Genomic DNA, 72,089 nt, shown 5'->3' on the forward strand with positions numbered 1-72,089 from the left:
ATATGTATAACCTCTATATCACATATATTCCAGGCCTATTTATAAATATCCTTACACGTGAATTTTTCCTTAATAAAACATAAACCTTTTCTATTTAATCGATCAGTCATCCCTTTATATGGGACCCTTATGTATGTAAAAAAAGTGTAAAAATAGTATTTAAATATCCTTTATGTTGAGTCCATGTGATACATACATATATTTATGACTGAACTCCTTGGGCTCATAAGAATGAAGGATAGTTTTATGAATCAAGGATTATGGTTTTGGGTCAATGTCCACAACATTGTCTTCACCAACCACTCATAATAATCAAGGATAGTTGTAATTTCAAACTTGCATAGATTGTAGTTTGTATGATCTAGCTCACCTTCATTGAATATTGGTGAAAAATTTCTCAATTTTTGGATTGTGTGTACAATAGCAATTGTAATTGACACAATAGAGTTACTTCTAGATGATGATATTACTTCTCTACACTATTGACATCGATACACCTTATGCATTCTTCACTCCTTATAGCCCCCTAGGTTTTGATATCTTATAAAAATTTACATAGTGTAATGAATAGAATCTCAATGAGGAATAGAGAGCACATAGAAAATATTAGAAGAATAGAAACCTCTAACAAACTAATACAAAGCTAGCTTTAATTTAACCATACACTTCTATTGTGAAGCTTATATAGGGATCCAAACAAATGATAGGGAAATAGCTTAAGGATAGCTAAAATAAATTTGATTGAGGAAAGGTAGATTGATGATAAATTTGGAGGAGACTTTCTTTTAAAGCTTGATAAGTTGGTTTGCAGTCTATTTGACCATATTATGAACCTTTTCCTAATTGACAACGGAATACACTCGAGAATATTCTACAAAACCCTTGTTACTCCTACATCTTGCACCTTAATGCAATGTGCCTCCAATTTCCACTAGCTTAATTACGCAATCTAAATGAAAGGCTAGATCTAAAAATGTAACATTTTTTCTATCTAGATGACTTTGAGCGCCATTTATCATTCTTAATGCTTTACTAGGGTGAGGTATTGAGAATATCTACTATACTAACATAAGGTCTTGGGTATGAATAGTCCATTTGAATGCCTCAAGAACTCAAGAGGGACATGGCATTTACGATCCATACAGAAAGCCTTCTATTTATGCAATGCCTATTCAATGCAATTACTATAATAATCTTCTTTTATTTCATCTCTCTCTCTCTCTCTCTCTCTTTGTTTTCCTTCTTTGTATATTTATAGTCTCTTATCTTTGCTCACACTTATACTAGTTATGTTGATAATGGGAGGCTCCCAATGGCGTTAAAGTATTTAGTCTGTGCTTTTCCCCAAAGTAATAGAAGATAGAGAAGAAAAAAACATTAAAAATTTATTGCACATAAACACAATATTAGTGAGTTTGGGAATCTCCCAATTCCCATTTTTTGAATACTAAAAAGGTGGCACCCCGATAACATGTCTATAAGTTTCTCAAAACCATATGATGTGACCTATCATTGGAAAGCACTTGAAAAATGGAATATATTGAGCTATGGAGCGCTCCTTTTGGATTTATGGTACTCAAGTTATGACAAATCCAAAGATTTGACCACATGTCCCAAACTTGTGGGAAATTCCCATATTCCCCAATATGGTATTTCTATTGATAAATTTGCTTGATTCTCTAGTGGTGGATGATGATCTCATTGGCTTTGATTATGATGATGATGTTCTTACTAATCCTACGCTTAATATTAATGTTGAGATTCCTCTTGTTGTTTCTGTTGCCATCTCTTAAGATCCTTCTTATGTTGACATTGGCTGAACATTGAATCATGTTGATGAACATGCTAGTGATGCCATAAATGCTCATGATAAAGATACTCACCCTGGAAATGAAATGAGAGATTGCACCGAAGACACTCACTATGCAAAAATCCATCTATTTTTCCAAGGTCTATTCAATGCAAATACACTTATAATCCTCGTCTCTTGTTTCATCTCTCTCTCTCTCTCTCTCTCTCTCTCTCTCTCTCTCTCTCCACTCCCTTGTTCTCTACATCTACCTTTGTGGTATTTTCCAATGCTTGTGCTTCCTATCTCTAATTATGGGAGGTCCCCCACATCTCTACATGCTATCATTCGAGAGGTTTAGACATGGGACTTCATGCTCAGTCTTGTTGGGAATGGTGATGAACCAAAACCTGGAGAAAAAGAATTCTTATGGCAAATGGAAGAGCCATCCAATATCATGCTATCATAGAAGAACATTATGAGTTGATCATTTTAGCCTTTGTTGCTGTTGAGAGTGGAAAAAAACTGAATTTTTGACTGATTTTTATTGTTTTTTAGGTCTGAATGATTGATTTTTGATGGATTTAGAGTGATATATGGTTGTTAATAGAAGTGTTTGAGAGTGTTTTAGATGATATCGATTATTTTTTGAAAGTTCATGATGATTCTTAGTGGAAATATTAGGCCATGTGATGTTCTGATAGGTTCTGTTGAGGTTCTAATTGGTTATGATACATTCTGTATAGCTTCTGTTTTGTTTTGATTTTCTTTTGTTTGAAGCATGGATTGATGATTGATGGATTTTGAAATCTTTTAAATTCTTATTGAATATTTTTTGATATTTTGGAATGGTTTTATCATGAGTTATGAGGATTTGATGTTCTTTGATGACCTTCTATAACCCTCTGTAAACCTTATGTAGAGCCTTTGTATCTGTTTTGGATCTGCTTTGTTCCTGTTCTGTAGATCTTCTATAAGTGTTCTATAGAATGTATGTGTGACTTTGGGAAAGTTTTCTAACTTTTGGAAAGGATGAATCTAAGTTCAAAAGAGCTAAAACAAATGGAAGAAGCAGCTATTGAAGACTGAAGAGAAGACTGGAATGACAATGAGAGTAGTGAGCTATGAAGAGACACTTTACTGGCTCTGGTGCCTCTTCGCATCATACATACCTCTTGAGGTGTATCCACGATCTAAGAGGGATTATTGAGAGTCATTATTGAGTATTTTAGTGAGGAGATGATGTATTATTGATAGAGAGATAGAGAGAGAGTCAGAGATAGTCAATTTCTATCAAAACAATGTAACTGTATATGAGAGATTGAGAGAGAGAACTATGAAGACATTGAAGATGAATACTATGTGATTGATTTCCATTAGAAAATGGTGTATTAGTTTATGCTCCTTGTTCTATTGATGGATTCTATGAATATTTTGAAGATTATGGTTGATTCTATCAAATCCATGGGAGATATCTACTATAATGTTGCATGAAGATTTGTTGTTTTATTTGTTTTGGTCATCAAAAGAATGAAATAAAAGATTGTTGATGTTACAAGATAGATTTTCTTGCACTAGAATCCCCTTTTCCTTGGTGTCTCTCTTGGGGCTCCATGTTTTTGGTGCGTAGCTAGGGAAACTTGCCATCAACAAGCATTAGAAGAGGCTAAAAATGAAGGAAGTGGCATTGCCAAGAAGAGGATATTTTAATGGATGTTTGCAAAGTTCCTTCTTCCACTGAAGAGTTGGAGATTCTCATTATCAAAGCCACTTTCCACAAGAATTTCATCCCACAATGGCGGAAACATATTACCATCATGATGCACGCTCTATATGGTGGACTATTTCCTCTTCCTGTTGAAGCAATAGAAACTTGCATCTTGGTGGCAAATTGTTTGGAAACAAATTGAAGAGCAAAAGCAGAGAGAATGACAATCCATGGAAGATTTGGCATTCATTGAGAAGTTTCCAGACATCATCAAATGGGAGATCGTGAAGAAGCTTCAGGAGTCTTGGTCAATGGGAGGTTCACGAAAACAAGAGGGAAAAGAGTTGGAATTTGTTTGTGGATGATACTCAACAACAAGATACGTGGGATGCTTGGTGCATTGACAATCTTCTGTTTGTCCAATTAGAAACCCACTTAAAGTTGGTAAACAGAGGTTTTTTCACAACATACACTGTTGAAACCCTCAGAAGCTGGCATTCTTATGATGGCACAACAAAGATCCTAAGAAGAATGAGTTTTGATACTTTCAGAATGGAATATCTGCCCCTCTACAGTGATTTGAAAGACGAATTCAAAGATGTTGAAAAGAAGGAAGTAGAAGAGATGTTGGCCAAAGAATCCCTTATAGACTGAAGGCCTCTCTGATACTATTCCGTTGAGTACTGAACAACTGGTTGGAGCCAACCCCCTGATGAATGACGCAATCAAGAGGCAAGCATTAGAATGAGTCCAAAGGTACGTGAGAAGAGAGAAGGCAAAAAACAAAGCTGAGAATGAGCTTGCAAAGCCTCCTTTGATGCCCTAAAAGCACTCTTTACAGAAGTCCCCATGGCAACTCAAGGTCCCCTTCCTAGTCAGATTCGTCCTGGAAATATTGATGACAGGCCAGCAAATATAGTCCCATTGCTAGTTCTTAAGGGAGAGTACAATGAAGGCCCTGATCTTCATGTAGCAGAGTTCATGGTAGCATGTGTGGCCAACAATGCTAGAACCCCTGATCATTGGTTAGCGATATTCCCCGCCACTTTCAAGGGCACGGAGTTTCAGTGGTATGAGAGACAAGTAGCAAGAAATTTTGGCACATGGGATGACCTAAAGTTGGCCTTCCTCACTAAATTCAGGCTTGAAGGTTTTGAAGAGCAGATGCGAGAGGAGTTCATGAACCTAAGTCAGTCCTCTAGAGAAAGAGTAGAAGCTTATGTCTTGCAAATGGAATCCATCCTCAAGAGATGGAGTAGCCATCATTTGGACGAAGGTATCCAGAAAGGAGTTTCTCTCAGAGGCCTACAACTAGAAGTTTGCAAGTTCGTGGAATTGAGAAGACCGGTCCATCTGCAAGCTACAGTGGAAGGTGCAAGATTGTATGACGAAGTTGAAGCAAGGTTGTCAATGACTCCAGGAAGAGGAGACTTATCTTCTCCCATGCTAGGAATGGTATACCCACCAAATGCAGTCCCAGGGACAGTTCCCTACCCCTTTCCCCAGATGTAAACAGTGCCGTAGTATAATCCACTGTGGTCTCCGCAGATGATAGTGCCTCAAATGATTGTTTAACTCCCCCCCTGTAGTGGTTTGAAAGCTGAATTCAGAGATGTTGAAAAGAAGGAAGTAGAGGAGATGTTGGCCAGAGAATACTCCAGAGACTGAAGCCCACTCTGATACTATCTTGTTGAGTACAGACCAACTAGTTGAAGCCAACCCTGTGATGAATGACGTAATAAAGAGGCAAGCGTTAGAACAAGTAAAGAGGTATGTGAGAAGAGAGAAGGCAAAAATCAAAGCTGAGAATGAGCTCGCAGAAGCAAAAGCCTCCTTTGACGCCCTAAAAGCACTCTTTACAGAAGTTCCCATGGCGACTCAAGGTCCCCTTCCTAGTCAAATTTGTCCTGGAAATATTGATGACAGGCCAGCAAATGTAGTCCCATTGCCAATTTTTAAGGGAGACTACAATGAAGACCCTGATCTTCATATAGCAGAACTCATGGTAGCATGTGTGGCTAACAATGCCAGAACCCCTGAGCATTGGTTAGCAATATTCCCCGCCACTTTCAAGGGTGTGGCATTTCAGTGGTATGAGAGACAAGCAGAAGGAACTTTTGGCACATGGGATGAGCTAAAGCTGGCCTTCCTCACTAAATTCAAGCGTGAAGGTTTTGAAGAGCAGATGCGAGAGGAGTTCATGAACCTAAGTCAATCCTCTAGAGAAAGAGTAGAAGCTTATGTCTCATGAATGGAATCCATCCTGATGAGATGAACTAACCATCATTTGGATGAAGGAATTCAGAAAGGAGTGTTTCTTAGAGGCCTACAACCAGAAGTTTGCAAGTTCGTGGAATTGAGAAGACCAGTCAATCTACAAGCTGCAGTAGAAGGTGCAAGTTTGTATGATGAAGTTGAAGCAAGGTTGTCAATGACTCCAGGAAGAGGAGTCTTACCTCCTCCCATGCCTGGAATAGTATACCTACCAAATGCAGTCCCACGGACAGTTCCCTATCCCTATCCCTAGATGCAAATAGTGCCGCAATATAATGCACCTAATCCACTGTGGTCGCCCGCAGACGATAGTGCCTCAAATGATGGTTCAACCACAACAACATTGGCCTCAAACAATTCCTCCAATGGCGACTCAACAATAGTGGAATCCTACCAACTGGAATCAACAATCCCAAGTCTCAGCAGGAGCTCTGAATCAGAGCCAGAACAAAGGACCTTCTGGATTGACCCAACCAGTGTATGCAGATTTTACAAAAGCTTCCCAAAATCCTACTACAAGCACTTCAGAAGGTGAAAATCTGAAGGACTACTTATCCAACTCAGTTGCAAGTATCAAGAAAGAGCTTCTGGATGTGATTACAGAGTAGCTACAGATGCTAAAGGTAAATACTGCCAATATATCCACTCCTATGGAAGCTGGAAGAGATGTGATGTGCTCTAATACATGGTGCAGAAAGTGTCATCAAGTGGGACATCTAGCCACTAAATGTACCCAAAAACCAACCATTCATGGAGCCTTCTATTCCTACTGTTTACGGAAGAACCATAAAAAGGATATTTGCTCTCTGAAAGAGATGCATGAACGAAGACAGAAGGATGAAAATGCAAGATTCAACTTGCTGGAATCCAAAATGACAACATAGGATATTGGACCAAAGCCTACGGAGTTTGGTCCTAATTTCAGTCCAAGGAGGTTTCCCTCTCAAAGTTACAGAGGCCGATAGTCTGGCGATGGTTAGAGATCAGAGGTGGAATATTATAGGTGTGGAGAAAAGGTGCATATCTCCCTGAATTATCCAAACCCTAGACGATCTGTGGATTACAAGCCCTTATGCAGTCGATGCAAAGGTGAAGGCCACACTACAAAGGATTGTCCAAGTCTAGCCCCTATACAGGCCAATGCCACTAATTGCCAACAGAAGGTATAAGAGCCTGCCTCCAATTTGGTAGAGTTGGAATTTGCCGTTGTTACTTGCATCAAGAAGAAGGAACCAATTATTTAGAAGAAAAATAACTCTCCTGCCAAGACTATGAAGTTCAACCTACCAATAGAGGGACAGAGCAATATAGAATAGAACAGTGCAGTACAGAGCACTGTAGTGCCACAAAGAGTTATAGAGACAGTCCCAAAGACAAGACTAGAGATCCAAGAGATAGAGGATATAGAAGCACTTCCAGAAACAGAGAAAGTGCTGATGCTGCAATTATTAGAAGAAAAAGGAAAGATGAAAATTGGTGTAGCCCCATTCCCCACCAAGCTGGAGAAGCCTCTGGATCCTATCAAAGATTATGATTTAGTAAACAACCTAGACACTTTTAAACCAAACCTAACATTCCGACAGTTGCTAATGTTGTCTCCCAACTGTCGAAAGAAATTCAAAAGCATATTGACAAGAAGACGTGGACTAAGGATCGCTCCTTCAACTGTGACCAAGACTAATAAGGCTCCGGAGCCCATAAAGGAAGTCGATGTGGCTAATGCCTTCCTAGAGACTGGAACCCCAGAGATTAGTGTGTGGATATAAGGATGCTTTATTTCAGATGCATTGATTGATGGAGGCTCATTAGTAAACATAATGACAGATGTGACGATGAAGGACTTAGGGTTGCAAGAAATTCAACCTATATAGTGGCTTATCAGATTGGCTGACCAAAGCAAAATCAAATGGTTGGGCATCCTTCCATACGTAAAAACCACCCTTGCAAGAAGAGACTATTGGCTGACATATTTGGTGGTCAAACCAAATTCTTATGGGACCTCATACCCTCTACTGTTGGGAAGACCTTGGCTTTTTGAAGCAAGAGCCAGGATAGACTGGTTCAAAGCAACCCTAACCCTAGGCAGAGGACCCAACAAAGTGGTGTTAAATTTGTATGGATCACAAAAAGGCAATGGATCCACATCCATCAAAGTCATAATTGACTCCTCCAATGAGGTAACAGATGGTACAATAGGAGACGAAGAGGCTATTAAGCAAATATTTCCTAAGAAAACAGAGACACAGTCCCTAACAGTGGGCACTGTAAGCCAACTACCAAGGGAAGCAAAATCCTTGTCTATGGGAGAATATCTCGTGTCTCAACTAGAATTAACTTCTGAAATCACCTCTGACAGTGAAATAGAAGCATGGATGTACTATTCTCTATGTTACATGACAGTCACACAGAGACAGTATATGGGCAGAGCAGTTACAAAGCAGAGACAGAGCAGAGACAGTACAGAGGCAGAACAGATACAGAGCAGATACAAAACTGAGACAGAGCCGATATAGAGACAGTCACAGAGACAGTAAGAGACATAGAGCCAGAGCCAAAGCTAGAGGCAAAAGCAGAGTCAGAAGCTGTGACAGAAGGAGAAGCAGATGTAGAGGTAGAAGATCTATTATTCTCCTATAGAACCTCTACAGAAGAAGAGACAGAGCCTCTAGAGGAAGAGGATAAAAATGATGAGGAAGAAAATGAAGTAGGTTATGAAAGTGCAGATGAAGAATTTCCTATAGCGGATGATGTTGTTGATGTCCCTACAAAGGCCTCGGAGGCTGAAGATCTCAAGGTGTTGGATGGAGTGACTATGGTTCCATTTGGGTTGGCCCATGGACCAAAAAGTATGCAGAATCTGTATAAGCAATGGATTAAAAGCATAAAAGTTAAGTTCACCAATGGCTCCTGTTGCCCTGACCATTTAGTACAGAGAAAAGATGATGATGATGCTCCCTGCCACAGAAGCCAAAGCCCTCAGAGCCACGGCCTCTAGAAGGTCCATGCTATGTGATATTCCTGGACGCATCCTCTCAAGATGAATCCCTAAGTCCAGAAGAAATTACCACTTACACAGAATCAAGCAAAGCTCTGATACCCTTCCAGCAACCTCAACAGATGAATGAGTCATCTGTTCAAAAGGAGAACACTGGTTTTAGTGGAACATCAGACGAGGATACTACTCCTCTGAAAGAGCCAGACCTCTATCCAGAAGCAATCCATGGGTTATTTATCCGCGAAGTGGAAGATGAAAGACAAGTAACATTCTTGGATACTGATGGTACTGAACGTCACCTGAAAGTGGGTCTCAATCTTCCAGAAGAAGAACTAGTAGTCTTGCAAGACCTACTCAAAGAGAACTTAGATGTGTGTGCTTGGTCATATAAAGATCTAAAGGGGATTGATCCCACGGTATGCCAACATCACATGACCTAGAGCCTAATGCCAAACCTATAAGGCAAAGACAAAGGCGTATGAATCCTAATTACTCTGCTCTGGTGAAGGCCGAATTATTGAAACTTCTTGAAGCCGAGTTCATCTATCCCGTGGCTAACAGTGAATGGGTTTTGCCCATTGTGGTAGTATCCAAGAAGAACGGGAAACTTCGAGTATGTGTCGACTTTCGGAAGCTCAATTCGAAGACGAAGAAGGATCATTTCCCTATCCCTTTTACAGATCAACTGTTGGACACAGTGGCAGGCCATGAGCTATATTCCCTCTTGGATGGATTCAGTGGATATAACCAAGTCCAAATCGCAGAAGAGGACCAATCCAAAATAACCTTCACCACCGAATGGGAGACCTATGCATATAGAGTGATGCCATTTAGGCTCTGTAATGCTCCTACCACCTTCCAACGAGTAATGATGGTTGCCTTCTAGAATCATCTATATGATTTCATTTAGGTGTATCTTGATGACTTCTGTGTCTATAGCTTAATCCGCAAGCACTAGGGACACCTAGAGCAATGTTTTGATAGATGCCGAGAGTATGGGATTTCTCTCAACCCCAAAAAATGTTTCTTTGGCATCTCCTCAGGAGTTCTTTTGAGCCATATTGTCTCCACACAAGGGATTGTGTAATAGACCCGGCAAAGATTGAGAAGATTGCGGCTTTGATAGCACCAACAAACCTCAAGCAATTGAGAGGATTTCTTGGCCATGTGGGCTATTATAGAAGATTTATTGCACATTTTGAAACCAAGGCATCCCCTCTGCACAAGCTTCTAAGGAAAGATGCGAACTTCCTTTGGATTGATGACTGTGAAGAAGCCTTTAATACCCTAAAACAGTGCTTGATCCAAGCACCTATTTTACAACCTCCTGATGATTGGACGAAGGAATTCCCTGTGCACACAGATGCACCAGTTGAAGGGCTAGGTGTTGTTCTATGTCAAAAGGGCCCTTCTAAATTAGATCAACCCATATATTATGCAATCTGAAAGGTCACTGATTGGGAACAGAACTACACAGTGATAGAGCTTGAGTGCTTGGCAATGGTGTTTGCACTGGAGAAGTTTCGACAGTATCTACTATCAACGCATTTCAAGTTCTATGTGAATCATGAAGCCCTCTCCTTCCTGATGAACAAAGCAGATGTTAAAGACGACTGATGAGATGGTTGCTCCTATTCCAAGAGTTCGACTTTGAAGTGGTCACTAAGCCTGGCCATTCCCATGTCCTAGGCGCTCATCTATCATGGATCCCTCAAACAGAAGATGAGGAACATGATGATCTAGACCTTCCTGATGCTTCCTTGTTTCTAGTTGAAACAGTTACTCCCTAGTATGCAGACATAGCTAATCTCCTAGCAACTCAACAGTATCCTCTTGGCATCTCAAGCCGTGAGAAGAAGCTTCTATTAGAATTAGCCCCCTACACCTTGCTAGGCGGTGCATTGTACAAGAAAGACAAAGATGAAGTGCTGCGAAGATGTGTTGCAGGGGATAAAATTGGCATAGTATTGAAAGCATGCCATGACGAACCATGTGGTGGACACTTTGCAAGAGAAGCGACAGTCAGGAAGGCTTTGCTAGTAGGATACTGATGGCCAACCCTCCACAAGGATGCATATGATTACTATAAGAGATGTGATGCTTGTCACAGCGAATGGGAAAACCCACCAAAACAAGTGCCATGCCACTGCAACCCATTCTTCCCCTAAAGCCGTTCGAGAAGTTGGGGATTGATTTTGTGGGTCCCATTGATCCACCCACAAGACGGAAGCAGAACCGATACATCTCAGTATGTACGGATTATGTCACAAAGTGGTGTGAAGCTAAAGCTCTGAAGTGGGACGATGGTAATAGCATAGCCATGTTCATGTACGAGAATATTATCACCCGTTTTGGCAGTCCCCTCGAGTTGGTAAGTGATCGAGGTACTCATTTCCTTAACAAAATCATGGAGGAGCTGACTGAGTTGTATAAGATCTGCCATCGTAAGTCCACTCCTTATAACCCCAGAGCCAATGGCCAAGTTGAAGTCACCAATCGCATCCTTTGCTCGATCCTGACAAGAACGATTACCGCACATCGTCGCGATTGGGACAATCAACTTACAGAGGCCCTCTGGGCACATAGAACCTCTCATAAGGTAGCTACAGGACAGACCCTTTCCAGCTAGTGTATGGTACAGAAGCCGTCTTCCCTGTTGAGCTAGAATTTCCCTCTTTGCGAGTGGCAGTTAAAGAACGCTTGGGAGATAATGAGTCACTGCAACTCTACCTCTTGCACTTGGAATGCTTGGATGAGATACGACAGATGGCCCTACAGTGCATAGAAACCACTCAAGCATGACGCAAGGCCTATCATGACAGTTTCATCAAGCACAAGGAGTTCAAAGAAGGTGATCTTGTCTTAGCCTATGATTCGAGATTTGGCAAGTTTTCTGGCAAGCTGCAACAACGGTGGATGGGCCTGTACAAGGTACTTGATGTCAATCCTAACGGCTCTATTCAGATGCAGACCATTGATGCCTCTGATGATCCTTTCCTGGTCAATGGTTATCACCTCAAGATGTACTTCCCTCCTTGGGGATCTTGACAATCACAATCAACCTACCCTTTCCCTTTTGAGTGTCGCAATTTCCTTCTTGTTGTGCTTCTGATAGCCCTTATGATTCTCCTCATGAGGCGGTCTGGTTTTGCTAACCCCTCGCAGAAACATCGCAACCCGACCTTGTTCTCTTCTCGTTTGACCCAACAACGGTGGCGAGGTTGGTTTTGACCCATGTTATTTCTACCATTCTAATTCTTCACAAAAAAAGAATAATGAAAAAAAAAACTGTTATGGGTGAAAAGGAAGAAATTCCCTGTCATAACAGGCCTTGTTCCAAGCAAAGATGGAAACACCCTTGGGCGGGAAGCTGACTGTGGAAAAGGTGGTATACCCCACAGTTCACGATAGCTAACTCACTAGCAAAACCTCTTCAGCAAGTAATTTGAAGCCACCTCCCTTGGTGTGCTGTCTCTACAATATCTGTCTGTCTGTCCTTCTTAATAGACAACTCTTCTTACAAGTCATTGAAGTACCAGACTTGTAGGCTACCTCCCTGGGTACACCTTCTCCTCAAGATCTTGATAACAACAACAGCCGACATGATCTTCATCACCAACCCCTTGAGTGATGCGAGCTTACATCCTAACAGGATGGGGATGTGAGTATGGGCTGCCCTCTGTATCTATCAGTGAGTGAGACAGAAGGTGGGGTGAGTGACCAATCTTTCCCTTTAAATCAAATGAGAGGTGAGATGTGTGAACGGAGTGTTGCATGCACGGGATGGGTCTCTCAATGCACAATGCACAATCTGTTCCTATGCACTGCGCCATAAGGCTCCCTGGCCTTCCTTCTTGCACTGTATGCTGGCACAGGGTGGGATGCACAGTTGCACCATCAATTGCGCACAAGGCATACAACCTCTGCACAAGTGACAATGATGATTACATCAATGTGTTTTAGGAATGGGTTGCCCTCTGTATCTTTCAACAGAGCGTGAGACAGAGGGTGGGCTGAGTGTGACTAATTTTTCTTCAATCAATTATTGAGAGGTGAGGATTGAGGGACGTTGTGACCATTGGAGTCAGGTACGTTTCTATTTTCCTATGCACCCACGGGTTGGGTCTCTGCCATTAGCACAGGATACTGTCAAGATTGTGGGAGAGAAGGAAGGAGTCTCACTTGTAGCTTTCTTGCTTGCACAATGGGGGAAGACACACAAGGGTGGAGGCTGAAAACCATTTTTCTCTTCTTAGTTGTGTAAGCCAAAAGAACTCTCATACAAAGAAATAGAAGAACCCTATATATGGGTCTCAAACCAAACTCAACTAACTAAGGTGGCATACTAACTGAGCCACAAACTAGAGTAGATAAGGATAGCTATCATGTAACTATTATTCATGGGCGGTGTACCAACCGCGTCTGCAACTGACAAGTCGGTGACATAAATACACAACGGTCACCCTGGCGTATCACGAGTGGAGCTCGATATCTCAACACTCCCCCTCGAGCTCAATCCCAATTCTTTCACACCAAGCAGGTCTCTGAACTTGCGCAGCTTCTCTGCGCCCAATGCCTTCGTAAATATGTCAGCTACCTGATCCTCTGTGCTGACATAAACTAGATCAATAAGACCTAGTAAAACCCTCTCTCGCACATAGTGATAATGCACCTCAATGTGCTTTGTTCTAGCATGATAGACTGGGTTATTTGCCAAGTGTATACTACTCATGTTGTCACAATAAATGACAACTGGCCCATCTGTAGACTGATGCATATCATAAAGTAGCTTATGCAACCAAGCTACCTCACATGCAGCCATTGCTACACCCCTGTACTCAGCCTCTGTGCTCGACAAGGCAACTGTAGGCTGTTTCTTGCTGCTCCAAGTGACTGCAGCACTCCCAAAAGAGAACACATATCCACTGGTAGATCGTCTATCAGAAATACTACCAGCCCAATCAGCATTAGTGTATCCATGCAGCTGTATCTGAACCCCAGTCTCATAAAATAGTCCATACTGCAATGTGGACTTCACATACCTGAGTATGCGTCTAGCCGCATCCAAATGCGATTTCCTTGGAGCTTGCATAAACTGACTTACCAATCCAACAGCATAGCTCAAATCTGGCCTGGTAATAGTCATATAAATCAAGCTTCCTACTATGCGTCTGTACATAGTAGGGTCTTCCAGAAGCTCACCTGCATGTGCGCTCAGCTTCACATTCTGCTCCAAAGGAACTGAAATAGGCTTACAGCCTATCATCCCATATTTGGACAGCATGTCCAATCCATACTGCCTCTGCAAGAGCTGTATCCCACTTGGTGATCTAATCACCTCAATGCCCAAGAAATAACGCAGCTCTCCCAAATCCTTCATCTCAAACTTCTGCTTCAATAGCATTTTCACATGAAGGATATCTTCATCACTGTCACCTGTCATAATCAAATCATCAACATAAATGACAAGTAGCATAATACTTTTCTCTGTTTTTCTCACATAAAGTGAGAAATCTGCCTTGGAAATCTGAAAGCCAATAGTGACAAGATACTGTCCTATCTTGTCAGACCATGCTCTAGGTGCTTGCTTCAAGCCATACAAAGCTTTCTTCAACCTGCAAACAAACTCAGGATGAACAGCATGCACATAACCTGGTGGCTGCTCCATATAGACCTCTTCTTGCAAATCACCATGCAAGAAGGCATTCTTTACATCCATCTGATGTAAAGACCATCCCTTTGATGCAGCCATAGCAATGACTGCTCTTACGGTTGCCATCCTTGCAACCGGACTGAATGTTTCTTCATAGTCAATGCCATATGTTTGTGCATACCCCTTGACTACTAATCTTGCCTTGTATCTGTTCACAGAACCATCTGCATTGTGCTTCACCTTATAAACCCACTTACAGCCAATTGCATTCTTACCTTTAGGAAAAGGTACCAATTCCCATGTAGCATTTGCTTCTAAGGCATCCATTTCTTCGTCCATGGCTTTCTCCCATTTTTCTTTTCCCATGGCTTGCTCAAAAGAAGTGGGTTCTGGTTCCTGTATCACCTTGACCATATATGCATAGTGAATGGCTGTAAATCCATCATATTTCAGCCTATCCACAGGATACCTAACTCTGGTAGACCTGCGCAAAGTGGGTTCACTCCCAGGTGCTCTCAAAACATCCCTGGTCTTCCTTACTCCAGGTGTAACAATAGAAGGAATACCCAACTCATCATCAATGCTCTGTTCTGAGCCACTGGATTCACCATCCACATAAGAGTGACCTGCATTCACATCAAACATGGGCTGATCAACCTTCTCTTTTCCTTTTCGTGATACCTGCATACCACTATCTGCATTACTTTGAGAAGATTCTCCTGATCTCAATCTGCTTGTCCATGGTGAAGAATGTGAACCACTGCTAGAGGACGCTCCAGGTCCACTAATATTTTGTGACTGCTGCTGTGAATTCTGTGCAGCATTACCATTTTGTGCATCTACATCATCAATCACATTTACTGGTTTATACCAGCTACTCATCTCATCAAAAACAACATCTCTGCTCACTGTAAACTTACGAGTAGAAGGGTTATAGCATCTATACCCTTTTTGCTGCAGAGAGTAACCAATAAAGATGCACTTCTCAGCTTTTGGATCCAACTTGGATCTCAACTCATCTGGCACATGTACATAGGCAATGCAACCAAAAATTTTCAAATGAGAAATATCTGGTTTTCTACCAGTATACCTCTCCTCTGGAGTCATTCCATGTATTGCTGCAGTGGGAGTCCTGTTCATTATGTAGACTGCTGTAGCAACTGCTTCAGCCCAATAAAAATCTGGCAGGTCTTTTTCATTGAGCATGGCACGAGACACCTCTCCAATATGTCTGTTTTTTCTTTCTGCAATTCCATTTTGCTGTGGGGTATGACTGCATGAATATTGCTGCTTTATGCCATGCTCCTGCAAGAACCTTGCAAACTCATTTGAGAGGTACTCTCCCCCTCCATCTGACCTTAGCCATTTTATTTGCAGGCCTGTTTCTTTTTCAACCATAGCTTTAAGAGTTTTGAAATGCCCAAAAACTTCACTTTTCTTTTTCATAAAATACACCCAAACTTTTCTGCTATAGTCATCAATAAAACTAACAAAATAATGACAGCCTCCAAGAGATGCAGCTTTAGTAGTCCACACATCAGAGTGGATTAATTCCAATGGCTTCTTACTCTCTTGAACATGTCTAGGAAATGGTTTTCTTGCCCGTTTTCCAAACTGACAGGCTTCACATACCTTATGCATTTCTGCAACCTTGAATTTAGGCAATCCTGCAACAATATTTTGGGCCTGCATTGATTTAAGTCGCTGTACATTAACATGACCAATGCGTTTATGCCAGATATCAATATCTGCAACTACACCGGTCCCATGTGCAAACATTGCTGCACTCAATTCAGACATGTCTGCGTCCAACGTAAACATTCTGCCCTTCTTCTTTCCTTTTGCTATCAAGCGACCTTTATTCTTCATATCCTCAACAAAGCATCCATGAGGATTAAATCTGACCTGCAAGCCCTATTCAACCATTTGACCAACAGAAACCAGATTCTTGGTGATATTCGGGACATGAAATACATCGGACAGGTATTTCTTTTTCCCATCCTGCATAGACAAAGGAATTTTTCCAATCTGCACAATCAGATGTGCAGTATCATCACCAGTCTCCACAAATCCTGGTTTTTCCATTTTCCTTGCATCCTCCATCCATTCTGCATGACCTGTCATGTGGTTTGATGCACCTGAGTCAACATACCACACATCGTTGCTTTCTTCTACACTTGTCACAGAATTGTTCATGTGCTGCACCATAAACAAATGCTCATTTCTGTCATCACCCTGTCTACTAGAAGATGCATAATTTCCTTGTTGCAGTTTTCAATTCATGATGTCATTCTGCTTTTTATAGCAGTCTTTAGCCATATGACCCATTTTGCCACAATAGTAGCATTCAACATTACTGTTTGCATTTTGGCCTCTTTGCCATCCACCACGACCTCTTTGGCTCCCCCTGCCTCTAGAGTTACCACGTCCTCCTCCATAGGACTGGTTTTCTTGAGTTTGCTGCATATTCTGATCTCTACCACGGCCTCCAAATCGGCCTCCTCTACCTCTGCCTCTACCTCTTCCAGCATTTGAGTAGAAGACAGTTTCTTTTGAAGTTCCTCCTGAAGAAGATGCATCACCATTTCTCTGCTCCTCAGAAATTAGAAGAGCAATCAACTCCTCAAAATCAGGAAATCTTTCACGAACTGAAATGGATGTCCGAAACTGTGCATAATCCTTTCCTAGACCATTCAAGGTCACAGACACTAAATCATCATCTTCCACTGGCGACCCAATGGAAGCAAGTGCATCTGCAATCTTCTTCACCTTCATGTGGTAGTCATTGATGCTCATACTTTCTCTTTGCACATTATGCAACTCTTGCTTGAGCTGCATTTTCCTGGCTTGTGTATTTGTGCTATACATTTTTGACAGAGTATCCCATGCCTCCTTTGGCGTACTTGCATCCTGAATATGCACAATCATAGAGTCTGAAATACTGATAGACAGCCAGTACATAACTTTCCTGGCTCTCTCATGCCATGCTTTGAATGCCTGCATTTGCTATTGATTGGGAACATCAGGAAGAACTGGTTCTTCTTCATTTCCTGCAACAAATTCCCAATATCCTTTTCCCATAAGGAAATTCGTCATTCTAAACTTCCATGCTTGGAAGTTGTTCTTGTCAAGCTTTTCAGTGACAATCTGTGAAAGAGAATCAGACGCCATTACAGAACACTGCAGAAAATTCTGTCACTGCAAAAAACATAGCTTCACCCTCACAAGGACAAATCTGCAAAACTGGCGAAAGATTTGACCACACAGTCACTTCCTAGTGACGATTTTGCATCAACAGGCAACAGGGATGATTCTGTAACTCCCAATGTCTCTGCACACAAGCATACGATGCAATTTCTACAGAAACTTTTCACCGACCTGTAGAACAGTGGCTGCACAGCATAAAACTGGGCCTTTTCTTGAGTGTGTGCAGAAAACTTCCGCCTCCAAAACAAGCCCCGAAATGGCCTCAAATCAAAAAAACAGGGTCGCCAGGGGCTAAAGCCCTCTCTCGCAACATGTACTGCCCTCTTGCTTCACCGCGAAGGGCGTCTCAACCTGAGACAATGCACTCCTGCAATTTCGGGCTGTGCTGCCTGTAGAGATCTGCTCCCAAAACAGAAAATGAAAGCAACACTGCTCCTCTTACCAGACCACCGCGAGCTTGGCTTGCTTTCTTGAGCTCCTTACCACGAACAAGGCTCTGATACCATGTCAAGATTGTGGGAGAGAAGGAAGGAGTCTCACTTGTAGCTTTCTTGCTTGCACAATGGGGGAAGACACACAAGGGTGGAGGCTGAAAACCGTTTTTCTCTTCTTAGTTGTGTAAGCCAAAAGAACTCTCATACAAAGAAATAGAAGAACCCTATATATGGGTCTCAAACCAAACTCAACTAACTAAGGTGGCATACTAACTGAGCCACGAACTAGAGTAGATAAGGATAGCTATCATGTAGCTATTATTCATGGGCGGTGTACCAACCGCGTCTGCAACTGACAAGTCGGTGACATAAATACACAACGCTCACCCTGGCGTATCACGAGTGGAGCTCGATATCTCAATAGATACGTCATTATGTTCTGTACACTGCACTACAAGGCTCCCTGACCTTCCTCCTTGCACCTATGCCTGACGGGGTTGGACGCACTAATGCACCATCAATTGTGCACCTTGGCATACTCTCTCTATACCATCCCCTTGCCGATTCCTAAACCCGGTGTGAGCTTTGGGTTTTCATCATTATTTCCTTGAGTAATGTTAGTAATGGGGTGAGTGACTGCTCTTTCATTCCATTTGAGTGATCGTGAGTTGAGTGTAATATCCCTCGCCATTGCCGAATTTTCTGTGATTCCTTCAACCAACTACCTCCCTAGGTGATGCCGCATGGTCCTTGCCACGAATCACGAAGACGATGTGCTGTGAAGACACCTTGTAACCTCCTCCAGCCGACATAATGATACCAGACGCAACCTCGATAATCGACATTCCTCCTCGGCAATATGGGCCAAGTTTTTCTAACCCTACACCTTCTATTTCTCAATGACGGTTATGTCTTATGTGTGGGGACGTCGTGGTTGGTCTAATGTGAGGTACCAGGTCCTTGTTATTCGGTTTTCCCTTCCTGCTAAGGTCTTAAGTGTGGGGATGCTTCCCTGTGCGTCTATGTTGCATACCCCCATGCATATACCTTGTTCTGATCATGCATCCATGCTATGACTTCATTTTACCCTGATGGGGTCCCTTCCCCACTCTTCCATTCTATTTCACCCTATGCTCGGGGTTGTTCCTTGTCTGTTTTCCTTTATCCTTTGTTTTATGATTTTTCCATGCAAACGCATCCTACGTTCACTAAAACTCACATCCAACCTTACAGCCATGTTCGTCCCTTTAAACTGCCTATTTTTCCTTTTTACCAACCCCTGTTCTGACAGACGGTTCTCAAGTTATTTATTTTTTAAGCAATTCCCGTAAATTGAACAATTTTCCACGTGAACGCATCTTAATTGCTTCAGAACACTAGTCTGATGCACTAGACCTGTCCTACCCATTTCCTTTGACACTTTTTCTTTTTATTCCATGTCTTTTCGATGCATAATTGATCTATTATGATTTTTTACGGGTTTTTTGGGTCCTTTTCGTGCTTATTTTTCATATTTTTCCATGTGAACCTGCCCTATTTTCACCAGAAGTCTAGTTTTATTTGATTTTCGTGTCTCGCCAACCTTTTCTCCACTTTTTCCTTTTTCCTCCCCCCTCTTTCGACTGCCGTATTTTTAGTTATTAATTTTTCCGAGTATTTTCGGGTGTGCTTTTTGTGTTTTTCCACATGAACCTCTCCTAATTGCTTTCCAACTGAGTTTTGATGTGTTAGTCTTGTGAATCCCTTCCCCTATGACATTTTTCCTTTTTACTGTCCTCTCTTCCGATGCACGGTTCTTCCCGTATTAATTTTCGAGTCCATTTTCGGGCCCATTTTTGGGATTTTTCCCATGTGAACGCATCCTATCTCGATCGAAACTATGTTTTATCGTGATAGGATTGTATGACATCTTGTTCTGCACACTTTTCCTTCTTTTTGCACTTAATTTCGATGCGCGAATTATCTGATATTAATACACGAATGTGTTTTCCAGTCTATTTTTTGTGTTTTTTCTATGTGAATACCTTGATTTTGCCCTGGAACGTGTGTTGCATGTTTCTAACAATTTTGTCTCGTCTCTCGGTACATTCTTTCTTTTCACGATTTTTCGATCCGACGAACGGTTTGGATTTAATTCATTTTTCCCGTGTGATCGTGTTTCTCATGTCGCATGTGAACGCGCATGTTTCTGGTTTTACGTGCCTCAATACGCCCTCGTGGCATCTGTGGTTCGTGATTGCCATCCTTGCCCTGTTTGATCCCATCCCTACAAATTTTTTTACTCATGCCCCGTGCATGTGTGTGGGACGGGAGTGTGTCCTTTTGCCCATCCTTATTCAATTTCTTTTAATTATTAAAAAAATAAACAAATAAAAAAATCAAACACACCACAAACCACATATACACAATTATATATATATATATATATATATATATATATATATATATATATATATATATATATATATATATATATATATATATATATATATATATATATATATATATATATATATATATATATATATATATATATATATATATATATATAAATTAACTAACAATAACTAATAATCATCATTCAAACCTAATAATAATAATACTAATTTAAAAAAACAAAAAAACAAAGAAGAAGAAGAAGAAATTTTCCAACAAAAATAAAAATAAAAACAAATAAATAAATAAAAGAAGACAAAAACAAAAACCACAAGAGCACAAGAAAAAGAGAAAAAATAGAAAACACAAAACAAATTAAACAAATTAAGAAATTAAAAAAAAAACCATACCTGCTTTCCCGTTGTCATTCCCACGTCTCGCCTTGCCTCGTTCCCTTCTTCTTCTCCTCCCCTTCTCCCTTCCCCTTCTTCTTCCTCTCCTCTCCTTCTCCCTTCCTTCTTGTTCTTCTCCTCCCCTTCTTCTCTTCCTTCATTCTCTTCCTTTTTCTGTCCCCCCCTCGACTGTGACGACACCCTGCTACCGCCCCAACGCCTTGCGTCACCGCCGAAGTAACCCTCGTCACGGTTCTGTGACGCCCCGCCCTCGCCTACGCCTGTGGACGCCTCCTCCGACAACCACCCGTCCACCACCTCATGCTTCCTCCTGTCCTCCTCGCTCCGCCTCCTCCGCCATTCCGCTGGCTGCCCTTCCCCTCCTTTCCTCCTCCTCCTTCACCTCCTTCTTTCCTCCTCCTCTTCTCCCTCTTCCTTCTTCTCCCCCCCCCCCCCCCCCAACCACCTTCTTCTTCTTCCTCCTCCTCCTCCTCCTCCTCCTCCTCCTCCAACCACCCTAACCATCTTTGGTTAGTTAACTTAACCTAACACTAGTTAAGTTAACTTAACCTAACACTTGTTAATCTGCCTAATCATAGTTAACCTCAACTAACCCTAGTTAGTTTCCCACTAACCCTAGTTAGCTTCCCCCCTACCCCTAGTTAGATGACCCTAACCCTAATTAGCATAACTCACCCTTAGTTAGTCTACATTAACCCTAGTTAGCTGACTCACCCTTAGTTAAATTAACTAACCTTAGTTAGATTGACTAACCCACAGTTAATTAACCTAACCCCTAGTTAGCCTAACTTCACACTAGTTAGTCTAACCTAACCACAGTTAGCCTCCCTAACCCTAGTTAGATTAACTTACCTTTAGTTAGTCTCCCTAACCCTAGTTAGATTAACTTACCTTTAGTTAGACCCCTAACCCTAGTTAGACTTATTGAACCTAACCTGACTAACCAAACTTAACCAAACTTTACCTGACTAACCAAACTTAACCTGACTAACTAGACTAACCTAGTTAACCTAACTAACTAGACTAACCTAATTTACTAGACTTAACCTACGTAACCAGATTGACTTGACTAACCTAACTTAACAAACTAACCTAACCTAACTAACTTAATTGATTTACTCAATTAAGTTAACTTAATCAACTTTCTCAGACTAAGCTCACTTAATTCACTTAATCTACTCAGTTAGCCGTCGTTCGTGCCTTTTCTCCTCCGTTGTTTTTCCGTTGTGTACAGGTGTGCTAGCAGGCGTTTACGCGTGCAGACGTGCTTCCAACTTGTTCGTGCGGTGGAGTGTTGCAGCCAGCCATTCACACGAAGTCATCCTTCGTTGTTCACACACAGCTCGGGTATCGCCTTTTATTTTTCAACCTGCAAAATACATAAAAATAAACATAAAACCCATAAAAATTTCAAAAACTCATTTAAAATTCAAAAAAATTACCTTTTTTTTTGAAAATTTACAAGTATTGCCGAAATTATTTGGAAATTTTTTAAAGTGAAAATTTAAAAAAATTACAAAAAAATCGAAATCTGAAAATTCCTTCAAAAATACATGTAAAATGAGTAAAATTCATTAACAATTAGTAAAAATTCAAAAATAAATCCACATAAACTTCAAAAAATTTCACAAAACCCCTTTCCTCTTTTTCTACTAATTTCTCAATTAAAAATGCTTCCATAAAAGGTCAATATATTATTTGAAGTCAAAAACTCCTAATTTTAATACTTCACTTTGTAAAAATTCATTTTAAATTCTACAAATCAATTTGAAAATCATGGATGAATTAACACACATTGTTGACACTTGCTAGATGGTTGAAAATTCACTCTTACACTTCATAACATATTCATGTGTCATATATCTTGATTTAATTATTAACAAAAGAAAACAAAAAAAAACAAAACAAATAAACCAAACCAAATAATATACAAAATACAAACACACCTAAAATACAATTTTTTATCAAAAAACCACAAATTTAAAAAAATAAAAATAAATAAATAAATAAATAAAAATCAAATCCAAATAAAACAAAAACACTAAGGTGCTGTATTTTTTTTCCAATCAGTGGTGTTTGTTTTTGTTTGACAGGCCGATTCCTTGCCTTTGGGGGACTACTCCATGTGCCTTCAGTTTATTGCATACACACCCCTACCAAGTATTTATTTTGTGAGCTTTATTCATTTTTATTATCCCTTAACCACAATTAATTGCTAAAATGGACTATATTCATCCACCTTTTCACGTGCTGTCAAAGAGTTTTCTGTTCATGATATAAATCATAGAGTTCTTATGTTTGCAGAAGTGTTGAACAGTGCACGAGGGAGATGAGGAACGGAGGAAGAGAGAGGAGAAGAGAGACACAAGACACCAAAAGTGGAACCCCAGAAGTGTGTCAACTGAGCACACATGATAGGAATATATAGAGGGGACCTGGAGCACTATATATATATAGACTATATATATAGCTAACAAGAAGAACTTCATTAGGATTCACATGAGGAACTTTCATACATAATTCAGTCATTGTTACCAACATCCGACTTAGATATCACTTAATTTCATAAGTTCTCTTGTAACTATCATGCAATTTTCAGTTGTACCATGTACATTGACAAAAATTTAGTCTATGGGAACCCACAACTTAATCAACTGGAGGTAATTGACAGTCTGCAGGCTAAGTCACATTGGTTCAAGAGGAAAATCTGCCTGGAAATCAAGAGAAGTGCCAAAAGTCCACTAGGTTTGTATGGGACCCGGAATAATGGACTTATATGGCTTATAAGTGACCTAAATGGTCAAAGTGAAGTGTGGGAGCTGAAGGGAGTGCAACCCACATTTTTTTGCGCAAAAATCGGGCCTGCATACCTGTGATAGATGGAGGATGAACTTAGGGCTATGGTACATGCTCCAAAGCATGCAAACTCAGGGCAAACTGAAGCTAAAGAAGGAGATACAAACAAAGAAGGTGAGAGCTCTTCTTGCCCGTCCATTTGGTATGAAGAAAATGAGTGGTATGACAGTCCATAAAAGGGGGAAACCTGAGAAAAAGTATTCATCCTGCTCTTATGTACATCTTCTTTCATTTTTTTACCATATTCATGGTCCAATGAAGCCCGTCTTGTACCCAAGTACTTGAGTGACTTTGGGGGCAAGCAAAGGGGAGGATTTTGAAGGTGTATGGGCTGTTTTGGACTGAAAAAACCAGTCATAAACAGGGTAGCTTACTATTCTTATCCATTTTGATGAGAAAACAAGTGATCTATGTGGTTGTAAGAGAAGGAATTGACCTCTTAACATCAGGGCTTCATTCGTAAATGATTAGAGAAGCTTATTCTTGGGATTATGTGCACTTTTGGAGCTTGATTATGGGCTGGAAATTACTATTTTAAAACAAGACTGAAGTAAAATTTATGCTTTGTCAATGCATTGCATGTGTTTTTTATCTATGTCTTGGATGTAGTAGAGTCTACCATCAAAATACTTGTATCTTGGAGTTGTTGTCCATTAATATTCATGAAATAGAAACTGTTTGAGCTTGGATTTGAAGTATGCATTTGGATTAAATCCGAGATAATCCCTAAATGTATTGGCTTATTATCCGCATATGCATTTGATGTAATCAAGACAAAGTCTTTCATTTCATTCATGTATGCTACGTAAAAGAAAAAGCTTGAGGTATTCTTCTTCAACTGAGTCATCTCAAAAACCCAAATCTTATCAAACCCCAATATTTTCTCCCTCTCCTAACCTTGAATCCCACACTCCTCTTTTGCTCTAAACCCTTGTGGAAGACTTTCAACCCCCAACATGACGGCAGTGGTGAACCCGACGTGAAGGTCAGCCCGCAGAAGAGAAAGTACAATGGGAGAATCATCAAGTTCGGGAGGAGATGCCTTGTAGCAATTGGTTCGTCTAATGCAAGAAAGCCAACAACAACAATTGCAATTTTAGCAGCAGTTGCATCTGCAACAACAGTAGAGACAAGATGAAGAGCATAATGATGCCGCTGCCATTAAGGCTTTGGAAGCAGTTGGGTAGGAGCTCAAGCAATTTAATGGGCAAAATGTGTCCTATTTTATCTGCCTCTATACTGACAATATGGTCTTCTTTGGAGTTCCTCATCATGCTTGGAACCGATACTTTACCCGTTTGGCCGTGCATGGCCTCCATGACCAGATTCATGGTCTTTTTCAAAAAGATGCGAGATGGTCTGTATTCAAGAAGGCTCTTTGAGAAGAATTTTTTCTTGAAGATTCTGACCTCATGACAAAGAAAGTCTTCACTGAATGGGTTGAAAGGCCCAATAAGGGACTAACCGCCACTGCTCTTCACCGTGAATTTGAAAGCAAATTTGCTCAACTAGATCCTGACGATCAGCAAGGTATGGAAAGCCAGAAGATTGAATTGTTTCTAAAGGCTGCGGATCCTTTTCTTCAAGAGAAGCTAATTGATCGGCTTGAAGATCCCGACTCTGAGACGGGATGGAAGACTGCTTGGAGTGATGTCACTGAAGCAGTTAATATGATTGCTCGAAGAGAGTGGATGTGCCTAAGGTGGGGGTCTACCTCTGCACCAATTGAATCCATGGAGCCTGTTCTTGTATCTCGACCTCCTGTCTCTATGGCCGAGCAACCAAGAAATCCTGTTGTTCTACCTCCAAAGAAGGATGTTATGGACGAGCTGATCAAGAGCATGCAGGATCTCCATCTTAATCTAACGGAGATTAATTCCAAGGTGGAAAGGCTTGATGTGAAAGTGGAAGGAAGAGGACGGACAACTGCCCAAAGACCCATACGAGAAGGCTTCAAAAGATGCTGTATCTGGTGTGATAGCCTACAGCATGATAAGAAGGAGTGCAGTGCATTTCGTGAGAGCTGAAGTGCAAAAATTAGTCTTTTGGAAGGATGTTAAAATTCATGCAACTAAAACCAGGCTTCCTCTTGAGCCAAATTTCAGTAACGGTGGCATGAAGAAAACACTGGAGGATTTGGCAACAAGAACAACCTATGCAACTGTTGATGCAGCTACCTATGGGCTGCAAATTGAGCCAACTAATGAAATTATTAAAGCATGTAAAGCTGATGCAAAATCTAAAGTGTGGATGCAGGCCTTAGATCGCATAGAGCGATGCAAGGCAAGCAAATATGATTTAACTAGTGCCAGTCAATGCATCTAAGGAAGAACCAGATGGACCGAGCCAATTGATTCATTTTTAGCTTTCACTCGGTTGGCTGAAATTAATAATCATGAAGCTATGATAGAAGAAAAGAGAAGAAGAGATGAAGATGTTGTCAGTCTCTCCTCTTTGGGGCCAACTAAACGTGTGACAAGAAGTAAACCGGATCAGCAGAAGGCTGCTGAAAATCCACCACTGCCAGAGATTGATATGGGAAATGCCCCACAAGCAAAGAAGACGGAAGAAAAGAGAAAAGGTAAACATCCCGGCTACAAGCTGCAGTCTAACATAGAGACTGTGACAGATCTCAACGGATCCTAGAAGAAAGGATTCTAGGAAGCAGAATTGAATTTACATTGGGTGAAATTCTTGGAATTGCAAAACAAGGATCTCATGATGTAATAATTGATGTAATTAAACGGAAAAGACAATATGTTGTTGAGGAAACTAAAGAATCTGTGCATGCTTTTTTGCAAACACTTCATGTGTATTTGCAGGATGAAGAGAAGTTGAATACTCACGGGATTCAATTGGAGGCAATCAAAGAATTGATTGCAGCCAATAGAAGCCAAAGATGAAGACATCTATGAAGCAGAAATTGATGAAGCTATTGCAGAGAATGTTATGGTGGGGTCTTCTCAATCTAAAGAGCAACCCATGCAAAAGAAAGAAGTTCGTCTTCACAACATGCAAGAAGAGATTGATGCTCATTTTATTCCTAGTAGTCACTACTTCCGTACCCATTGGGCAAGGGCGACCACCGAAACCGTTGTCGAGATTGGAGAAAGAGAGACTCCATGCATTACCCTTATAGACCATGGCTCGGAGATCAACGTCATGTCAAGAAGTCTCTATGAGAATGGCGGATGGCCCATAGATGTGGACCCAGGATGGCACATGAAAGCAGCCAATAATTCCTTTGGCGATCTCTATGCGGCATGTCCTTATGTACGGGTTACTATTGGTAATGTAAAAGATGAATTTCATTTCTTTGTTCAAGATTCATGCAGCTATCCTATCATTCTTGGTCAACCGTTTATTTTTGAGTCTCATTTGGAGACAAAGGCCCTTGATGATGGTTCATCATATGCTCGGATAAGAAGTAAGGATAATGACAAAGCCGTCCAATTTTTGACTATATGTGTAAATCATCACCGGAAGAGATCATCCAGTACCTCCTAATGCCCGAGAATTTAAGGATTTTTGGGTAGCACTACTGTAAGTGGAGGCTACGGCGGTGCTTCATGTCATAAAAATTTGCCTCCACATGTAAAGGGGGCTATGCCAAAAGCTGACTTGCAGGTTTTTACGGCCAACAATGTGGGCTCTTATAAACAGTTTTCAGCCATGAATAGGGCCGAAAGAAAGTATTTATGTCATGTGGAACGAGAGCTGAAGCAAATTGATGTTTTGGCTGAAAATGAAGAAATTTCAGGGCTATTTCATGGGCTGATTTATAATGATACATTGGCTAAAATACATGCTGCTGTTCATGCAAAAAATCAGGCTAGAAATCAGTCCTTACAGGTATGCACATTGGATATTTATGACATAATTCAAGAATTTGCATATCAAGAAGCTTTTGGACAGCCAAACAAGGATGAGGTAAGAGTAGAGACAAAGTATAAGACAATTGACAAAAGGTCAAGCCAGTGGATACTCCATTACCTCCCGAAAGTGAAGGACTGGCAGAAAGGGCATCCAAATAGCCAAGCCGTCGTGATCCCAAAGATATTGGTCACAATTTACAGCTAAAAGTTTACAAGAGCTAAAAATTGGTGAAGACTCTTTTCTCTTGCTAGCTGAAAAGCAAGTCTTCATGCAGATATTAAAGAAACATGGAAAAGCTTTTTCATTTCAGCCTCATGAAATTGGCTGCGTAGATCCAAGTGTTGTGGGACCAATGGTGATTTTCACGGTCCCACACGTTCCTTCGAATCTTAAACCAATTCTGGTACCAAGGGCTCATTTGCCTAAGTTACTAGAGCTTTTAAATGAAAAGATAAAGATGCGAATATTGGATCCATCTTTAGCTCCGTATTCCAACCGATGGTTTACCGTGTCTAAGAAGAATGAATCTTTGTAATTCGTTCAAGATTTATAGCATGTCAATAAAGTCACTATTAGAAATGTTGGTTCAGGGCCAATTGTTGATGAATTTGCTGAGGCTTTTGCAGGTAGAGCAATTTATTCCATGGGTGATTTATTTTTGGGTTATGACCAATTTCAGCTTGCTTTGGGGAGCCAAGACATTACCACAATGAAGATGCCTCTTGGTTTAGTCCGCATGTGTACTCTACCTCAAGGAGCTACAAATTCAGTAGCTCACATGATGAATGCTTTGCATAAAGTATTGAGAGATTATATTCCCCAACTAACTCTTCCTTTCCTTGATGATGTACTGATTAAAGGATGTGAAATTCATGAGAAGAATGAAGAACTCAATGAGCTTGGATGTCGCAAGTTTGTTTCCGATCATATTAATGATTGTGCTCAAATCTTGTCTAAATTGGAAGAAGTCCATCTTACTCTTTTAAGTGCTAAATCTGTTTTTGGAGTCGAAGAAGTTCTTGTGGTAGGGCATATATGTGGTCCATATGGCCGAAAGCCTTCTCCAACCAAGATTGATGCTATCAGCAAAATGCAAAAAATATGCACAAATGTTTCGAAGGTGAGAAGATTTCTTGGAGCATGTGTTTTCTATCTTATTTAGATCCCACATTTCGCTCATGTTGCTGAAAATCTTTATCAAATGTTAAGAAAAGGCCAAAGGTTTATATGGGAAAAAGAGCATACTCAAGCTATTCAAAAATTGAAGAAATTAATGATTTCTGCCCCCACCTTAAAGAGGGCTAATTACTCTAATGGACAGCCTATCATACTCACAGTAGACACAAGTCCTATTGGGATAGGATGGGCAGTCGATCAAGATGATCTTGAGGGCAACAAATATGCAATCCACTTTGGAGTGAAGGTTCTTAATGAATGTCAAAGAAGGTATACTCAAATTAAAAGAGAACTTTGGGGAGTTGTAACTGCATTGAAATGTGACTGGGAGTACTTCATGGGTATCCTAATTTGAAACATATTGCACAAAGAGATAATCCAGTTGCTGACATGCTTTCATGTGCCAGATATAAGGATGAAGAAGAGATGATGGATGAGGAAGAAACAGAGTCTATATTTGCTAAAAATGATGTTGTAATTGCAGGTTCAAATCTGGAAACAGCAAGTACAACTTTATCTAATGATGGTTCAGCTGTCAAAAATGCAGGTACATCATTATTTACAACAAGTACAACAGGTTTAGCTACTGTAACAAAATTCACAACAGCAAAGAAAGAAGAAACAACCATGGAAGGACGGTGGGCAACTGAAAGACGGCATGCTCAATGTTTTGTTTTGGTTTGTTCGCACTTTAAAGAAGAATATTATGCAGGTGATTGGCTAAAACTTGGCCAATTTTTGAGCACTATGACAAAGAAGGAAGATTGGACTAATGAAGAGTTCAAGAGAATTAGGAGAAAAGCTTATGGCTTCTTTCTCAAAGATGGCTACCTTTCGAGGCATGCGAAAAAGAAAGGAAGAGCACATGCAGTTCATGTCTTAGGAGACAAGAAGACTCAAAGACAAGCCATGCAAGAATTTCATGAAAGCCTATTGGCCGTCCATAGAGGTATAGCACTCGATCCAGGATCAATTGTGACTTGGCAAGACCCCCAAGGGTTTGTTTGTTAACCCTTATGTCCTTGGGTTAGGGTTGTACCCTATTAACCAAACTTAACCAATACCTTAAGTTCTATTAACAGAAAATATATCACTCCAACTTATTGATTAGTCCTTTGCTTCCAAGCAAGTATCTAATTCCCTTATCTTGGTCACTTTTCCCAAGAAAGGTGCTATAACAGGATGACTACTCATCCTCTTGCAAGATAAACTTGCGCAGGAATCTGCCAATCTCATTCCGAAGAATTGGCCATTCCCTTGTGGTCAAACCACAAGATCATGAGACTCTGCAACTTGTTGCACAAGTGTTGCATCTAATCCCTGGGACTATTTTACCCATCAAACAGTGTCTTCTAATCACGAAATCATGATTAGATAGGAAACAGGGTTAGGGTGTCTTCATAACAATCCGTTCCTGATTGCACTAGGCTGACATTGTCGGTCCTAGGGTTTCAATTTAAACCAAGTTTCATCTTTTTAGTGAGCGATCCTTAGGGTAGAAACCCTAGATCATTTCTTGCAAATATGTCCTATTGTCCCTACATTCCGTGAATGTGGGTAGGTCTTTAGGGATAGAGAGTTTCAACTTGGCAATAAGTGTGACTAGGTCATGTTCTCAACGTGCTAAACCCTAGTTAGCACTTTGGGATATGTTGCATCGATTTAACCCTTCCTAAGCGTTTCCTTCGTGGTTTTAGGTGTTTAGGGTAAACCAATTTACTTGTCTACTCATAAAAATGATTACGATACCATTCTCGTAATCACATGATTCATTGCCTACGTATGATTAGATTTACAAACCCTAACTTTTCTGGTTAAGATCAAAGCGTATGTTAAGTTATGGCCTAATTCCTATTGATCCTTATATAACATGCAATCAAGATTCATGCTACTAAGCTTTAGGGTTTTATGTTTAAAACGAACCATGCAGCCTTTTCCTAGTTTCATTTCTAAATGAATTATTTGCATGCTGAATTTACATAGCCTTTCGTAACTACTTACGTAATTGATTGAGATTTATGCCAATTTCCTAGAGGTTAATCTACTTCATGCAACCCTAGAGTCATTTCCATGCCTTGCAAATTCATACAAATTGTTAACAACCTTCTTTAGGAATCATTTCGAAGAAGAGATGTCTAATAATGGGACATGCGATTTATTCTTTCCATGTATAATCAAAGTGTACTACCATAATTTTGATTTGTAAAGATGGGCATTAGTTGGATCTAAATTCGTTACTTTGCAATGCATAAAAACCACTTGCTAGGAATGCATAGAGATCTTATGCTCTTTTTTCATTCGTTTATTTGAAAAATATAAATGACTGATTCTTTGATCGTAAGCTATTTCCTTTAATTTAGCCAAAGTATTTCAATCGAAAAAGTGCATCCTAATTCCATAAATGATCCATGCATAGTTGAAATTTTACGATGTAAATCAAAATTAGGAAAAAAACTCAGACTTGTGGATTTAGTGAAATGTCCACATGGATGTTAGGAGATGATCCTCCTGCGGTTGCGCCTTGAGCCTTTTTAGGGGCCATTGCGAATTCGACCTTCTTGCCTTGGCCGCAGACTTATGATCTTGGCCCATCTCCCTCACACGCGTAATTCACTTTTTAAAATAGGGCTTCCTTGACCAATGCACCTTCTTGCAGAATTTGGCTTTGGAAATGGGAACTTATGAACTTCCCCTTCTTTTCGTAGAAGTTCCGGGAATACAATTGATCTTCACGGAAAGGGGCCTAAGAAAAATCCCGGGGTAAAATGGCTTGAGGGAGTTATGAAGGGAAAGGAGTTTAAAAAACCCCGGCTAATATGGCTTTATGAGAGTCCACGGGAAGGGCTTTAAAAGAAAGCTGAGGGTAAAGTGGACTTAAGGAGATCCAGGGGAAAAAGGGACTTAAAACCGGCTAATGTGAGAATCCATGAAAAAAAAGGGTTAAAATAACTTTGTGGAATGCAATGGGGAATTTAAAAGGAAATGGGGGTTAAATAGCCTTGTGGAAATGCTATGAAAAGGCCCTACAAACCCGACTAGTATGAGCTTTATGGGGGATGCAAGGGAAAGGGTTAATTCCCGAGGATGCAAGGGAGAAGGCCTTAATTCCGAGGGTGTAAAGACCGCTTTGTAGGGTCAATGAAAAAATGGTTTTAGTATTGGCTATTGCGGATCCACAAGAAGGGGTTTTAAGAAAAAGAACCCAGGCTAGGATACAATGCGAAAAAGAGTGCTTAGAAACCTGGGGGTAATAAAAAGGACTTGCGTGGGATTTCAATGAGAAAGGGGGCTTAGAGAGCCCCCCCCCTTAGAAGCTTCTTTGGAAGCTTTTGAGAAGCTTCTGCGAGGCTTGAATGCTCCACATAGAGGAAGAGAGGACTATTTGACATCGTTGTTGGCGAGCAGGTGGCGGAATGAAGGCAGCAGCAGCGTTTTTGTCAGCTCCACTCCATGGCGGCCTTCAGCAGTGATGCGACGACTTCTTCCTTCTCCACACCTGATCACTCCCTCACAGTGATGATGCTCTCCACTCTCTCTCTCTCTCTCGACACGGCCTACAGCATTATGGCCCTTTTTCTCTCCCTTACTCCCCTCCCACAGGGTTTTTATAGGTGAAGGGAGGGGACCTTCCCCCCCTCCCCCCCCCCCCCCACACGGCTTGATTACATGGCCATTCCCTCCCCCATGTCCTCCAGCAAGAGAGCTTAGTCATAAGCGCCTTACTCCCTCTCCTCCAGCACGGCCTTCGGCTGGGGGAAAGAGGGGATAATTTAAAAAAATTGCCATAATTATATCATTATCATCTTGACCTCCTCCCAAGAGGAGGTTCATACAAAAATATGCGGGTTTGTTAGTCCTAAGTCTTGATTGGCCAGTGGAGAGTGTACCATTTAAAGACCGCACCATCTGTGACCACAATGCCGGCATTTGTCATTTGCCGGAGACTTCACACGGCCTTGTAATATTTTCAACAAAAATATTACAGAAGGAGAACGATTGGAGAAAAAGCCCAATAGAGGGTTGCAACTATAGGTTTGATTCTCTAAACTCTCTAACTATTGCACCCACTAGAGGGGGATATCACTAAGCACTATACTGACTACTTGCTATTACACTACCCTAGGGCTTTATGTACCCTTTCCTATCAATTCCTTGCATGCCAACAAGAAGGAGATGCATTTGAATGCACCATTTTATGCATTGACATGGTATTAGGCCCATTCGAGATATATCGAGAAAACTGAGATGCATGAGTACCTAAGTGAGAACCATCATTGAGCATAAACAATTGGCATTGCAAAAGGGGAAATTTTTCCACTAGTCACTAATTCAAGGGAGTAAGAGTATGGTGGAAGGGAGACTTGAGGGCTATATAGGTCTCCTTCAATTTGAGAGGGGCTTCTAGTATCAAACGATTATCATGAGCCATTGTAGGGGGGTCATCGTGGGTAGAGTGTTTTTTTTTAAAATCATAGAGAAGAGAGATCTAGAGTGTTTACGAGAATAAATGAATCAAGGAATCTTTTATGTATGGATTAATGCATAGTGCATAAAGCACTAGTATAGGCTAGGCACACTAATACTTCAATCATTAATCTTGGCTTATGTGAGCATAACGTGCCTAATGTGCTCTACATATCTTTTGAAAATTGCATTCTCCTTAAGAGCACAAAGTGTATGTGCATAGAGTGCATCAAAGGCATTGGCATGATTCAAGTTATGAGTTAGTGCAATGGCCATTAGTGCAAGGTAATGGTATATTAGAATCTCAATCATTGAGTGCAATGAGAGAATGGGGGGTCAAGTGTGGATTTTGAATTTTAGTATAAGGGGTGAGCCTGAAAAAGAAGAGAGCATCTATTGGGATATCTAAATAGATATGCCCAATGTCTTTGTACTTCTTACAAGCATACTATAGGTACATAGAGTATAGTAAGTATTGATGGATGTTTGTGTGTTTGTTATGTGATCCGAGAAAATCACAAAAAAATATTTGTCTAACACTTTTTTGATTTTTTGTACATTTAAAGCTTTGAAATAAAGAAGAGGGTGGGAACAACCTCTTGGGAAATCCAAGAAATCACTGGATGGAAATATTTCATGGACCAGTTTACCAAGGAGGGGTGAAGAGTAAAGATCAATGCAGGAAGGTGAAGGGAAAATGTATAATGTGAAAAGAAAAGATATGAAATGGATTTGGAGCCATCCAAAGGGCATGTGAGGCTCATAATGTCATGATTTTGGAGCCTTATGATAATTCAACCAAATGGGACTCTTCTTGGAAGCATTAGTGGAAGAAAAATTAGGCACATGATTTTTTAAGATTTTTTAAAAATACTTCCACTCCGATCCAAAAAAACTTTTCAACATAAAAGTGGTAGCTCGTGAGCTGAAGTTTTGGCTGGTATTTTTTTATAATGTTTTGGACCTACGAATCGGGAGATATGGCCAAAATGGTGGATGCCAACTTTTTCCAACTGCAGTGGAGACCACCTCCCAATTTTATACACACTCATACTTTCTTCCCCACACTTAACACTTCCATAAAACATTATTCATTAGACTCCCAACCCTTTCCCCTCTATTCTCCTCTCTCTCAAGCTAATAAACCATTAGAATTCCCCTCCTAAATCACCCTCAAATCATCCTTAATTGTAATAGTAATGTATGAATTCTCACTACTCTCTCTCCATTATTGCTAGATATGATCTTATTTTATGAAGATTCTCTATATTTCTTTATAGGAGAGCTCTTGGATTCAAGCTATGGGGGGGAGAATGGAGAAAAATCACCTATGATGGAACTTGATTAAGTACAAATTGGTCAACAAAACATATAAATGGAGCTTTCACATTGGTGGAACCGCCTTAATGCAGCTTTGGTGGTGTTAAGTCCTATTCTATCTTAACCTCCTCCCTAAACACCCTCAAGGCCTATATAAAGAGGCCTTCTCCTTTTTAATTTGCAAGAAGAAGAGAGAGAGCCAAGAGGCCTTCTTCAGCCCTATTGAGCCTACCCCTTTCTCTCTCATGAGCTTATGCAATTCCTTCCCTTACTATAGCTTATGTATGCTCTACAATGTAATAAGCCCATGATATTGGTGTCCATATTGTGTATATTGGTTATGTCCCGAGGGTTCTCCATCTCTTAAGTTTATTGATTCATCTATTTTTTTGTAGTTCTCTCTCTCTCCCTCTCTTAGTTTTTCTCTCTTCTCCCTCACAATCTCCTCTCCCTCTTGAATAACGTCCTAGTCCGCTCTTCCATGAGTAGGTGGTGCCCTTACCTCATTCACTTTGTGGCAGAAGGGAGTTTAGCATAGTATAGAGGCTGCCATATTGAATTTCCTTCGACATTATGTACTTATTGTTGGGCTCTTTTTAGGTGAAGTGTTTGTATGTGAGCATGCTATAGTGATGTTTTTATTGATATATGTGTGAAAATATTTTGTAATATAGGTATTATGTGCATATGTTTTCTTGTGTATATATTATGACTTGTGAGACCTTATGATATGTAAGTTAGCACATGAACATGTGTTTAAGGAAAGCATTTTCCTAAGGCTTAAAATAGAAAGAAGAAAGGCTTCACATGAAGAAACAAAAGATGTAAACGATGACTCATGAGGATGTTATCGAATGAATTGAGTCTACACCAGAAGCATCATGAGGGCTACATGGATTAGGAGCTTCTATCTGACTTGTGTATATATTATGACTTGTCAGACCTTATGATATGCATGTTAGCATATGAACATGTATCTAAACAAATCATTTTTATAAGGCTTAAAATAGAAAGAAGAAAGGATCCACATGAAGAACAAAAATAAGTAAAGGAGGACTCATAAGGATATAATCGAACAAATCCAACAATAGAAGCATCATGAGGGCTAGATGGTTAGGATCTTCTATCCAACTGGTTAAGTTTTTAAGGGGAGAAAAAGAAAAAAGTGCTACAAGAAGAAGTCTAAGAAGGACAAAGGTTTACCTAAAGACAAGAAGAAAGGGAAAGATAGAGAAGAAAAGATAGATCTGAAAAGTGGTTGGAAAACAAAATCAAAACAAGTTGCTTGATATGGGAGTTATCAACGCTCCAAGAAATATTAAGTAATGAAATATATATAAATATATATCACAAGATGGGTTATGAGGCAAAATAATTTTAGTATAACTTGATTCTATGGAATGCTAGAATGCAAGGAGTACCACCACTAGCACCATTCACTATAAGATACAGATTATAGACTAACATCTAAAGCAAAAAAAAAAACAATGAAAAAATTCTTTCCATTTTTCTCAAATCATCGATATATACATCTCTATAGATACATTGCTATTTGCATCGCTATTAATGTAGCAAGGTCTCTTGATGTACTTACCAACACAAATAACAATGCGTACAGTAAATTTGCCAGAGTTACATAGAAAAAAAAAAGGTGGAAGGGCATGGTGCCCTACTATCCTTCTAGCTGCATGTGCTGAAAAATATTCCATAAATCAATTATAAATTGAGTACACAATTTTTATCAAAGCACATACATCATGAGATGATGGGAAGAAAGAGTTGTTGATTCAATATTCAAATAAGTACAATATTGATAATGATAACTAATGAAACTACATGGAATGATAGACAGGAGAGTCCAAAAAAAACATAAAAATGTATATATAAATATCACAAAATGTGAGTCTATACAAAGGATGAGAAATATATCCAAGGAAATATATATAAAAAGATCTTATATGGATCAAAGGACCAGAAAAGGAAAGGATGTGCACTTCACAAATCTAAATGATTATTATAGATCCTCACCATTCTAGAGCTTGTCTTTATGCAAGGGAGCATAAAATAGAATCTACAATATAAACAACCAAAGATTAATCCACAATACATAATGCATCACAAAAAAGCTAATGATTGAAAAAAAAAAGAGATGACTTATTGGGCAGTCATGCACATATAATCTATTGATGATGAGTAGAGTCCCGAGGAGTGCACCCATAAGAAAGCATTTATATAACATGTGTTTAAAGGATATTAAGAAATACCCTTTCTTTACATGCTATAATGTCTTAAAATGATCCCTTTTACTTTACTAAACTTACGGATTTTTTTCAAATTTTAATTTAAAAATCACTTTTGTAAATATAAACCTATAAATTTTACTAAATATAATACCCTTTCTTTTAAACTCAGGTGGTATCTTACATGTTCTATAAAGTGACTCCCCAGGAGTGGAGTGAGACCGTGTCTCTCTATATATCGAGTCTCCAAACCTATAAGATCACAGTTTGTGATTGATTACTACAAGGAAAATAAAGTAGCAATATTAGAAATAATATTATTAGTACAAGTAGTTATCCAAATAAAAATGTGGACACAAAAAAAAAAACTTACAAAATCATCCAACAAATTTCTAAATTTACCACTCTTTAGATGATGTATGACCCAAGCCTCCAGTCGTGCCCTCATTGCCTCCCGCTAACTTATTGTCTTCATGTTGAGAGTCTATGGCCTCCTCCCTAAGTCTCTACATCTAACCACTTAAAATTTGGAGTGCTATTGTTGATTGGCCTCCTCCGCAAGTCTTTATATCCAACCACTTAGGCTTTGGAGTGTTACTTTTGATTCCCTTCACGTGCATATGATCTTCTATCTGACATGTATGTATGCATACAATCCATCATCTATCCAATGGAAAACCTCTTCTTTGTCGTAGGTACCAGGAACTTCTTGTGCAAGGATACCATCACATAGTCATTGCCTCCCTCTAATATATTTTTCTAGTGGTTTAGAACTTTGCGTCTAGATACTTGTTCGTATAACTCTCTTATGCATTTTGTGCTGTTACGCGGACACTGTGTGAAAAACTCTAAAGTGCATCGTCACTAGATTTTTGAACAATTTTAGCCTATTTTTGATAATTTGGATATTATCTTTTGTAAATATCCTAAAAAGCTATGGAAACTTCTAGAATAGGGTGGCATGCAAAAAGCAAGTGGCTTTTTTAGCCACTTTTGGAGATTTCATGCAAAAAGAAGGATTCGCAAAATTGTGCCGACACGATCATAGTTGACAAGTAGCAAACAACACTCTGAATGGGGAGAAGAAGAAGGAGTGATCTACAAGAATCCTAATAAAGTATTATGCAGTTTTACCCCCCTTTTGAGGACAATGAAACTGACAGATTTGTGGTCTGAGCAAGAGAAAAGAAGCTAGTGTTTGATACACATTTTTTGTCTACAAGGGAGCTCCACGAGATCTAATGCTTGGAGATTGCTTCTTAGTAGTGGATCAGACAAGGAATTTTAGGTTCTAAAAATACATAGTGCTTTTGATTCATTATGCTTTGTCTTTATCTTGTGTACCTCTTGTGTATTCTTTTTCTTATCTTCCATCTCCTATTCTCTACCTCCTTCTATCTTTGAACCCCTCCTATGGATACGACCTTTCGATTAAAACAGCTTCGACATTGGTGAACACGATGTGAAAGATTGTCATAAGAAAAAACAAGATGGGAGAACCTTCAAGAACAATTTCTAGTGATGCTTTGTAGTAGTAAGTGTAGAAATATAAACATGCTTATGCAGGTATAACAACAACAACAATAGGTGATACATGCTTCTACTCAAACAGAAATTGTTATGATGAATGCTCTGCAAGAAGTTGAGCGTGAGTTGAAGTTGTTTAATGGTAGGAATGTATCTGTATATGTGTATACCTATGCTCAAAAGATGGAGTTTTTTGGGGTGGCTCAACTTGCATGGAGCTAATATTTTGTTCGGGTCACTGTACATAAGCCAAAAGCTCGAGTAGCTGAATTATACATATAGGATGATGATTTGTAGGTTTCAAAAAGACACTTTGTGAAGAATTTTACATTGAAGAAACTAGTTTGATTATCCGCAAGACTTTCAAGGAGTGGGTTCTACAACCTAACAAGAGTCTTGTGGGCTATAGAGTTATTAAGAGAATTTGAGAGTTGATTTGAATAATTAGATATTGCAGAACAACAAGCTCTTGCACTACAACATATAGACCCAATCGCAACATTTAAAGTGATAGAATTATTCATGGAAAAAATTACCCCTGCCATTGCTATTCGCGTTGCTATTAGCAACGCGATCGATTCGTCGCTATTACCATCGCTATTAGCATCTCTATTAGTGTCGCTATTAGTGTCACTATTTGCGTCGCTATTAGTTAGCAACACAAATAGCGACGCTAATAACAACCCTAATAGAGATGCAAATAGCGATGCTAATAGCGACGCTAATAGAGACACTAATAGCGACAGTTATAGAGTAAATTTCAGACGCAAATAGCGACGGTTACAAAGGGGAAAAAAATTAGGTGGCAAAGCATATAACTCTGCCACCCTTCTAGCTATATGCACTAAATATTCTTGCATAATTCATTTGCCAATGTCACCTACACCTAATGTCTAAAAAACGTGTATCAAATTAAAAAAAAAAACTGAATCCTTTGATTGCAAAAGCTAGATATAATCAATTCCAAAATATATTTCGCAAGAAGCTTTTTCATCCCTCGCTTAGGCTTGAGAAGAAAAAGAGCTTATGATTACAAAAGCTAGATATAATCAATTCAAAAAAGTATTACTCAAGGAGCTTTTTTATCACTTGTTAGGCCCAAGAAAAAGAGCTTCACTTCAAGCTTTCATTATAGTCAGGACCCTGAGGTATGAATAAGTCCCATTGATCTTTTGCTCACTCCAGCTTATTCCAAACTTTTTCAAGTATTTTTGTCAGAGCATTTGGACATTTGTAAGAGTTATACCATGGTGTTGGAGCCAGAAAAACTTATATAGGGAGTGGTAGTGTCTCTAAGCTCTACTTCTTCCTTATTTCTTTACCTTTGTCTAAGTCATCTTCTATCTCTTCTTTCTTGTCTTCACCCTCAATCTCAATGGATGGAGGTGTTTTAAGATCAAAAGAATAAAGCTCATCCTCCCCCTTCTCAAACTCCATTTCTTGAGCTCGGACTAGTTGATGTACTTCAAGTAGATCCTTGAAACAAATGAATTTCTCTTTACCAAGTGATTTGGTAAAGATATCTCCTACCTGGTCTTTTGTCTTCACATGAAGTAGATCAATCTGTCCTGCAAGTACCATTTTCCTGATTAAATTGTAATGAACCTCTATGTGTTTGGATCTAGCATGATGATGAGGTTGCTAGCCAGCATCACATTACTGAGATTCTCCAATGCATTGTGACTTTGTTGTCCAATTGGATATCCAAATCATGTAGTAATTTCACAAGCCAAACTGTTTCGCATGCCGCTAAGGTTGCACCCCTGTACTCTGCCTCTGTATACTAGATAAAGAAATGGTGGGGTGCTTCTTACTACTCTAGATAATCATACTGGTGCCCAAACTAAAAGCAATACCCTTTATGTACCACATAATCCTCTTGACTGCATCTAAGTATGGCTTATGAGGTTTTTGCATAAATTGGCTAGTCAGCCCCACTGCATAACTCAAGTTAGGACGGGTAATAGTAAGGTAAATTAGGTTGCCCACCATTTGTCTGTACATAGTGACATTCTCGATCTTAGTTACAACATCAACAACAAGTTTAACATTTTGATCCAATGGTGTTTCCATGGATTTACACTCCATCAAAAAAACATAACAATGCTCTGTCTTCTTTGCAAACAGGCTACGATCTACATGACCCTCAAGCTGCTCCATATACACGTCAAGTTGTGTACATAACCCTCACACTGTTCCATGTATACCTCTTCAAGCAAGTCACCATTCAAGAATGCATTTTTGGCATCCACCTGCCATAATTTTCAGCCCTTAGAAGCCACTAATGCAATGACTATTCTAACCATTTCCATCTTGGCAACCGAGCTGAAAGTCTCCTCATAATCTAGACTATATTGTTGTGCCCCTTTGCAACCAACCGGGCTTTATACCTTTCCAACGAACCATCTGAATTGCATTTCTCTTTATAAACCCATTTGCTTAAAGACATTGAGCACCTCATCCTTGTACTTTAGAATGTACAGCCATGTGTATCGGCTGAAATCATCTATCCAACCGACAGTAGATTCTTGCAAATTTTGTTATGCCATCTGTCAAACTCACAATAGATTCTTGGTAATAGAAGGTACATGTAGTACATCATGTAGGCTCTTCTTTCTGCCATCATAGCTGTAGCAGTCTACCTTCCTACTTGTGGGCCATCCTGCACTTGTGCCCAAAATCTTTCCATCCCTTTTAGCTCCAAGTCTTGCATGAATTCTCGAACAACCTTATGAAAAGATATTTTCGAGATGAGAAGCTCGTATCCACAGTGGATTCTCCTTATCTCTCGAAGGGCGAAAATGCCCAGTTTCCATCTCCTCTTCTTCTGTGGTGGTCGTTGTGCTCTATGGGGAGCACCTGCTACCACACTAGAGGAGGCTCCACCTTGTGCTCTAGGTGGCGAACGTTGGCATGAGGCCTTCCTATGGCCGCAAAATGATGACATACTTGCTTGGTGCCTACCATGCAAGCTTGAGGAGGGTAAGATGGAGAAGAGACGGAGGTTGGGGGTGTGAGAATGAAGGAAGAAAAGAAAGTAAGATGTGAAAATGAGAAGAAGAATGAACTTTTAACCCATTTAAATCCCAAAATTGGGTCAATTAGCTTCATATGCACTGTCCATCGTGTGATCCTAAATCCATAATCTTTTATTGGAATGCAACAAAAATTCACAGCGAACTCGTTAGGTGGCCAAGAGCCAAAAAAAAAAATCGGGAAAAAAAAGGCATGCAGACCCCTGGTTCGAATTTTGGCGTCTAAAGAATCCTTTCGCGCTTCTCTCCTTCTTCTCCTTCACGGGTTCCCTCGTTCTCCTTTGTAGTTGTGCCCTCTCTTTTGGTGGATGCGGTGGCAATGGCAATGGCAGTGGTAGCCTCTCTCTCTCTCTCTCTCTCTCTCTCTCTCTCTCTCTCTCTCTCAATCTCCCTTTTGTTGATCTGTCTCCCTTCTTCTCTCTATACATCTCTTCATCAACAAAAAGAAAGAGAGAAGTAAAGAAAAGAGAAAACCAAAGAGAGAAGAGAGAATGCACTTACCTCAAAGCTTGAAGAAGAATCCTTTTGCACTTCTCTCCTTCTTCTTCTTCTTCTTCACGGGTTTCCTTCTTTCTTATTTGCAGTTGTCCCCTCTCTTTCTGTGGTGGATTGGCGGTGGCAGCAGCCTCTCTCTCTCTCTCTCAATCACCCTTGTGCACATTGATCTTTCTCACTTCTTCTCTTTATACACACTTCATCAACAAAAAGAAAGAGAGAAGTAAAGAAAAGACAAAAACAAAGAGAGAAGAGATAATGCACTTACCTCAAAGCTTGAAGAAGAATCCCTTCGTACTTATCTCCTTTTTTTTATCCTTCGTGAGTTCCTTCCTTATCCTTTACACTTGTCTCCTCCCTCTTCATGGATGGCGGTGGTGCTGGCGGGCTCTCTCTCTCTTGCTTGTTTACAAACTTGTAAAATGCCATGCTCAAGTTTTGATACTTTTTTATAAAGCCCCTCTCTCTCCCGTTTTTTATTTCTCTCTATCTCTCTCTTCCTTCCCCTCCCTTCTTCTCTCTATTTCTCTCTCTCCTTCCCTTCCCACTCTCACTCAACTCATCTCATTACAAAGACAATCAAAGATAGAAAATAAAAAGCTTAAAAAATAAAGATATGGAAAGAAATTTTACCCCACCTCTCTTTATCTCTCTCCCCCCCTCTCCCTTTAGTTTTCTTTTTTAACCTTGTCTCTGTTAACCCCAACACAAAGAAAGAAAAAGGAAATAAAAAAGACGTAGAGAAAAGGTAGAAAGAAGGTAGCCTGACTAAAGAAAGAAGAGGAGAAAATGCCAAAAGCGCAAGGGCAACCTTAAAAGTCCACGGCAAATGCAAAAGGGGAAAGATGTATTTTGAGATACAAAGGCGCACCCTGAAATCTTGTAAAAGAGTGCCAGGCTCTCTCCTGTGCAAATTGTAAAGATAGACGGGCGGTGAAGAAGAAGCAACAAGGATAGGAAGGAAATAGGAAAAGAGGACCTAGGCCAATGGCCAGTCATGTAAAAAGAGGAAGACTACCCAAGGAGGAGTAGGGCATGTATAAAAGCCAAAAATGGAATGAGAAGCTCATTTTTGTGTGTGGCCAAAAGTGACTCTCCTTTTCTTCTTCTTCTTCTTCTTCTTCTTCTTGCTTGCTTGAGCTTGTGCTTGAGAGAGGGAGTGTGAGAGTGTGAGGGAGTGAGTGTGTGAGGGTGAGGGAGTGAGCGTGTGAGGGTGAGGGACCGGGGAGGAGAAGCTCTCAATCTTCTCCTCTCTTCTTCTCTTCTCTTCTCTTCTTTTATCTTGCTCGCGGCGATGGAGCTTGGAGCGTGGAGCTTAAGGATGGAGCTTTGCTTAAAGCTTGCACTTGGATCGTGGAGCTACTGGAGTGCGCAAGAGAGAAAGTAACTCGATCGGCATGGAGGTAAGCTCACTACACCTGTAGATATGGGTGGCGTGTCGGCTATGTGAGAGGTAGCCATTAGTACCGGGATTGGAACGCTTGAAACAATAAGCGGTCCGAGGGTCTTCGCGGTTGAGCAAAAGCTCCCACATTTTGGGTCCATTGCCGGGACCAATAGATTCAAGCCTTGAGTGCTTGCGCGCTTCGAATCGAGCATTGGAGTAGGGTTTTCCCCGAACTGGTACTTGAGGTAGATAGGTAGAAAGCGAGGGAGTTTGAAGAGGTATTCGATCTCTTTAGCAAGTAGGTTTTTGGTTTTTTGGATTTGGAAAAGCATGTTGGAGTAGTGTAGGTGATTGATTTGTGATTTGTATGTATTAAGGGTAGGAAAAAATAAAGAAAAAGAAGCAAACAGTAGGGTTTTCTGTTGCTGTATAACAGGCTAAAACAGGGAAATAGAGACACAAATCCTTGGAGTGCCGTTTGATTCGAGCACCACAGTGATTCCAAGCATGTCTGGCATTTCCTTGGAGTGTTTTGCACCTATCTGGAAGGCACTGGATGATTCGGTGGAGTAGACGTTGACCTAGAGACATCGCGCACAACTCGCGGGCCGTTGGTCGTGCAATCGGACCAATTCGTCCGAGTCCCAGAATAGGATTGCCCTATCTCTAGAATCAGACCGTCCGACTCCGAAAATCAGACCTCTCCGAAAACCATCCAACTCTGAAAATCGGACCACCCTTCCAATCCGATTCCCAAAATCGGACCAGTCCCCGGAATCGGATCAGACCCAGAATCGAACCAGTCCCGGAATCGGACCACCTTTGCCTGTCGGATTGGACACTCGACTATCCAATTTTGAAAATTGGACACTCGGACCTTGGAAATCAGACACAAGGAATCGGACCACTCATAATCGGATACTTGTCAAAATTAGATGTTCGATTCCAAAAATCGGACGTGACCAAAATCGGACCACTAGGCCGATCGGACCAACCCAAAATCAGACGTCTGATTCTGATAATCGGACTCTTGAAAATCAGACATCCGAGAATTGGACAAAAAATTGTCAAAATCGGACAAGTATCTAGAACATAAATTTTGATTCATCTAAACCCCGAAATTGACCCCAAAGCCTACGTAGAGCTAAAGGCACATCACAGATCCATCAGTGGGCTGAAACTTAGAGCAAGTTGTTCAAAATTTGGCTATAAATGGTCCTCCAAATTGCGCATGGTGTTTACCATAAAGGCCCTGTGGGCCGGGGGGGACTACCCCCCTGGACCCCCGCAAAGGGGGCTCTACCCCCTCCGCACCTCCCCCAAGTAGGTTGGAGAGAAAATGAGCACCGTGATAGGTCCTCCAAATTGGACCCTAGTGTAGTAATGGCTCTACACGAGCATGGATTATCACTTGCAAAAGAGCAACCAAAATCCCATACCCGAATAGAGAGAAATAGAGACCCTAGAATATCAATGGGCCAATCTAGCCATCAAGGGCAAAAAGGCCACATCACGAGAACACAAAGACATTGTATTCAGACTGTGTCTAGTCAGAGTAAAATGCAACATTAGCAAGCTACAAATGCGAAGATGATTAGACATGACACTCTTGACGAGAGATGTACCTTGAGCAACATTGCACAGACGACCCAAGACATCAGCGGAGAATCCACATCTAGTCGTGCAATTGGGGACTCAATAACTTGACTATCGATGCTCTGATTGATGAAGGAGCAGATTTCAATAACTTGACTTACAAAGCATGGTCTCTACTAGGTCAACCAGAGCTCAAACTGACTGATGCAACTCTTAATCCTTACGGGGAACACCCACAAGCACTTCTAGGGAAGTGCAGAATCCTCGTAACTATTGAAACAGAAAGCTTGCCAATCATGTTCTATGTTCCTCCAAATGGAGAGAATTGTGGAAAGGAAATCCTCCTAGGAAGGCCCTTTAAAAAGGCAATGAAGTGTAAAGCCGACTATATAGCACAGAGGATACATCTAACACTACCAGGTGTGAGGATAATCACGAGTTTTAGCAAGGGTGGCCTCACCAAACATCGAGGGAAGAGCAAGGAGCATTCTGACATGCCAAGCAAGCCTAGTAATGAGAGCAAGGAGTTGTTGAAAGAGTTGATACAAGTGCAGGTTGAACAGAGAGAACCAATGAGTGAGGCCATACTTGAAACAAAAAGGTTAGGAGACAATGCCAAGGATAGGGTTTGGACTTACAAATATCGTAGAGGACCACGAAAGAAGCCTAAGCCTTATAGACGAAGGCATCGATGGAGAGCTATCACAATGCCGCAATGGATATCCAAGGTGTTGCTTTGTGCTCAAGGGTATTATGCAGGCAGCCGAGGGATTTGGGTACCAAAACCCCCTACTAAACCACCTCTATCAAAAGCCCAAATTATGTCAAAAGCCAAGAGGCGTAGGAGGAAACCTAAACGAAAATCCAAGTCTCAAACCAAAAATATTGGAGTGATTGAGCCCCTCACGATTGAAATCAAGAAACCAAACATGACCTATCAAAAAGTAGATCCTCAGCCTAGCATGCTTAGCAAGCATATATCAGAGGTAACTATCGAGCGTGCACAAGGTCCACTAGTGCCCAAGGAGACTTTGACTTCCCAAGAGGATAATGAGCACCACAGGCACAACATTGCTCATAATAAGGCTGATTTCTCAACAAATCTAATGACAGAATCGTCTAACAATCACGAGCAAATTCTCCACTCAGTGCCAAGTTCACGTAGGAGTCCCAAATATCCTACATCCTCTTCACCTAAATGGACACAGGAAGCACGGCAGCAGTAGCCTCGTGCCGCTACTTAACTTGCACAAGTGAATGCGCAAAGGGCAACAAAAGACACAACCATTTCTGATCTGCCTAAGGACTTGACACCGCAGTCTACCAATGGTAGCCAGTCCAATAAACTAGCCACCACTACTTCCAATCAGGGACCACAGCAGTCACAACCTTTGGCCGTGACAACACCCATTGCGGAACATGTCCTTAGCAATTCACCTTTGGAAGAGATGTCCCAAAAAAGATCCTTGACACCTCCAATCCTTCCAAAGCACCTAAATCCTAGGCTTGAGGGTAACTCTCTCAAAGACTTGGCCAAAGAAATGGTGCATCTGACCAATGAACCAGAGATGAAGTGCATGGTGAAGCTTGATCACAAGTTGATAGCCATCACACGTGCATACGTCCATGTGGACATCGGAAGGCCAACACCAGAGCACACAAAGCTCATAGCTAAACCACTGACTTGGTATGAGTAGCAACATGTCTGTTTTTGCTTTGCAGCTATTGTTGAAGAAGTCATGAAGGACATCCCAAAAGCCACAGCTAGAGAATTGCGCTTGACACCCTCATTTTATACAACTCTATGTAAGACAAACAAGGAAAAGCTTGAAGCAATCAAACGACAAGGGAAAGGACAAGGTACCTTTGTAGAAAATTGGTACTCCAACGAAAGTTTGGCAGCCAAAATTGGCCACCGACTAATGACACTTGCTGAGCAAAGGAAAGCCCTTTGGACATCAATACGTGATTCCACGTACGTTGCCCCAACCTCATTGAGAGTGTTGGCAACTATCCATGATGTCCAACTTTCTACCACTGTCCAAAAAACATCCCTTGTATGATAAAGTGCTTCTAGAAGAAGATCTACACGTGGCTAGCAGGCTAGGAGTAGGGAGCATGGTACTTGATGTCAACGCATATGTCTTCTGCTCACTCAAGACCCTGCAATCTTAGATCTCTATGCTTCCCATCAATACAACCCTAACTTCTTCAATTGGTTTCTTCCAAGCCTACATGACAAAAACCCTAAACCGTCTCATGGTTCTATACTAGAGTCACCAAACCTCCAGAGCAGGAGAACAATAGCTCTAAACACAACACTCACCTTGACAAGAAGCAATGGAGATAGGTTCTAATAGATAAGGACAAAAATCTAGAGCAAATGCCTAACAAGGAGCAACTGTCAACGCAATTGAATGCAGGGCTAAACAGAGGAGAATTAGCTGGATAGCTAGACTCTCCAAAAAGAGAGGTACTTGAACCCTCGCAACCTAGCAAGGCTGTTCAACCTAGTGAGGCCGTACCAAAATCCCATGATGACATGCCACAGAAAGAGAATGCTAAGGCCCAACCAAGCACATCAACTACTAACCTAGTTCAGGATCCTGAGTCCTGAAAGGATACACCTCTAGTGCCCAAGAGAAAGGGAAGAAAACAATGAAAAAAATGACACTTGCAAGCTACTGCAGATGGCAAGAAGATTGGGACCAAGACTACTAAACAGATGATCAACAAAGTGTCTAGTTCATCCATAGATCAACCCATTTCCATCTCTCCTAATAGCGGTGAAATCTCAGACACATCCATATGTTCTGATAAATCAAAGCAACAATTACCGTCAACTGTTGCTTGCGATACTCAATCCACCGATAGAGAAACTCGCATTGATCAATCAAGAGTAGATACAACACTGTCACAACAGGATGCTAAGACCACGCCAGTCACATCCAAGGAGAACCATGACACAACTACCATGAAGCCTCAGGAGAAACATTTAAATCTCAAAGGCATAAGAAATCCTCGCATTGATCAATCTTGCTCATCTAGGCCTAAGCCCAGCTATGCTAAAGCCTAAGGAAACCCTTAGAACTTTGCATGAGATAGCAACCGAGCAAGCCCTCATAGAACATAGAGATGTCGCAGAGTGCTTGACTGAGTGGGACACTAAACTGAAATTATTCGCACGTGTCTATGTTCATGCAAACATGGGCACATTCCCTAGGGAGCAGCTTGAGGAATATTTTCCTTATCCGCTAGCGTGGGAAGAGAAAGAATACCTTGACGGACATTATGACAAGCTCTTACATGAACGCATGTGACTCATCTTTGACGAGGAGGCTGACAAACTACACTTAACTATGACATTTAATGAAATGCTCTACCAGCCAAATCTCTTAGAGATAGAGAAACTAAAGTGACAATCTGAGGGTAGAAGCCAATTTGAAAAACATTGGTTTGAAAACGTGCTACAATGGCCAAACTTGGAGCCCAAATCATGACAGTCTCAGAGGAGCGACTGGCCAAATGGCGGTCCCAAAGAGACCCGACCTATGTGGCACCAACTTCATTTCGAGTTCTAGCTACAGTTCGAGGTATGGACCTAGCTGGAACTAGCCTAGAGAGCCCTTTGATTGATAAAGTTCTCACTGAGGAGGAGCTACATGTTTCTAGTAGACTCGGACAAGGCACCATGCTACTCGATGTTGCCAAATATTTATTATTGCTAAGTAGGCTACCACAGAAGCTAGATATGTGTGCCACACTTGAGTACAATCCTGAGTTCTACAATTGGTTTTTATCCTCACACGGAGTGACATGGTTTCATGAACATGTACATAAATAAACAATGTGTTTTGTGACTGTGTAAATAATACCAAAAGAAGCAAAGGCCAACACACCCCATGAGCAATGATGACCAAGTGCAGGTTATACGCATCAAGTCAAAACTAAGGGATTCAGGTTGGCGATGTCTTGTTTAGCTGGACATTTTCATTATGGTTGAAGCATGTGACTTGCATGTGCTCTCACGCCTTTCCAAGTGAATGCAGAATGACACAAGTCAATGTCTAGAAGTGTTTAATATCCAAGTCACCACAAGACCACCAACCCCACAAAGAACAATTATGGAGGAAGTGACAGGAATACCAAGAAACAAAAGTCATGACAGAAGCGCAACCAGATGAGAACCCAAGGACACCTCTGCAGAAAGCACATATTGCAGCTGAGCATGGCCAAAGCATAATCATCAATTACCTCCTCCTTCTTGGCCAAACTCTATGTTCGGGCAAGAGCCACGCTCTCAACAAGGGCGAACGTCTCTTCATCATCCAAGATTCAATTCACAAGATGCTCTGTGCTTGTCCTACATAGCTCACTCCAAGTGCTACCTCAATTGTTCGATGTCTCACATGTTACAAGAAGGTTTGCAAAATCTCAAGTGTATCTCTTCATCTCAACAACAGTTCCTCTAGCATCAAGGCTGGTGACCAATCATCTCTGTAATATCCATTCTTCATAGCCTTTGGATCCCAACATTTCTCAATCCAAATGAAAGGCTAACAGCCTCAATGTATGGCATTGATTGTATTCATTTTTTCCACCAAAGAAAAAAAGAAAGAAAGAAAAGAAAAGAAAAGGAAGAAAGAAAGAAAGAAAGAAAGAAAGAAAAAAGGCACATACGATCACAGCACCGCATCTAGGGGTCCTCAAATTAGGTACATCCAGTGACCTTGGTTGGTTGGCTCCGTCCCTAATTCTCTAGCCCTTTGTACATCCCCCACAATTGTTTAGGGCACATCAAGGGCAGGACATACCTAGGGAGCTCGCCTCACCTATGGTTAGACGTGTCACCCTGAACCACTTGCCAATGCTTTTGCACTCCATCTCAATGCCATTACAATAAACAGTGGTAAGCAAGGCATGAAAGACAATGGAAAAGTACACCATACTTTTCAAACACTACAAGTAGCCACTAGCTACCAGAGGCTAAGACATCAAGGAGCTCAATTATGCAACATTGCCTTGACAAGACCATAATGATGTCTTAAGCAATCTTCAAGTGTACCTCCCGTCTTCATTAACAAATTTTTCCATCAACTTAGCCCCTTGCTTCACTGACCCATTGCTATACAAGGAACCAGGCTGACAGTCTTCTAACTAAGTAATACCTAAATACGCACGTGTATTCACTTAATATTCACACTATAACCTATACAGGGTTTGGGTCCTCAAGTGCAGGACAATACTCCAGGCTTGCTTAGAGTTTGACCTGTCTCCCAAACTATCAAAATATGTCTTGTGCACGATAAGAAGACTAGCACTACCCCTTAGGGAGAGACCACATGAGAGGTTTTCAAATTGCAGGTATTAAAGACTCCAACGAAAGCGCCGTCAGCTCTACATCAACACTCAACTCTAAACTCTTGTCCTTTGCTTCATCATGCAAGACCACCAGAGAATCATCAAGAGCAAAATCCACCATGAGCATCCCGAGAACACCAACACCTGTGCCAGCTATGAGTGACCATTCCCAACAAAGAGTAGCCCTATCGCCACCTACAACAATCATATCACCAGCCAATCAAAACAGCAAAGTGCCACCAACGACCTTCATCCGCACCAACATCAGAACTCCTCCAAGGCAAACCAAAACAGTCCCTTCCACCCACGTCTTCGGTGCAAGCTCCGCATGCTACCTTCGACGCGAGGAGTGCCATGGGACAGGCACTTGTTTAGGAGGGGGGTAATGTTAACCCCAACACAAAGAAAGCAAAAGGAAATAAAAAAGACGCAGGGAAAAGGCAGAAAAAGGGTAGTCAAACTAAAGAAAGAAGAGGAGAAAATGCCAAAAGCGCAAGGGCAACCTTAAAAGTCCAAGGCAAATGGAAAAGGGAAAAGGTGCATTTTAAAATACAAAGGCGTAGTACCCTAAAATCTTGTAAAAGAGTGCCAGGCTCTCTCCTGTGCAAATTGTAAAGATAGATGGGTGGTGGAGAAGAAGCAATAATAATAGGAAGGAAACAGGAAAAGAGGACCTAGGCCAATGGCTAGTCATGTAAAAAGGGGAAGACCGCCCAAGGAGGAGTAGGGCATGTATAAAAGCCAAAAGTGGAATAAGAAGCTCATTCTTGTGTGTGGCCAAAAATGGCTCTCCTCTAGTTTTTCTTCTTCTTCTTCTTGCTTGCTTGATATTGTGCTTGAGAGAGGGAGTGTGAGAGTGTGAGGGAGTGAGTGTGTGAGGGTGAGGATCGGGGAGGAGAAGTTCTCCATCTTCTCCTCTCTTCTTCTCTTCTCTTCTTTTCTCTTGTCTTGCTCGCAGCGATGGAGCTTGGAGCATGGAGCTTGAGGATGGAGCTTGCTTGAAGCTTGCACTTGGATCGTGGAGCTACCGGAGTGTGCGAGAGAGGAGGTAACTTGATCGGCATGGAGGTAAGCTCACTACACCCATAGATATGGATGGCATGTCTGCTATGTGAGAGGTAGCCATTAGTGCTCGGCTTGGAATGCTTGAAACAATAAGCAGTCCGAGGGTCTTGGCGGTTGAGCGAAAGCTCCCACATTCTCTCATTCTCTCATTGTTTTCCTATTTCTCTCTCCCTCTCTCTCGCTCTCTAATTTTTTCTCTCTATCTCTCTTTCTCCCTCTCTCTCTCTTCTTTTCACTCTCCTTTCTCTCTTTACCTCATCCTTGTTTTTTACCTCCTCCTCCTCTCTTCCTTCCCTCTCCCTCTCCCTCTCTCTCTCTCTGTATTTCCCTTTCTTTGTTTCCTCTCTCTTTGTTTCTCCCCCCCTCTCTCTCTCTCTCATTGTTTCTCTCACTCATCCTCCTCTCTCCCTCCCTTCATCTCTCATTTCTCTCTTCCTATTTCTCTCTGTTTCCTTTCTCTCTCTCTTTCTCTCTTCCTCTCCCTCCCTTCCTCCCTCCCTCTCATTTCTCTCTTCCTCTTTCTCTTTGTTTCTTTTCTCTCCCTCTTTCTCTCTTCCTCTCCCTTCCTTCTTCTCCCTCCCTTCTTCCCTTCTTCTCCTTCCATGTATCTCTTTGCAAAGAAAAACAAAAAAAGAAAAGAAGAGAATATAAAAATAAAGCAAGAAGAGGCAATGTACCTACCTCAAAGGCTTGAAGATGAAACCCTTTGTATTTTTTCTTCTCGTAGCTTTCATCCCTTCTCCCTTACACACTTCTCTTTCTTCTTTGTGTATAGTGGCAGTGGCGATGACGATGGTGATGAGCTCCCTCTCTCTCTCGCTCTCTCTCTCTCTCTCTCTCTCTTCCTCTCCCTCTTCCTCTCTCTCTCCCTCTCAAAGCTTTAAGCTCTCTCGTTCTCTCTTTCATTCTTTCTTACAAATGTTTTATATCACGCTCAGATTTTTGAAACTTTTTTTCTCAGACTGGCGTTGCTATTAGCATCACTATTTGGATGCTTTTAGCGACACCACTTTTTTGTGTCGCAAATAGCCGTTGTTATTGCCCCATTCCCTTGTAGTGTTGTAAGTCAGAAACTAAAATTGTTTCTACAAGTGGTAGATCCTAAGCTTGAAGAGAAGCTTGATGATTTGTTAAAGGATTAGAATAGAAAGATAGGGCTTAAAATAGAGTGGAGACATGCTAAGGATGTTGTTATTGCACAGAACACTGTTAGATATGATCAATGCCCCACCCTCATTAGGTGCCACCAATGATCCATGGTGCTCAAAAATATAAGGCCCCCATTATGAGGAGAAGCCAAATGTGAGCCCAGACATTGGTTGAGTCCTCATTTGTATATCAGATGAGGTCTATGTGACCGGATGGCAAAAAGGTGACCATTGTGGGTCTAATCTTTGGGTTAGACAGAGTGGTTAAGCTGGAAGGAACTCGAGGCACATTGCATCGAGTTGCGGGCTTGATGATAAAGAGAATATTCCATGGAATATTCTCTGGACGACTAGTGGAGACTCATATGGTAGGTCGGTCAGGCTGACCTAACGACCTTCGCGGGCTATAAAAGCTAAACCCCTTCATAGCCATCTATCATTCATCTTTCACCCAGTCAAAGTTGTTGTTCCAGCTAGCCTTAAGCTCTTTACCTATCTTCTGTCTAGATCGCCATCTAAGCTTCACACAGTGGAAGTGCATGGGTGGACAAAGCCATCTTTGTATCAGTTGTTTGGAGATAAAGAATTTACTGATTCTCCTCTTATCTGTTGTGTACTCTTTATCTCTTTCTCAGATTCTCTCCGCTGCACCGTGTAATTTTTACATGGTATTAGAGCCCAGGGGGCTCTAGAGATCGGAGAGTTTGCAAGAGGCAAAGGCTTCAATAGTAAAGAGAAACTATGTTGACTTCCAGAAGCGATTCTGGCGCATCAGGAAGCGGTGCAGGAGGTAGTATTGCTGTACCGGTTATTCAAGCACTGAGGATTTGTCCACCAACCTTCAACGAAGGCAAGTTAGATGGTACAAACTACACCTTGTGGAAGTTCAAAATTACAACTATCCTTAATTCTTATGAGCTTCTCGAGACTGTGCTGGGAACTGATGTAGAACCACAGCCTACCCCCAACCCATCAAATTCTAGTGTGATGATTCCTCTGAATGCAGATCTTCTATGAGCTTGGAAACGAAGGAATGCAGATGCATTGTGTGCCTTAGTTACAAGCTGTTCTGACAGTGTTTTGACTTTGATTCAGCATACAACCAAAGCGTCAGAGGCTTGGAATGTACTGAGGAGTCAGTATGAAACACGAAACCAAACAAGGATTCAAAACTTGAGAAATCAACTAGCAGCAGAGAAGTTTGCTGAAGGAGAGACGATTGAAGCATTCATCACTCGGATTAAGAATCTGTGCAACCAGATGGCTGGTGCTGGGATACAAAAGACTAGTGAAGAGCTAGCTTGGAGATGTCTTCGGATTTGTCCACAAAAGTTTGATGGACTAGTAACTGCCCTTAATACTCAGGTGAGACCTCAAGCTTTGAATTTTGAGGAGTTTTGTGCATTATTGATGGAGGAGTTGAGGCTGAAAGCGCGAGAAGGAAGCAACAATGGAGGTGTTGCATTCTCCGCCAATGCAAAAGGCAAAGGTGGTTTCTCCACCAAAAATGATGGTGACAAAAAGAAGAAGGGCAACAAGAAGAAGTTTCAAGGAGAGTGCTTCTACTGCAAGAAGAAAGGACATGCAATTGCAGATTGTCGTGTCAAGAAGGCAGATGAAAATAATGGTACCCTTAAAATTAAAGGGAAAGAGACAGCCAACACGGCTGAAGCAGAGTTGGAATTATTCATGGCAACCATTGAGGAAGTGTGCTCCTCGGAGCAAGAAGAATCTACCACTGACTCGTGGGTGTTGGATAGTGGGGCCTCGCGTCACATGACCAACAAGAAAGGTCTATACAGTTCTATGTAGCCTCTACAAGAATCCATCATCGTAATGGTTGGAAATGATGCTAAATGCCCTGATGTGAGCACATGTACTATTTCTTTTGTTGCTGCAAATGGTGAAGTCAAAAATCTTTCAAATGTGTTGTATGTTCCCGAAATCAGGAGAAATCTGTTATCAGTTTGCTGCCATAACTCATCTTGGTCATGAAGTGAGGTTCAAGAAGATAGTTTGCAGAAATTCTTGATAGTGCTAGCACAATTGTTGGCAAAGGAGAAAGAAGGAACAACTTGTATGAGCTAAGTGCTCTTACAGCCACAGTTGGAGTGGGCACAAGTAAGCTTTGGCATGAAAGGTTTGGACACATTGGATTTGCAGTGTTGAAGGAGATGCAAAAGCAAGGTATGGTTGCTCACCTACCTACAATAACTGAATTTAAGGAACCATGTGAAGCTTGTATGATGGGCAAGCAACAGAGAAAGGAATTTTCACAAGAAAGCAAGAATAGAGCACAGGCTCCTCTAGAGTTGGTGCATGCTAACTTGTGTGGTAAGATGCCTATATAGGCATTGGGGGAATCTTCTTATTTTATGTTGATTGTCGACGACTACAGTAGGAAGATGTGGGTGTACTTCCTTCGTGATAAGGCTCAAGCTTTTGGTAAGTTTAAAGAATGGCTAAAACTTGTTGAGAATGAAACAGAGAAAAGTGTGAAGAAATTTAGAACAGATGGTGGTAGTGAGTTCAACTCAAAGGAGTTTGAAGACTTTTGCAAGAGCAAAGGGATCAAGCATCAATTGATGACGCCTCACACACCTCAGCAGAACGGTGTTGTGGAATGCAGGAATCGCACCATTGTGGAGATGGCAAGATGCATGCTAAAGGGCAAGGGATTGCCTAACCATTTTTGGGCTGAAGTTGTTAATACTATAGTCTACATTCTAAATTGGAGCTACACAAAGTCTCTCAAGGGAAAAACACCTCATGAGGCTTACACTGGTAAGAAACCATCTGTCTCACATTTCAAAATTTTTGGATATGAATGTTATGCACATGTTCCAGATGAGAAGAGAAACAAGTTAAAACCAAAAAGTAGAAAATGTATCTTCTTGGGTTATAGTGATGAGCAGAAGGCTTACAAATTATATGACCAAGAGGAAAAGAAGATCATCGCGAACTGTGATATGGTGTTCAAGGAGGAGCCGCATACAGTGGAGGAGGAGAAGGCAAGTTCTTCCACTTTATCATCAAGCGAAGAAGTAATCCACTATGAACCTGTCTTGAGAGCTGTCCCTATCCTTAAGGAGGAGGAAGCATCATCTTCAGATCATGAGAAAAAAGTTCACCAACTTGATATCACCCCGCCGGAAAAGCCATTGCCGCGGTGGGTGAAGCAGCTCTATGACCACAATAATCCTATGCCTGCATCTGTTGAGGAGAAGGCAGACGGAGCAAGGAGGTCTCAGAGAATAGAGGAGCAAAGGAGGGATTTTGCTCACATAGTCAATATGGCCTTGATGGTTGAGATTATGAGAGAAGTAAAGGAGCCAACTGACTTAGAAGAAGCACTTGCAGATCCATCATGGAAGGCTACTATGCAAGCGGAGTATGACAGCATAATGAAGAATGACACTTGGGAGCTAGTGGATCGACCAACAAAGCGGAAGGTTATTGGCACCAAGTGGATCTTGAAGGTAAAGTACAAGGCTGATGGTACCTTAGAAAAGTACAAAGCTAGACTGGTTGCCCAAGGATTTTCACAAGTTGAAGGGTTTGAATTTCAAGAGTCATTTTCCCCAACTACCAGAATGATCACTATTCGCACGGTACTTGTAGTGGCTGCCCACAAGAAGTGGCCAGTGTACCAAATGGATGTTAAGTTAGCGTTCTTAAATGGTGACCTCAAGGAGGAGGTCTACATGGCTCAGCCACTAGGGTTTGAGGCCCCCCATTCTCAGAACAAAGTGTGTAAGCTGAAGAAGGCATTGTATGGGCTGAAACAAGCCCCCAGAGCATGGTACCAACAGATAGATAAGTTCTTTTTAAACCTAAACTTCAAAAGATGTGCCTCAGATGCTAACTTGTATGTTTACAGGGATGGTAAAAAGTCTATAGTGACTGTCCTATATGTGGACGACCTTCTTATTACAGGTGACTATGAAGATATGATCAACCAAACTCGAAAGGCTTTGAGTTGTGAGTTTGAAATGAAAGACTTGGGCTTGCTGCACTATTGTTTGGGGATTGAAGTCTGGCAAGAGCTAGGAAAGATCTTCATCTCTCAGAAGAAGTATGCATGGGAGATCTTGAAGGCATTTGGCATGACCGAGTGCAAGGAGATAGCTACACTGATGGAGGTGAATGCAAAGTTATCCGTCGAGGATAAATTAGTACTAGAAAACATTGGGAGGTATAGGAGGTTGGTCAGCAGTCTGATCTACTTGTGTAACACCAGACCAGATATAAATTTTGCTGTGGGTATTTTGAGCAGGTTCTCAAACAAACCTCATAAGAGTCATTAGAAGGCTGGGATGTGGGTGCTCAAATACTTGAAGGAAACTCTTGACTATGGTATCACATACATTTTTGGAACTTCTCTTGTGGGGAACTGTGACTCAGATTGGGCAGGAGACAGTGATTCCAGAAAGTCAGTTTCTGGTTATTGTTTCTCTTTGGGTTCAGGAATTTTCTCTTGGATTAGTAAGAAGAAGACAACAGTGGCATTGTCTTCTACCGAAGCAGAGTACAAGGCAACTTTTTTTGCTACATGTGAAGTAGTATGGTTGAGAAGGATTCTATGGCATATGGGAGTGCACGATGAAGAACCAACTGTGCTAAGATGTGACAATCAGAGTTGCATCGCCATTGCCAAAAATCCAGTGTTTCATGCACACACCAAACATATAGAGATCCAGTATCACTATGTGCGTGATTTGATGGAGGATGGGATAGTGGAACTGGTCTACTATCCAACAGAGGAGAATGGAGCAGATATCTTCACCAAAGCACTTACAAAGGATCTGCTTTAAGTTCATCTTTAAAGACTCGGCATTGGGCCGAGGAGATAGTTCACCTATGGGTGGACATTAAGGGGAGGTGTTAAATATGATAAATGCCCCACCCTCATTAGGTGCCACCAATGATCCATGGTGCTCAAAGTTGTAAGGCTCCCATTATGAGGAGAAGCCAAATGTGAGCCCAGACATTGGTTGATTCTTGACTTGTATATCAGATGAGGTCTATGTGATCGGATGGCAAAAAGGTGACCGTTGTGGGTCTAATCTTTGGGTTAGACAGAGTGGTTAAGCTGGAAGCAACTCGAGGCGCATTGCATCGAGTTGCGGGGTAAGGGAGTTAAAAGGGGCCCTTATTTTGGGGTCCGGGGGCTGCGGAAGCGGCCCCTTGGCTAGGGGGTCCCAGGGGGGCCAGCAGCCCCCCTGAGGGGGTCCGGGGGAAACGCCCTCGGCCCGATGGTAAAGGGAATATTCCCTGGCCAACTAGTGGAGGTTCATATGGTAGGTCGGTTAGGCCAACCTGACGACCTTCGCGGGCTATAAAAGCTAAACCCCTTCAGAGCCATCTATCATTCATCTTTCACCCAATCAGAGTTGTTGTTCCAGCTAGCCTTAAGCTCTTCACCTATCTTCTGTCTAGATCGCCATCTAAGCTTCACACAGTGAAAGCACACGGGTGGACAGAGCCATCTTTGTATCAGTTGTTTGGAGCTAAAGAATTTACTGATTCTCCTCTTATCTGTTGTGTACTCTCTATCTCTTTCTTAGATTCTATTCGCTGCGCCGTGTAATTTTTACTGTGGTGAAAAAGCATAGAAGAAGAGAGAGATTATCTTGCCCACTGTTATGAGAAAAATAATTGATGTATCCAGTAAGTCATCCACTTTTGTGGCTAATCCTATGGCTACACTTGCTGTTGTTTCTGCTGTTAGGGAAGATGTATTAGATGGATTAGTCAAAGGCATGCGGGATCTTTAGTTGAAGGTTGCAAAATTGGATGAGAAAGGACAAGAGAAAAGGGGACGGGCGTAGTAGCCCCTAAACCATGAAAAAGATGTATGTGGTGTGATAGTTTATAGTATGAAATGCAGGATTATGTTGCTTATCAAGAGGCCTTGGCACAATAGCTCATATTTTGGAAACATGGCAAGATCCATGCATAAGAAACAAGATTGCCTCTTGCTTTGAATTTTGAAAATGGAAGTATGCAAAAGTTGTTGGAATACTTGACTCTCCAAAATGCTTATACGGCCATACAAGCTTCTACTTTTGGTCTACATTTGGATAGAATGCATGGCCAAGTGATAGTTGGTCCGAAGGCTACAATATGGACACATGCTTTATATGCAGCTATAAAAGAGGAAAGTTGATAAAAGTGAAATATCTTATGTAGGGCAAGAAATTTTTGACATAACTGGTTGGGAATCACTAATAGATGCATATTTAGCAAAAGGGAAAGTGGAACAGAAACATAAGAGAGATGAAGATAATGTAGAGATATCTAAGGGAGTGGCAAGAAGAAGTTTGGATCTACCTAAAGCTAAAAATCAGCCACCTCTCGAGCATGTTATGGAAGAGGTTGGGAAAGAGCAAAAACAAGATAGCAAGCAAGAGGGCAAACAACTAGGATATAAGTTGTAGTCTGATATTGAGACAACCAAAGATGCCTTAGAAGATCTTGTAGTGGAAGAGTTAGCCATTACATCTATAGATTTTCCTAATGCATCTGAAGAGGTTTACGAAGATCATGTTTTACTTCATGCAGGGACTCAAAGGGAGATGGATAAAATGTTGGATGCACATGATTTGTAGAATACAGTTATCATTTATGAGACAGTTCATGAGCTCAAGGATATGCCTTTACAGGATGTTAGATATTATGCTCCAAAAATGGAGAATGTTTTCGATGCTGTCGTGCTGCTGCGCATCTGAGGTATGGAATCCAACAAAAAGTTTGTGTGTGTGGCATTTGTGTTTTGTGCATACCTAGTCGTTGTGTTTGCATTTTCCTATGTGTGTGATGTTGTTTTCCTTTTTTTTTTTGTACCTATTTGGGAAGTACCCATATTTTCTTTAGCCTATGTGTGCATGATTGCGTGTGAATGTGTGTGTATTCAATCAAGGTCGAGAAAACCGCACTTTAGTGAGTGCAAAAGCCCTTGCTTGATCAAAATCAAATATGCTCTGTGTGAAAGGGGATAAATAATGATTGGAGAGAAGAAGCTTCTACAAGCTTCTAACAAAGCTTGAACAGGTTGAAGTTTTTTCGCGACTAAGAGGAAGTTTTTTTCGGAACGCACTGCTTTTTGGGGGCATGCTGAGTGTGTTTTGGGAAGGGCAGTGGCCATCTAAGACAAGAGCATGGCTTAAGGAGAAAAAGCAATGTGATTGCAAAGATGGGGGAGCAAATGTTATGCAGACATATGTTTTTTGGAATGGGAACAAGCCTGTGAAAGGGCAGGTATGGGATGGATGAGCTTTTAATGTCAAATACAACATTTCTCATCTCTTTATGTGAAAAAGGACGAGCAATGAAAGTGTATTTCTTTAATAGATGTGGCCAGGAATTTTGCAAAAAGCTAAAGATGGAGGGAGCCATGTTTAGCAGAGGGAGGGCTCATGATTCTTTTGGGGGGAACATATCGAGCAGAAGGAAAAAGTGGAGAAAAAGAGGAGAGGCAGAAATTGGTTGAAGAAGAGTAGATTCGATCACAGAAATTGGTGCAGAAAAAGCAAGCTGCTTGCTGATAAGTGGGATGAGTTATGACTCTTAGCCTCTCGTAATGAAGATTAGAAAAAAATAGTCTACTCCTACTAAGGTGAAGAAATCTACTACCAACAAGAAGGAGATTTTTAGCATCTCCTCTTCTCTTGCATAGGCTGTGGAGAAGAAGAGGTTCATGGCCATGAACCATGAAAGCTATAGCTCTGCTATCTCATGACTGCAGGTTGTATTGCAAATTCGAGAGTTGCATAAGCAACAAGAGAAAAAGTGAGAGCGGAATTTTGGTGCCGGGAATTGCTTAAAAATAGCTAAAAATTATGAATATCAAGGGAAAAATATTCACCGTCAAACGCGGCGGCTCGATCTAGGACGATTTTCAGCAGCAAAGTGCTTTAAAGGTACCCGAGTGACACTTGTTGATTTCTCATAATTTTTCAGACAGTCGTGCGGGTTGACACGAGCTACTGGCCAATGCGTGATGCCAAGCCAGACGCCCAGGATTTTTTAGAGTTCAATTCCGAGTCCGGACGGGGAAATGGCCAAGAAGTTGGGCAAGATTTGAAGAGGTGGACATTGGAGTGGCCAAAGTGGGCATGACCTTTGGGAGCCCAATTTGAAAATGCCACATGAAAAGTTAGAAGCAAATCGTGGAGAGAGAGAGGAGGAGAAGATGGCGCCTGCATCACGCCGAAAAAAGCGCCATATGGATGGAGATGCCTCATGCTGCGTGCAAACAACCTACCCAACAGACATTGGCCCTTGCTTCCCTCCTGAATGCTGACTCTATTGCCGCCCTTCGCTCCTCAATTGATGGCCTGAATGCTGAGATAGAAATCTAGTCTTTCTCTCTCCTCCCTCTCTCTCTTCTAAAGGCAAGTTCATGTGAGAAGAGGAAAGAAGAAGAAAGAATGGTGGAGTCTTGTCCAGCATCGATCGGATTACTCCACGGGCTGGAAATGGTGACTTGTGATCATCATGAGCATGAAGTGCTGCTGATTTTCAGATTTGCAACCATGGACATGAAACCCGAAACACACAAATAAGCGGTAATTCAATTTTTTCAAAGAAAATTTGAGATTTCATGGCTTTTGATTGATAAAATGTTGTTCATGTGGGCTAAAAATTGTTTACGTTGTTGTTTTCCATGAGTACTTGTTGATCATAATCAGAAAATCAGAAAAAATATGCATCTTGTGGCTCAAAATAATACACTAAAACACGTAAAATATGGAAAATCAAGGGAAAATGATGTTTTTGGTCATAAAAATGGAAAAATGAATAGGAACACCAACTAAATTTTCATTTTTTCTGCAAGAAAGAACTAAGGGCCACAGCCCATAACCTATTTTGAATTTTTAGTAATTAAATAATGTAGAAAATAAGGGAAAATACAAGGAAAATAGAGAAAAATCACTAAAAATAGGGGAAAAATGCATTTTGGGTGTGAAAAATTAATGAAAATTAAGAACAATGTTTGTGAATGTTTGTGGGAACTGAAGCATGAGGATTTTCCTCAGTTCAACCACACCTTCTTGTTTTAGTGTGTTTTTTCCACTTTTTACACATAAAATGATGGCAAAATGCCTTATAAATCTATACAACAATGCAGCATTTGATCGATGGGAGGGTAGAGTGGTTAAAATGTGTCTAAATGCGGAGTAAAATGATGAAAAGATTGCTGGCTTTTGTTTGCATGCCATATAGGTCGGTGAATAATTATAAAATAAGGGCCTAGTAGCACGAGGGTTTCCTCGGTGCTAGGTTCGTGCAATGCCGCATAAGAACAGTAGTTGAAAATCATTGAAAGGATGTTTTCCACATGTGCACAATATTGATTTCATAATTGTTTGAGCACTTAGCATCCACACTATGCATAAATCATGGAAATATTTAAAGGTATCAGAAATCTTGGATGCACAGCAATTGCTTTCATTAGGACCTTGACCCACGTTGAGTGAGAGACAGGACACCCTAAGCCATAGGCTAGTCGTGGGGTCTAGGGAAAAGAGAAGTAAGGACAATGGCACATTCTTGTATACGATTAAATGGTACCTTGAGTGGATTTTGTGCGACATGTTTATATGTTAAGCGACGCACCGAGGGGCCAATCCCCAAGGTGAAGGAGAGTCGCAGTGGGGTGGCGGCATTCAGTCGTTGGAGGACCCCCTATGTATGTGCTTCGTGCCATTAGGCAATGTGTAAGGGACTCCCTCTGAGGAGTAGTGGGTGAGAGAAGAGTGGACTACAAACGACGTAATACAAACGCAAGACATTTAGGAAGGCAATGTATGTGTCATCAACACTCCTAGCCGCGAGGCCGTGGGGTTGTTGAGCGCGTGTGATAGAGGTCCGGCTAGTGCATGAGTCAGTGCCGGCCCGTTCTAGGTTCCATCACAAAGAAAAGGATGCTTATTTAAAAAAAAACAAGAGGAAGAAAGCAACAGCTTGCTGAGTGATCTACACAGACATCAGAAGAACCTGGTAAATCAACATAATCTTGGACATGATATTCAAGGTCTTGACGCAATGATTGAATCTAAGCGACTTGAAGCAATCGAAAAGACTGACGATCAGTGCAGCTTTTATCATTCCTTGAGCGCATCTTTGAGACATGTCGACTGTGACTCAGAAAGTTCTGCATCATTACATCTTCGGATGCCAAAGTGGCATGCTTGGGTCTGAAGAATTAGAATTGGTGATCATGTTGGCTGAATTTTATTGCCTTCGTCTGAAACGCTATAGGATTTGGGCCTCTAAGGCTAAATTAAAGAGTCGAGAGTAGCTCGACATATCTGATCATTATACTGGTAGACTGCGCAACAATGGGAAATTCTTTTAATGATTGTGATTGGTACCATCTTGCCATTAATACAGTGGGCTGCAATCAATTGTTGACATCTTTTTCTGATGGTTCTTCGTCTCTCCAGCATCCATAGCTAGAGCTGATGGTGCTGAAAAGATATGCAGCTGAAGGTGCCTGGTGTCACTTAGACGGCAGCACAAATCTTGCTCACTACGGTGGTAAAGTCATGGGACTTCTACTAACCTCTAAGTTTGAGGCAATGGCTTATATGCCAACAATTGCCCATAATCTGCAAGAACATTCTGTGGTCCTTTATGAGGGATGGAAGGGTTAAGCATCTACCTCCTCCGTAAGATCTAAGACTTGGGCAATAGAATGAAATGACCACTTTTAGCATGGTTTCATCACAAGCGTGTTTGGAGTGATGTGCAACATGTTTTCTCTGAATTGCTATAGCTATGGTGGTCAGTATTGGGCAGCTCTAACTGAATCCTGGAGTTCTCAACCGTTAAAGAAACACAAGAAGGCAAAACAAACCAACTTGTGTCAGTAAGCCTGCGTTTTTCTTCTCATGCTGACATGTAAGAAGGAGCTTCAAAGATCCATATGATCATTATAGCAGAAGGATCTACAAATGCTACAAAATTAAATCGGGTGGCCTAAAACCAATGGAGTGGTCAGATTGGAATTCATCTTGTATTTTGTGAACATCTTGGCAGTAATACAATTGTTACTTGGCATCATTTTCTCGTCTTGCTTATTCACATGATTGATCTTCTATCTTGAAATTCGTCAAGGACCTCTATGGTTGCGACTTTGCTTTTGAAAAACCCTTTGACATCTTTGGTGAACCCGACGTGAAAGCGTCGCATTTAAAAAAATTTCAGGATGGAAGATACTTCAGCATCAATTTCAGCCCCTTCTACGATTCCTGCTTTGTCTTCTACTTCGACTCCATCATGGACTTCTACTTCAAGTACTTCTACGGATGATTTAAAGCAGATTTTGCAGAATATGTCTATGTATATGCAACTTCAAAATCAGTAGACACAATTGTATGTGCAGCAGCAGCAGTAGTTACATCAACAATAGTTGTCTCAGCAAAGGCAACTATATTTGGAGCAACAGAATGCAATCAATATGCGACTAAGGTGATTGAAGCAGTTGAAAAGGAAAAGAATCTATTTGATGGCCGTAATGTATCAGCTTATTTGAAGACGTATGAGATTAAGATGGATTTTTTGGAGTACAAATAGGACTTATGAGTAAATATTTTCTTCGCCTTGTCCACCCGCCTTGAGGGTAAAAGTGACTGATCTTTTCCTTCAAAATTCGCATTGGCAAGATTTTAAGAAGGCCCTGAAAGAGGAGTATTTTCTTGAGGACTTTGGGATGGCTACACGGCGATTATTCCGAGAGTGGGTCTACATGCCACTAGCTGCTTCAGAATTGATACGAGAATTTGAAGAGAGGTATAGTCAGCTTGATGCCATTGAACAAAGAGCATTGGATATTGAGAAAGTTGAGCTTTTCTTACAAGCTACAGATCCTGCTCTTCAAGAAGAATTAGGAGAGCTTCCTGAGGATCGCACGAAGCCTATGGGCCTTAAAATAGATTGGCAAGATGCCCAGGATGCAGTCTCGACTTTGACCAAGAAGTGGATATGGAAGACCCGCCTACAGAATGGATCTATGATACCAACACCGTCTTTTGCTCGTATGTCTGCTTCTACCCTTGTCATTTCTTCTCTTCCTCAGCGAGTTACTTGGCCTATGCCAGTGCCTACTGTTTCTAATCCTCCTGTTCCAAGACCGATGCCGGCTTCTTTTGCTCCAAAATTATCTGCTCCTTTGGTTCCTTCCTCTCTTGATGACATAATCAAAGGCATAACGGATTTGACACTGGGGTCAGAATTGGTGGGAAAATTAAAAGAGCAGTTTGCCTAGACTGCACCTACTATTTCTTCTAGTGCTCCTAGTGCACCTAGGAGAGATCAAAGATGTATTTGGTGTGATAGTACGGACCATCAGCATTGCAGGGATTGTGAATCTTTTCAAGATGCAAGGAGGAAGAATTTGGTATTTGGGGGACAAGATGGCAAGATCTGGTTGACTAAAACAGGAGCTCCGCTTGCTACCAATTTTGGGAAAAGCGGAATGAAGAAATTAGTAGATGACATGGCTGCGCGTACTTCTTATGTGGCAGTTAGAGGAGATGCTTTTGCATATGGAGTCCAGATTGAGAAAGGTTCAGAGAGTCATTAGCATCATGGACCTATGCTATAAAGACGACAAAAAAGGGGAAAATCCAGCAAACTATTTTGACTAGTGCAGGTTCTAGCATTGGATCTGAGACAGGTTGGGATTCGCCTATTGACAGGTACACTATTTATGCCTACTTGGCTAAGTCTCAGGGAGCAGATGTACTTGTTGAGGAGAAGCATAAGAGAGATGAAGAGAATCCAAATGCAGCTAAAAATACTAGAGGGGGTGAGTTTGTTACTCCACCTACTGCAAGGCCATCTTCGAGACCAGGGCCAAAACGACAAATGGAGGATGCTCAAAAGAAAGAAAAGATGCAAGAGCCTAGACAAAGAAAGCAGCCATGATTTAGATTAATGTCCCATATTGAGACATCTACGGACATGAATAAAATATTTAATGATAAGATACTTGGCAGTGAGGTGACTTTTACTATTTCTGAGGTTTTGGGTATCTCGAAAAGAGAGTTTCAAGATCAGTTCCAAGAAGTCCTGAAGAGGAAAAGACATACATTTCCTACTACTGATACACAGAGAGTTTTGATAAGGGAGTTGGATGAGGATGAAGATGAGGTTATGTTCAAGAATGCTTCTATTTTTCCGTAGACAGAGAAGAGGGTTCAACCTATGCATTATGCTGAAACTGATGAGCCTATCTTGGTATTGCACAGTCACTTTTCGCGAAGTCATTGGGCTAGGGCAACTACAAAAACAATGGTAAAAATTGGAGAGAAACAGGTGCCTTATGTTGCTTTGGTGGATCATGGTTTAGAGATTAATCTCAGAGTTCGTGGAGTTTATGAAAGTAATACATGGCCTATGGATGTAGAGCATGGGTGGCGTATGAGAGCCGCCAACAATACTGCAGGTGATTTATATGCTGCTTGTCCCAGTGTCAGGATCTCTATTGGAGATGTAGAGGAGGATTTCCATTTCTTTGTGTAGATTCATGCTCTTATCCCATAATCTTAGGATAGCCATTCATCATGTTCTTATTGGAAGAAATTTTCTGCAGGTATGGTTGTGTGGGTAAGATGACTGTAGATTGCGGTGAATTAGATGCAGATGAAGCTGGGGAGTTTTTCTGTCAACTAGGAATCAAGTTGGCTCTAACCACGGCATACAATCTAGAGGGAAATGGAAAGAGTGAAAGAGGGCATCCGCCGATAGTGAAAGAATTAGCCAAAGCATGCAGAGGAAGGATTGGAGAATGGCTGAGACTTGTACCATTTACTTTGTGGGTTGATTGTACGACTCACAGTGTTACCACAGGATATATACCCGCAGAGTTGATGTATGGTCAGAAACCGGTTATGCCGACTAAGACTTGTGCTTTGACTTGGTCAGTTTTACCTTGGCAAGAGGATTTGACAAGAGAGGAGCTCTTAGCTCTTTGGATCCGGCAGTTGGAGAGAAGACCAGAGGATATTCAGCTAGCTATTGATAGGTTGAAGGTTGCTAGACTTAGAAATAAGGACAGGTTTGACAGCAAGCATCACTTGCAGCCTAGAGCAATAGAAGAGGGAGACTGGGTATTAGTCTTTGATAGCACCCTTGAAAATCAGCATACTGTACTTCAGAAGATGGTGAAAAGATGGTTTGGGCCGTAGACATGTCTTTGATAATGCAACATATGAGCTGACAGAATTGGATGGGACAGTGCTTAGAGTGCCCATGGCAAGAAAAAGAATCAAGATTTTCAAGAAAAGAGATGATGAGGATTATGCATTGGAAGAATTTGTAAGAGAAGAGCAACGAGAAGAAACTCCAATAGAAGAGACAGATGATATGACAGATAACCTTGCTGATATACTGGAAATAAACAATGAAGAGATTGATCTGTAAGCACGTGGATCTTGATGATAATGATCATGGGTAGTTGGCCCATCCGGAGGATGCGCAGGATCAGATGGGGTGGATGTCATACTGCTATGCATCCGAGGTGTGGAATCCACCAAAAAATTTGTGTGTGTAATATTTGTGTTTTGTGCATACCTAGTCGTTGTGTTTGCATTTTCCTATGTGTGTGATGTTTTTTCCCTATTTCTTTTTGTGTACCTATTCAGGAAGTACCCCTATTTTCTTTAGCCTATGTGTGCATGATTGTGTGTGAATGTGTGTGTATTCAATCAAGGTTGAGAAAACGGCACTTTAGTGAGTGCAAAAGCCCTTGCTTGATCAAAATCAAATATGCTCTGTGTGAAAGGGGATAAATAATGATTGGAGAGAAGAAGCTTCTACAAGCTTCTAACAAAGCTTGAATAGATTGAAGTTTTTTCGGGACTAAGAGGAAGTTTTTTTCGGAACACACTGCTTTTTGGGGGCATGTTGAGTGTGTTTTGGGAAGGGCAGTGGCCATCTAAGACAGGAGCAGGGCTTAAGGGAAAAAAGCAATGTGATTCCAAAGATGGGGGAGCAAATGTTATGCAGACATATGTTTTTTGGAATGGGAACGAGCCTGTGAAAGGGCAGGTATGGGATGGATGAGCTTTTGATGTCAAATACGACATTTCTCATCTCTTTATGTGAAAAAGGACAAGCAATGAAACTGTATTTATTTAATAGATGTGGCCAGGAATTTTGCAAAAAGCTAAAGATGGAGGGAGCCGTGTTTAGCAAAGGGAGGGCTCACGATTCTTTTGGGGGGAACATATCGAGCAGAAGGAAAAAGCGGAGAAAAAGAGGAGAGGCAGAAATTGGCTGAAGAAGAGCAGATTCGATCACATAAATTGGTGCAGAAAAAGCAAGCTACTGATAAGTGGGATGAGTTTTGATTCTTAGCCTCTCGTAATGAAGATTAGAAAAAAATAGTCTACTCCTACTAAGGTGAAGAAATCTGCTGCCAACAAGAAGGAGATTTTTAGCATCTCCTCTTCTCTCGCATAGGCTGTGGAGGAGAAGAGGTTCATGACCATGAACCACGAAAGCTATAGCTCTGCTATCTCATGATTGTAGGTTGTATTGCAGATTCAAGAGTTGCATAAGCAACAAGAGGCAAATCAAAGGATGCTTATAAAAAAAAAAGAGAGGAAGAAAGCAACACCTTGTTGAGGGATCTACACAGACATCAGAAGAACCTGGTAAATCAACATAAGCTTGGACATGATATTCAAGGTCTTGACGTAATGATTGAATCTAAGTGACTTGAAGCAATCAAAAAAACTGATGATCAGTGCAGCTTTTATCATTCCTTGAGCGCATCTTTGAGACATGTCGGCTGTGACTCAGAAAGTTCTGCATCATTACATCTTTGAATGCCAAAGTGGCATGCTTGGGTTTGAAGAATTAGAAGTGGTGATCATGCTGGTTCAATTTTATTGCCTTCATCTAAAATGCTATAGGATTTGGGCTTCTAAGGCTAAATTAAAGAGTCGAGAGTAGCTCGACATATCTGATCATCATACTGGCAGACTGCGTAACAATGGGAAATTCTTTTAATGATTGTGATTGGTGCCATCTTGCCATTAATACAGTGGACTGCAATCAAATGTTGACATATTTTTCCGGTGGTTCTTCCTCTCTCCAGCATCCATAGCAGGAGTTGATGGTGTTGAAAAGATATGCAGCTAAAGGTGCCTGGTGTCACTCAGACAATAGCACAAATCTTGCTCCCTACGGTGGTAAAGTCATGGGACTTCTACTAACCTCTAAGTTTGAGGCAATGGCTTATATACCAACAATTGCCCATAATCTGCAAGAACATTCTGTGGTCCTTTATGAGGGATGGAAGGGTTAAGGACCTACCCTCCTCCGTAAGATATGAGACTTGTGCAATAGAATGAAATGACCACTTTTGGCATAGTTTCATCACAAGCCTGTTTGGAGTGATGTGCAGCATGTTTTCTCTGAATTGCTATGGCTATGGTGGTCAGGATTGGGTAGCTCTGACTGAATCCTAGAGTTCTCAGCCATTAAAGAAACACAAAAGGGCAAAACAAACCAACTTGTGTCAGTAAGCCTGCATTTTTCTTCTCATGCTGACATGTAAGAAGGAGCTTCAAAGATCCATACGATCATTATAGCAGAAGGATCTACAAATGCTATAGAATTAGATTGGGTGGCCTAAAACCAGTGGACTGGTCAGATTGGAATTCATCTTGTATTTTGTAAACATCTTGACAGTAATAAAATTGTTGCTTGGCATCATTTTCTTGTCTTTCTTATTCACATGATTGATCTTCTATCTTGAAATTCGTCAAGGACCTCTATGGTCACGACTTTGCTACTGAAAAACCCTTCGACAATGCTTTGTTAGAGGCCTTAATAGGAAATTCTAAGATGCTTCAAGTTATGAATTTATTCACTATTTTTGGTGATGGTTAGAATGTATTGGATGCAAGTGAGGCTCAGTTTATGTTTGATGTGGTACACAATTATCAGTACAAGCATATTTCTATACACTCAACTTTGAAAGAGCAGGCATGTTGCTGTGTATTTGTTGATGGGTGCATTGATAGCATGTACATAGAGATTCAACAGCCTCTAGTATATGATGCACACCTAGAGGGGGTACTGGGTATGGCTCAAGAGTTGTACAAATGCTGAGTATTTTGACCTACGATCCAAGTGGATGCCTTCTTACATGCATGATAAGCAACAAGCTAATGATATGGGCATTTTACCCAGGTGGTGCATTAATGGCACATACCAAATCATGTGCAGGTTTAGAGGGGGTGGATGTCATGCTACTATGTGAAAACAATGTGAGAAACTCTAGATTGCATCATCACCCAGCTTTCTTATTGATCTAGAGTATCAATGCCATCTTAGTCATTAGTGCTAGTGTCCATAGTATGGATGGTTCAAAAATACTAGCTTTTAAAACAATTTTAGCCTATTTTTTATATTATTTCTTATAAATATCCTAAAAATCTATGGAAACTTCTTATAAATATTACTTTCTTCTATCTTTGATCCCCCTGTGGATAGCATCTTTTGACTAAAACCCCTCTAATAGCGTGCCATTTCCCTCCTCTTCTCATCATTAATAAACACGCAGTGATTTTCTCATCCACTAGGTATTTGTACCCTAGTGGGGTACATCTAAGGTGTACCTATAACTATGCTCTTGGGCATAACCATGAGACCCCTATCCTCCTGGTGTACCTTTGACGATGGTATCTCTTGGAATAACATCCATAGGGATGCGACTTGCAAATGGTTGAGTGAAACTTGGAGTCGTGAGAGTAGATATATCTACAAGTGTGACAAACCTTAGGGTGATAAGTATCCACTAAGTTGAGGAAATAACACCCCTCCCCTACACTCACGTGGTACCATATGGTAAAGCCTAGTGGACCCCTCGGGGTGTCAACTCTGCCTACTAAAGATCATAGCATGAGCATATACTGAGATAGGATGTATAGAATGCATAGACAATGACCAAGAAAACTTTTGGAATTCCATATATTTGAAGCATGCCATTTGATCTAGAGACATATGCCTAAAGATCTCCTATATCTTCTCATCTATCATCTCTTTACTAATACTTCTCTTTGGATATTGTCAATAGTAACTTTTACAATCAAAAAACAATATTAGTGTAATCAATAGATACGGGTTTAGGTAAAGCACAATAATATAACTTTGCAAAATAGAATGCTAGTTAAAAAGCATATATGTAAGTATCAATAGAAGGAAGTGAATTATCAAAAAATTTGAAAAGCGGATGTAAATACGACTGGTTCTAGGACTCTATGTCGACCTCTTGGCATACTTCGAGATGCACTCGAAGGTCTATGCATAGCTCTCCATAGAAAGAGGAGTCTACTTCATTCTCGATAAATTTATATGTACTCCTATTTCTTTATCTACATTACCTATGTGTGTCTTCTTTGTAAGCTCCAAGCCCTCCTCATCCTCCACTCCCTATAATATCGACTCCTCTACTTGCATAATCTCCTTATTCATGCTAGGGATATTTCTTTCATAATACATTTGAGTGCTTTGAGGTGTTGATGGCACAACATACCATCAATGAGGTTTTCATGGATTTAGATAGAGGATTGCTTGTTCAATATCACATATAAGTTTATCACAAAGAATGAATCAACATTTATGGCTATTTCATGCTGTGAAAAATTTAGTAAATAAAGTCATGCACATGTTCATAATGACCTAGCAAGACAAGAGTATCGCACATATCATCTCATCTTTTCTCATAATCTACCTCCAAGAATCCAAATGGACCTTGCCCAAGGGTTGCTCTTGCTTCTTTCAATACCACTTTAAAACATTGTACAATGAATATGATAATGGAAAAGTTATGGTAATCTACTAAAATAACACTTTACATGTTTCCATCTCATCTATTATAGTATTTGTACTTGTGGTCTATTGTGAGTTCTCTTGCTCAAACTTTACCATAACACAACAATCCATCATGAAATGCATTTTATCAATGTGCTCAACTAAAAAATGTCAATCATGTGACCAATTTATGCTATAGATTTTGTACTGTACATCAAAATGGCTGGGTTAGTAGTCTCGTATAAAATTTTCTCCATTAATATGTGATGAAATATAGAAAAATAATTCACTTTATCCTCCATGACACCATCCATCCTCTTTTCTATTCCACTTTTGAGCATCATATCTCTTGTTGTGTTTTAGTGTCCACAACATATTGTTATCCGAATCCACTGTTAGCAGTCACTTTGAAATATACAGTAGGACGTCGGATAGTAGCCAACCTTTAGTCACACTACTCTCTGGATGAGCTCCTTGTAGTACAAAGCCCCTTAGGATTTTCACAAAGCACTCCAAGAAAAGCATCCATTAGGTATGGACGGGTCTTGCAATCTCCACTTCATCTATGAGATGTACTAGGAGGTGAGTTTGTATCGTGAGTATACTCATGGGTAGGTACTTCTCAAAGAGACAAATTGTCTCCACTACTTCTTGCCTTACAGATTCAAGAGATGATGTCTTGTTCTTCTTCTTTGAGATCCATTGTACTGAATTTGACAACTTATAAATTATCAGCCCTACGATATTGAATGTCACAGCCATCATTGTTGTATATTTTAGAAGAGACAACATGCTTTTGTTTCCCTTATTGCTTCTCTCCCTTAGCTTCCTTCTTTTTTTCTTGTCTCTCCCTCCAT

Source organism: Lygodium microphyllum, chromosome 11, assembly GCF_053477565.2.
Source record: "Lygodium microphyllum isolate KBCC chromosome 11, Lygodium_microphyllum_v1.1.10, whole genome shotgun sequence".
In the NCBI taxonomy this organism is placed as follows: Eukaryota; Viridiplantae; Streptophyta; class Polypodiopsida; order Schizaeales; family Lygodiaceae; genus Lygodium; species Lygodium microphyllum.